Source organism: Hordeum vulgare, chromosome 6H (genome assembly GCF_904849725.1).
Source record: "Hordeum vulgare subsp. vulgare chromosome 6H, MorexV3_pseudomolecules_assembly, whole genome shotgun sequence".
NCBI lineage: Eukaryota > Viridiplantae > Streptophyta > Magnoliopsida > Poales > Poaceae > Hordeum > Hordeum vulgare.
This window is the reverse complement of record NC_058523.1, coordinates 542,857,968-542,930,056: the sequence shown is the minus strand read 5'-3', so window position 1 is coordinate 542,930,056 and position 72,089 is coordinate 542,857,968. Positions and strand designations below refer to the sequence as shown.

Here is a 72,089-nt window from a genome sequence, read left to right as displayed (position 1 = left end):
AACGCAGATGAGCCATCCATGGATGTACGGTGATCGACGCACAGCCACTTACAGAGAAGGCGTGCATTCTTTTCGAGATGCATCCGATGCGAACAAGCATGGTGGTGGCTATATGTTTTGTCCATGTGTTGAATGTCGGAATGAGAAGGATTACACTTCCTCAAGAGTCATTCAGAGCAACCTGCTTCGGTCCGGTTTTATGTCGGGTTATAATGTTTGGACCAAGCACGGAGAAAGAGGGGTTATGATGGAAGACGACGATGAAGAAGAAGAGAACGATGATGACAACTACCGATCTATGTTCCCTGAGTATGCTGATACCGCAATGGAAGACAATGAAGAAGAAGATCAGGATGAAGAACGGGAACCAGATGAGCCCGCTGATGATCTTGGACGGGTCATTTCTGATGCACGGCGAGGTTGCGACACAGAAAAGGAGAGGTTACAGTTCGAGCAGATGTTACAGGACCACAACAAATTGTTGTACCCAACTTGTGAAGATGGCCAGAAGAAGCTGGGTAGCACACTGGAATTGCTGAAGTGGAAGGCGGAGACCGGTGTGACTGACTCGTCATTCGAAAAGTTGCTGGTACTGATGAAGAAGATGCTTCCAAGAAAGAACGAATTGTCCGCCAGCACTTACGAAGCAAAGAAGCTTGTCTGCCCTCTAGGATTAGACGTGCAGAAGATACATGTATGCCCTAATGACTGCATCCTCTACCGCGGTGAGAAGTACGAGAATATGGATAAATGCCCGGTATGCACTGCATTGCGGTATAAGATCAGAAAAGATGACCATGGTGATATTGAGGGCGAGCCACCCAGGAAGAGGGTTCCTGCCAAGGTGATGTGGTATGCTCCTATAATACCACGGTTGAAACGTCTGTTCAGAAATAAAGATCATGCGAAGTTGTTACGATGGCACATGGAAGATCGTATGAAAGACGATAAGTTGAGGCACACCGCTGATGGTCGGCAGTGAAGAAAAATCAAGAGAGAGTTCCCGAGATTTGCAGCTGACGCAAGGAACTTATGGTTTGGTCTGAGTAAAGATGGCATGAATCCTTTTGGGGAGCAGAGTTGCAGTCACAGCACCTGGCCCGTTACTCTATGTATCTACAACCTTCCTCCTTGGTTGTGCATGAAGCGGAAGTTCATTATGATGCCAGTGCTTATCCATGGTCCAAAGCAACCCGGCAACGATATTGATGTGTACCTAAGGCCATTAGTTGATGAACTTTTACAGCTCTGGGCCGAACCAGGTGTACGTGTGTGGGACGAGCACAAACAAGAGGAATTTGACCTTCGAGCGTTGCTTTTCGTAACCATCAATGATTGGCCTGCTCTTAGTAACATTTCAGGACAGTCAAACAAGGGATACAATGCATGCACGCACTGTTTGGATCAGACAAAAAGTATATATCTGGACAAATCTAGGAAGAATGTGTACCCGTACAATCGTCGTTTTCTTCCGCCCAAGCATCCCTTAAAGAAAAAAGGCAAGCATTTCAATGGCAAGGTAGAACCCCGGGGGAAGCCTGTCATCCGTACTGCTGCTGAAGTATTTGAGATGGTCAAAGATTTAAAAGTAATCTTTGGAAAGGGTCCAGGCAGCCAACCTGTTTCTAACGGCCCTGATAAGCGCGTACCCATGTGGAAGAAAAAATCTATATTTTGGGAGCTAGCCTACTCGGAAGTCCATGAGGTCCGCTCGGCAATCGACGTGATGCACCTGACGAAGAATCTCTGCGTGAATATTCTAGGCTTCCTGGGCTTGTATGGGAAGTCAAAAGATACACCGGAAGCACGGGAGGACCAGGAACGTCATAAAGGAAGAGATGGCATGCATCCAGGGCAGTTTCAAGGGCGTGCCAGCTACGCTCTTACTAAGGAAGAGAAGGAAATCTTCTTTGAAGTCCTTTTCAGTATCAAGGTCTCGACTGGTTTCTCGTGGAATATAAAGGGAATCGTAAATATGAAAGACAAAAAATATCCAAAACCTAAAGTCTCATGACTGCCACGTGCTTATGACGCAATTGCTTCCGGTTGCATTGAGGGGAATTCTACCGGAAAATGTTCGCCTGGCAATTGTGAAGGTATGTGCATTCCTCAATGCAATTTCTCAGAAGGTAATCGATCGAGAAAGTCTATCAGGGTTACAGATTGATGTGGTCCAATGTCTGGTCAGCTTTGAGTTGTTGTTCCCGCCATCCTTCTTCAATATAATGACACACCTCCTAGTTCACCTAGTCGAAGAGATTAGAATTCTCGGTCCTGTGTTTCTACACAATATATTCCCCTTCGAGAGGTTCATGGGAGTCTTAAAGAAATATGTTCGTAACCGTGCTAGGCCGGAAGGAAGCATCTCCAAGGGCTATGGAACAGAGGAGGTCATTGAGTTTTGTGTGGACTTTCTTCCTGACCTTAAGCCGATTGGTGTTCTTGAATCTCGGTATGAGGGTAGGCTGACAGGAAAAGGCACACTAGGAAGGAAAGCAAAAGTATGTATGGACGGGCATTCTTTCTCTCAAGCACACTACACAGTTCTACACAATTCCACCGTAGTGGCTCCGTATATCGTGAGACACAAGAATATTCTACGCTCCGAAAACCTGGGGAAGGCTGACTCTTGGATTAAAGGGGAACACGAGAAGACTTTCGGCAGTTGGTTGCAGACACATCTCATGAATGACGACACCGTTGGAGATCAGCTGTACTGTTTGGCCAGGCCACCATCTTCGACTATATGTACTTTCCAAGGGTATGAGATAAATGGGAATACATTTTACACGGTTTCCCAAGATAAAAAGAGCACCAACCAAAATAGTGGTGTCCGCTTTGATGCAACAGACGAGAATGGGCACTGTTTGGAAACATATTACGGGTAAATAGAGGAGATATGGGAACTTGACTATGGACCTACTTTTAAGATCCCTTTGTTTTGGTGCAAATGGGTGAAGCTGACAGGAGGCGGGGTAGTTGTAGACCAAAAGTACGGCATGACAACAGTGGATCTCAACAATCTTGCGTACATGGACGAACCATTTGTCCTAGTCAATGATGTTGCTCAGGTTTTCTATGTGAAGGACATGTCTACAAAAAGTATGGAGTTCAAATAAGTTCAAAAAAAATGAAATCCCTTTGTAAGAGATGAGTTCTCGTTCGAAACACTCATACTTCGAGAGAGATTGTCCGTTTTGTACACGAAGTGCATCCAGTTTTTGTCGTAGCCCTCTCAACTTTTTAACACGTTCTATGTGGGTGAAATGATGATAGCATGCCAACTTTCAACATTTTCACAGTTCATTTCTAGTGCTTTTCAATTTTAGGGTCAACTAGCTAAAAAAATAAGTAAATGCATGAAAACTACCAAATGAAGTCAGAAATTGTTGAAATTTCGTGATGTGCCTTTGAATGCTGCATTTTGAACACACAAAAAGTATGGAGTTCAAATAAGTTCAAAAAAATGAAATCCCTTTGTAAGAGATGAGTTCTCGTTCGAAACGCTAATACTTCGAGAGAGATTGTCTGTTTTGTACACGAAGTGCATCCAGTTTTTGTCGTAACCCTCTCAACTTTTTAACACATGCTATGTGGGTGAAATGATGGTAGCATGCCAACTTTCAACATTTTCAGAGTTCATTTCTAGTGCTTTTCAATTTTAGGGTCAACTAGCTCAAAAAAAAAGTAAATGCACGAAAAATACCAAATGAAGTCAGAAATTGTTGAAATTTTGTGATGTGCCTTTGAATGGTGCATTTTGAACACACAAAAAGTATGGAGTTCAAATAAGTTCAAAAAAATGAAATCCCTTTGTAAGAGATGAGTTCTCGTTCGAAACCCTGATACATCGTTTAATTGAAAATAACAAAATAGTTAATAGTTTGGATAGTCAAAATAATTAATTTTGAAAATAGAAAATAGTTTTGAATTATTTATTCAATTTCAAACACTTTTCATTATCATAGTTTTGTCAAATTCTCAAATATGCAAAAATATTTTAATAAACGTAGTTTTTAATTGAAAATAACAAAATAGTTAATAGTTTGGATAGTCAAAATAATAATTTTGAAAATAGAAAATAGTTTTGAATTATTTATTCAATTTCAAACACTTTTCATTTTCATAGTTTTGTCAAATTCTCAAATATGCAAAAAGAATTTTAATAAACATAGTTTTAAATTGAAAATAACAAAATATTTAATATTTTGGATAGTCAAAATAATTAATTTTAAAATAGAAAATATTTTTGAATTATTTATTCAATTTCAAACACTTTTCATTATCATAGTTTTGTCAAATTCTCAAATATGCAAAAAGAATTTGAATAAACATAGTTTTTAATTGAAAATAACAAAATAGTTAATAGTTTGGATAGTAAAATGAATTAATTTTGAAAATAGAAAATAATTTTGAATTATTTATTCAATTTCAAACACTTTTCATTTTCATAGTTTTGTCAAATTCTCAAATATGCAAAAAGAATTTTAATAAACATAGTTTTTAATTGAAAATAACAAAATAGTTAATAGTTTGGATAGTCAAAATAATTAATTTTGAAAATAGAAAATAGTTTTGAATTATTTATTCAATTTCGAACACTTTTCATTTTCATAGTTTTGTCAAATTCTCAAATATGCAAAAAGAATTTTTAATAAACGTAGTTTTTAATTGAAAATAACAAAATAGTTAATAGTTTGGATAGTCAAAATAATTAATTTTGAAAATATAAAAAAATTGAAACTATATGAGAATTTATAGAGAAAATTCAACCTAAATTCAAAGTGACCTCACTTTGAATTCAGGTTGAATTTTCCCCATAATTTCTAATATAGTTTCAATTTTTAAATTTACAGTCTGTTTAGGCCGGTAAGCCTGCTTTAGAGAGGAGCTCGATGGAGATGCTGCGACGGGGCTTATAAACTAGTGTAAGTGCCCCTCGCTGGGCGAGGTGGGACTAAACTTATCGTGCAGCGAGCGGAGGGGCTTTAGTCCCGGGTGGAGCCACGACCCGGGACTAAAGCCCTCGCCTGCCGCCTGCCGAAAAGGGGTCTTTAGCCCTGGGTCGTGGCTAGACCCGGGACTAAAGGTTGTCTTTAGTCCCGGCTCGAGCCTCGACGCGGGACTAAAGGCCCGTGCTTCCCGCCTTTTGGTGTGCCAAAAAAGGGTCTTTAGTCTCGGGTCGTGGCTCCACCCGGGACTAAATGGTGTCTTTAGTCCCGGTTCGAGCACCGACCCGGGACTAAAGCTCCACCTATATAAGCGGGAGTTGGAAATTTCCAACCCAAATCAACCTATATAAGTAGAAGAAGAAAAAGGAGAAGAAAAGAAGAAAAAGGAGAAGAAAAGAAGAAAAGATTTTTTTGTCATTTAATTCCTATTGTTATTAGGTTTTTGCTAGATTATTAGGGTTAGTAATATTTAGAATTAGGTTAGGGTTACAAGAAGAAGAAAGATGAACAAAAATAAGAAAATAAGATTAGGAAAAAGGAAAATAAGAAGAAGAGGAGAAGAAAAGATGACGCCACCGCCGCCGTCGTGCCGGTGAGGAGGAGAAGTAGAAGAAGAGGAGGAGGAGAAGTAGAAGAAGAGGAGGAGGAGTAGAAGAAGAGGAGAAGAAAAGGAAGAAGAAGAGGAGGAGAAGAAGATTTTTTTTGTCATTTAATTCCTATTGTTATTAGGTTTGTGCTAGATTATTAGGGTTAGTAATATTTGGAATTAGGTTAGGGTTACAAGAAGAAGAAATATGAACAAAAAAAAGAAAATAAAATTAGGAAAAAGGAAAATAAGAAGAGGAGGAGAAGAAAAGATGACGCCACCGCCGCCGTCGTGCCGGTGAGGAGGAGAAGTAGAAGAAGAAGGGAGGAGAAGTAGAAGAAGAGGAGGAGGAGTAGAAGAGAGGAGAAGAAAAGGAAGAAGAAGAGGAGGAGAAGAAGATTAATTAATATATAGTTGAACTAGTTATTTAATAAAACTACTTTAATATATAGTTGAACTAGTTGATTTAATAAAACTACTTTAATATATAGTTGAACTAGTTGATTTAATAAAACTACTTTATTTTACTATATATACAATTAGTTTATTTTTAGCAAGAAAATTAATAGAACTAGTTTATTTTTTTAGTTCATTTTACGATGCATATCCCGCATCCTCGTCGTCGACTCGGCGGAGGACACCTGCTTGATCAGAGGGGCCATGTCCGGGACTGGGCTCCGCCCGGCTGGTATTGGGAGGTGCTACCTTCCGGGGGCGTAGGTTGGTGAGGAGCCAGCCCGTTGTTGACCCGATCCTTGTTTGGTGGCGGTCGCGTGGGCCAGTGATGGTGCCGAGGCTTCCGGACACCGCGGAGGTGGTACGTCACCGTGTCAGCGAGGAGGATGAGCACGTCCGTCGCTACATGGTTGCGTTGGAGGGCAGGTTCGAGCATACCTGGCAGGTTCTTCAGGGATCTCACTGGAGCTATGATCATGTGATGGTTCCTTCTCTTTGGGTGTCCACCGCCCGCGACGATACCCGTCGGGCGCTACGGTTCTAGTTGTATTAGTGATGCTATATGTATGATAGTATTCGAGGAGTATTAGTGATAATATTCGACGATGTACGGACACAAAAGATGATGTAGTTTTGCTTATAATTGAATGCATGCTAATTTGAGTACTACTTTATTTTACGATTTGGTTTTGCTTATTGAATTCTCAGATTGGAAAAGTACTCCTACTTTGAATACTATGCAGAAATCTAGGAGTCCCGGGTGGAGCCACGACCCAAGACTAAAGTTGTTTTGGAACGGAGTTCCTGATAGAATAATTCTTTTTTGGTACAAAGTTCAACAAAGTCCTTTGACACTAGACAATGTGACATATAGAAGGGTAGATGAGATTAGGAAAAATAGGATCATTTTCTACACATCTAGAATGTCGCCATTTTGTTAAATCCTTAAAGGTTAAGAGAATCCGTTAGACATATTTTAGAGTTTAGGTTCTAGCCAAGACCCGGGACTAAAGGTCCTCCTATATAAAACGACACTTCGAAGTTTCCAACCCCTCTTATATAGTTTGTTAGTTTATTAGTTAATCAAATGTCCGTTTTTTGCAGAATTATGGATCCACATATTAGGAACCTCGAAGAGGAAGAACTTCTCGAAGATATAATCAAAGACGGCCCCGACGTTGAACCAGCTGAATCTCCGTCGTCATATCTAAACCCCTCCGGATATGGAATGGAGGTCGACCGACACGAAGATGAAGCCGATGGGGCAGGAGATAGGTCCAATGACGGAGAAGGTGATAGCTCCACTGATGGAGAAGCGGTGGAGAAGCCGGTGGAGAAATAATAAAGTCCGGCGAGGTATACATATGAAGTTCGACAATCACTTGTAATATGTGAAAAATATTGGAGATAGCTCTATATTGTATACTTATACATTCATTTGACGAATGTTTCTCCCTCTTAGGCCTCCACATCGAGCAAAGCTACGAAACGAGGCCCGACTAAAAAGTTGGATGCACGGACGCATTTCACCTTTGAGGTGATATTGCCTACGGGCGAACCCAAGCTTCCTAAGAATGTTGCTGACACATTCAAGAAGCAATCCGGAGTTCTCGTTAGGATCACGTCCCGATCAGTGTTCGGGAGTGGAACAAGCGCAAAGGGGCAGCCGATAGTGACTATGTTGCCGAAAGGTACAAAGATAATCTTTGGAATGATCTCATGTCACATTTCAACTGGAAGGCGCCGCAAAAACACTGAGGGCCAAAGTCAAGCAGTGGACTCTAAAGAAGATGGCCGAACTGTTCCGTAGCTGGAAGAAGAAGTTATGGAAAAACTATCGGAAGACAAAGAAAGTGCCAGTATTCGAGGGGTATCTAGCCAAGCAGGCGAATCACTGGAAGGCATTTGAAGAGTACAAGGAGTCAGGAGATGCCAAGGCATTATCAGAAAAGAACAAGAAAAATGCCGACAAGAAGAAATATCACCACAAGCTGGGGCTAGGGGGCTATGAGACTGCCATCCCAAAGTGGGATAAGAAAGAGCAAGATCTGCTAGCTAAAGGCATCATACCTGAACCACTCCGTGATGAGTGGGAATTGAGAGCAAGAAATTGGTTCCTTGCGCATGGTGGTTCGTACGAAGAAGAAACAGGGGACCTCATCTGCAGTGACGGTCTTAGGATACCCAGGGAGAATTGAAAAAAGATAGTGAAAGATGTTGGGGAACGTCGCATGGGAAACAAAAAATTTCCTACGCGCACGAAGACCTATCATGGTGATGTCCATCTACGAGAGGGGATGAGTGATCTACGTACCCTTGTAGATCGTACAGCAGAAGCGATTAGAGATCGCGGTTGATGTAGTGGAACGTCCTCACGTCCCTCGATCCGCCCCGCGAACAATCCCGCGATCAGTCCCACGATCTAGTACCGAACGGACGGCACCTCCGCGTTCAGCACACGTACAGCTCGACGATGATCTCGGCCTTCTTGATCCAGCAAGAGAGACGGAGAGGTAGAAGAGTTCTCCGGCAGCGTGACGGCGCTCCGGAGGTTGGTGATGATCTTGTCTCAGCAGGGCTCCGCCCGAGCTCCGCAGAAACGCGATCTAGAGGAAAAACTATGGAGGTATGTGGTCGGGCAGCCGTGAGAAAGTCGTCTCAAATCTGCCCTAAAAGCCCCATATATATAGAAGGAGGGAGGGGGAACTTGCCTTGGGGTCCAAGGGAACCCCAAGGGGTCGGCCGAGCCAGGGGGAGGACTCTCCCCCCCCCCCCCAAACCGAGTCCTACTTGGTTTGGTGGGAGGGAGTCCTTCCCCCTTCCCACTTCTTCCTCTTTTTTTTTCCTTCCTTTGATTTTTTCTTCCTTGGCGCATAGGATTTGGTGGGCTGTCCCACCAGCCCACTAAGGGCTGGTGTGACCCCCACAAATACCTATGGGCTTCCCCGGAGTGGGTTGCCCCCCTCCGGTGAACTCCCGGAACCCATTCGTCATTCCCGGTACATTCCCGGCAACTCCGAAAACCTTCCGGTAATCAAATGAGGTTATCCTATATATCAATCTTCGTTTCCGGACCATTCCGGAAACCCTCGTGACGTCCGTGATCTCATCCGGGACTCCGAACAACATTCGGTAACCAACCATATAACTCAAATACGCATAAAACAACGTCGAACCTTAAGTGTGCAGACCCTGCGGGTTCGAGAACTATGTAGACATGACCCGAGAGACTCCTCGGTCAATATCCAATAGCGGGACCTGGATGCCCATATTGGATCCTACATATTCTACGAAGATCTTATCGTTTGAACCTCAGTGCCAAGGATTCGTATAATCCCGTATGTCATTCCCTTTGTCCTTCGGTACGTTACTTGCCCGAGATTTGATCGTCAGTATCCGCATACCTATTTCAATCTCATTTACCGGCAAGTCTCTTTACTCGTCCCGTAATACAAGATCCCGCAACTTACACTAAGTTACATTGCTTGCAAGGCTTATGTGTGATGTTGTATTACCGAGTGGGCCCCGAGATACCTCTCCGTCACACGAAGTGACAAATCCCAGTCTTGATCCATACTAACTCAACTAACACCTTCGGAGATACCTGTAGAGCATCTTTATAGTCACCCAGTTACGTTGCGACGTTTGATACACACAAAGTATTCCTCCGGTGTCAGTGAGTTATATGATCTCATGGTCATAGGAATAAATACTTGACACGCAGAAAACAGTAGCAATAAAATGACACGATCAACATGCTACGTCTATTAGTTTGGGTCTAGTCCATCACGTGATTCTCCCAATGACGTGATCCAGTTATCAAGCAACAACACCTTGTTCATAATCAGAAGACACTGACTATCATCGATCAACTGGCTAGCCAACTAGAGGCATGCTAGGGACGGTGTTTTGTCTATGTATCCACACATGTAAATGAGTCTTCATTCAATACAATTATAGCATGGATAATAAACTATTATCTTGATACAGGAATTATAATAATAACAATACATTTATTATTGCCTCTAGGGCATAATTCCAACAGTCTCCCACTTGCACTAGAGTCAATAATCTAGCCCTCACATCACCATGTGAATTACATTGTAATAAATCCAACACCCATACAGTTCTGGTGTCGATCATGTTTTGGCCGTGGAAGAGGCTTAGTCAGCGGGTCTGCTACATTCAGATCCGTGTGCACTTTGCATATATTTACGTCCTCCTCCTCGACGTAGTCGCGGATGAGGTTGAAGCGTCGTTTGATGTGTCTGGTCTTCTTGTGAAACCTTGGTTCCTTTGCTAAGGCAATGGCACCAGTGTTGTCACAGAACAAGGTTATTGGATCCAGTGCACTTGGCACCACTCCAAGATCCGTCATGAACTGCTTCATCCAGACACCCTCCTTAGCCGCCTCCGAGGCAGCCATGTATTCCGCTTCACATGTAGAATCTGATACGATGCTTTGCTTGGAACTGCACCAGCTTACTGCACCCCCATTAAGAATAAATACGTATCCGGTTTGCGACTTAGAGTCGTCCGGATCTGTGTCAAAGCTTGCATCGACGTAACCTTTTACGGCGAGCTCTTCGTCACCTCCATACACGAGAAACATCTCCTTAGTCCTTTTCAGGTACTTTAGGATATTCTTGACCGCTGTCCAGTGATCCACTCCTGGATTACTCTGGAACCTGCCTGCCATACTTATGGCCAGGCTAACATCCGGTCTAGTGCACAGCATCGCATACATGATAGAGCCTATGGCTGAAGCATAGGGGACGGAGCGCATATGCTCTCTATCTTCATCAGTTGCTGGGCACTGAGTCTTACTCAATCTCGTACCTTGTAACACTGGCAAGAACCCTTTCTTGGACTGTTCCATTTTGAACCTCTTCAAAATTTTATCAAGGTATGTGCTTTGTGAAAGTCCTATCAGGCGTTTTGATCTATCCCTATAGATCTTAATGCCTAGAATGTAAGCAGCTTCTCCTAGGTCCTTCATAGAGAAACTTTTATTCAAGTAACCTTTTATGCTCTCCAAAAGCTCTACGTTGTTTCCAATCAGTAATATGTCATCCACATATAATATTAGAAACGCCACAGAGCTCCCACTCACTTTCTTGTAAATACAAGATTCTCCAACCACTTGTATAAACCCAAATGCTTTGATCACCTCATCAAAGCATTTGTTCCAACTCCGAGATGCTTGCACCAGTCCATAAATGGATCGCTGGAGCTTGCACACCTTGTCAGCATTTTTAGGATCGACAAAACCTTCGGGTTGCATCATATACAACTCTTCCTTAAGGAAACCGTTTAAGGAACGCCGTTTTGACATCCATCTGCCAAATTTCATAATCGAAAAATGCAGCTATTGCTAACATGATTCTGACGGACTTAAGCATCGCTACGGGAGAGAAAGTCTCATCGTAGTCAATTCCTGGAACTTGTGAAAAACCCTTTGCCACAAGTCGAGCTTTATAAACGGTCACATTACCGTCAGCGTCCGTCTTCTTCTTAAAGATCCATTTGTTCTGAATAGCCTTGCGGCCCTCAGGTAGTATCTCCAAAGTCCATACTTTGTTCTCATACATGGATCCTATCTCGGATTTCATGGCTTCTAGCCATTTGTTGGAATCTGGGCCCACCATTGCTTCTTCATAATTTGCAGGTTCATTGTTGTCTAACAACATGATTGTCAAGACGGGATTACCGTACCACTCTGGAGCAGCGCGTGATCTCGTCGACCTGCGTGGTTCAACAGAAACTTGAACTGGAGTTTCATGATCATCATCATTAACTTCCTCCTCAACCGGCGTCGCAATCACAGGGGTTTCCCCTTGCCCTGCGCCACCATCCAGAGGGATGAGAGGTTCGACAACCTCGTCAAGTTCTATCTTCCTCCCACTCAATTCTCTCGAGAGAAACTCCTTCTCGAGAAAAGTTCCGTTCTTAGCAACAAACACTTTGCCCTCGGATTTGAGATAGAAGGTATACCCAACTGTCTCTTTTGGGTAGCCTATGAAGACGCACTTTTCCGCTTTGGGTTCCAGCTTTTCAGGCTGAAGCTTTTTGACATAAGCATCACATCCCCAAACTTTAAGAAACGACAACTTTGGCCTTTTGCCATACCACAGTTCGTATGGTGTCGTCTCAACGGATTTCGATGGTGCCCTATTTAAAGTGAATGCAGCTGTTTCTAATGCATAACCCCAAAACGATAACGGCAAATCAGTAAGAGACATCATAGATCGCACCATTTCTAATAAAGTACGATCACGACGTTCGGACACACCATTACGCTGTGGTGTTCCAGGCGGTGTTAACTGCGAAACAATTCCACATTGTCTTAAGTGAGTACCAAACTCGAAACTCAGATACTCACCCCCACGATCAGACCGCAGGAACTTGATCTTCTTGTTACGATGATTTTCCACTTCACTCTGAAATTGCTTGAACTTTTCAAATGTTTCAGACTTGTGCTTCATCAAGTAGACATAACCATATCTACTTAGATCGTCAGTGAAGGTGAGAAAATAACGATATCCGCCGCGTGCCTCCACGCTCATTGGACCACACACATCGGTATGTATGATTTCCAACAAGTCACTTGCACGCTCCATTGTTCCGGAGAACGGAGTCTTAGTCATCTTACCCATGAGGCATGGTTCGCACGTGTCAAGTGAATCAAAGTCAAGTGACTCCAAAAGTCCATCAGCATGGAGTTTCTTCATGCGCTTTACGCCAATATGACCCAAGCGGCAGTGCCACAAAAATATGGTGCTATCATTGTTTACTCTAACTCTTTTGGTCTCAATGTTATGTATATGCGTATCTCTATCAAGATTCAATATGAACAATCATCTCACATTCGGTGCATGACCATAAAAGATGTTACTCATAGAAATAGAACAACCATTATTCTCAGACTTAAAAGAGTAACCGTCTCGCAATAAACAAGATCCAGATATAATGTTCATGCTCAACGCAGGCACTAAATAACAATGATTTAAGTTCATCACTAATCCCGATGGTAGTTGAAGTGACACGGTGCCGACGGCGATTGCATCAACCTTGGAACCGTTTCCTACGCGCATCGTCACTTCGTCTTTCGCCAGCCTCCGTCTATTCCGCAGTTCCTGCTTCGAGTTGCAAATGTGAGCAACAGAACCGGTATCGAATACCCAGGCACTACTACGAGAGCTGGTTAAGTACACATCAATAACATGTATATCAAATATACCTGATTTTTCTTTGCCCGCCTTCTTATCTGCCAGATACTTGGGGCAATTGCGCTTCCAGTGACCCATACCCTTGCAATAGAAGCACTCTGTTTCAGGCCTAGGTCCAGCCTTGGGTTTCTTTGACGGATTGGCAACAGGCTTGTCGCTCTTATTCGAATTGCCCTTCTTGCCTTTGCCGTTTCTCTTGAAACTAGTGGTCTTGCTCACCATCAACACTTGATGCTCTTTACGGAGTTCAGACTCTGCGACTTTCAGCATCGCAAACAACTCGCCGGGAGACTTGTTCATCCCTTGCATGTTGTAGTTCAACACAAAGCCTTTATAGCTTGGCGGCAGTGATTGAAGGATTCTGTCAGTGATAGCTTCTTGCGGGAGTTCAATCCCTAGTTCAGCTAGACGGTTTGAGTACCCAGACATTTTGAGCACATGTTCACTGACAGACGAGTTTTCCTCCATCTTGCAAGCATAGAATTTATCGGAGGTCTCATACCTCTCGATCCGGGCTTTCTTCTGAAAGATGAACTTCAACTCCTGGAACATCTCAAATGCTCCATGACGCTCAAAGCGACGTTGAAGTCCCGGTTCTAAGCCATACAAGACTGCACATTGAACTATTGAGTAGTCCTCCTTACGCGCTAACCAAGCGTTCTTAACATCCTGATCAGCCGTAGCGGGTGGTTCATCTCCTAGCGCAGCATTAAGGACGTAATCCTTCTTTCCAGCTTGTAAGATTAGCTTAAGATTACGAGCCCAGTCTACAAAGTTGCTTCCATCATCTTTCAACTTAGCTTTCTCTAGGAACGTATTAAAATTGAGGATGACACTTGCGTGAGCCATGATCTACAACACAAATATATTCAAAGTGGACTTAGACTATGTTCAAGATAATTAGAGTTCAACTTAATCAAATTACATGCTAAACTCCCACTCAAAAAGTACATCTCTCTAGTCATTTGAGTGGTTCATGATCCACCTACACTATCCCAAGTCCGATCATCACGTGAGTCGGGAGTAGTTTCAGTGGTAAGCATCCCTATGCTAATCATATCATCTATATGATTCATGATCGACCTTTCGGTCTCATGTGTTCCGAGGCCATGTCTGCACATGCTAGGCTCGTCAAGCTTAACCCGAGTGTTCCGCGTGCGCAACTGTTTTGCACCCGTTGTATGTGAACGTTGAGTCTATCACACCCGATCATCACGTGGTGTCTCGAAACGACGAACTGTAGCAACGGTGCACAGTCGGGGAGAACACAATTTCGTCTTGAAATTTTAGTGAGAGATCACCTCATAATGCTACCGTCGTTCTAAGCAAAATAAGGTGCATAAAAGGATTAACATCACATGCAATTCATAAGTGACATGATATGGCCATCATCACGTGCTTCTTGATCTCCATCACCAAAGCACCGGCACGATCTTCTTGTCACCGGCGCCACACCATGATCTCCATCATCATGATCTCCATCAACGTGTCGCCATCGAGGTTGTCGTGCTACTTATGCTATCACTACTAAAGCTACATCCTAGCAAAATAGTAAACGCATCTGCAAGCACATATGTTAGTATAAAGACAACCCTATGGCTCCTGCCGGTTGCCGTACCATCGACGTGCAAGTCGATATTTCTATTACAACATGATCATCTCATACATCCAATATATCACATCACATCATTGGCCATATCACATCACAATCATACCCTGCAAAAACAAGTTAGACGTCCTCTAATTTTGTTCTTGCATGTTTTACGTGGTGACCAAGGGTATCTAGTAGGATCGCATCTTACTTACGCAAACACCACAACGGAGATATATGAGTTGCTATTTAACCTCATCCAAGGACCTCCTCGGTCAAATCCGATTCAACTAAAGTTGGAGAAACCGTCACTTGCCAGTCATCTTTGAGCAAAGGGGGTTACTCGTAACGATGAAACCAGTCTCTCGTAAGCGTACGAGTAATGTCGGTCCAAGCCGCTTCAATCCAACAATACCGCGGAATCAAGAAAAGACTAAGGAGGGCAGCAAAACGCACATCACCGCCCACAAAACCTTTTGTGTTCTACTCGAGAAGACATCTACGCATGAACCTAGCTCATGATGCCACTGTTGGGGAACGTCGCATGGGAAACAAAAATTTTCCTACGCGCACGAAGACCTATCATGGTGATGTCCATCTACGAGAGGGGATGAGTGATCTACGTACCCTTGTAGATCGTACAGCAGAAGCGATTAGAGATCGCGGTTGATGTAGTGGAACGTCCTCACGTCCCTCGATCCGCCCCGCGAACAATCCCGCGATCAGTCCCACGATCTAGTACTGAACGGACGGCACCTCCGCGTTCAGCACACGTACAGCTCGACGATGATCTCGGCCTTCTTGATCCAGCAAGAGAGACGGAGAGGTAGAAGAGTTCTCCGGCAGCGTGACGGCGCTCCGGAGGTTGGTGATGATCTTGTCTCAGCAGGGCTCCGCCCGAGCTCCGCAGAAACGCGATCTAGAGGAAAAACTATGGAGGTATGTGGTCGGGCAGCCGTGAGAAAGTCGTCTCAAATCTGCCCTAAAAGCCCCATATATATAGGAGGAGGGAGGGGGAACTTGCCTTGGGGTCCAAGGGAACCCCAAGGGGTCGGCCGAGCCAGGGGGGAGGACTCTCCCCCCCCCCCCCAAACCGAACCTACTTGGTTTGGTGGGAGGGAGTCCTTCCCCCTTCCCACTTCTTCCTCTCTTTTTTTCCTTCCTTTGATTTTTTCTTCCTTGGCGCATAGGATTTGGTGGGCTGTCCCACCAGCCCACTAAGGGCTGGTGTGACCCCCACAAATACCTATGGGCTTCCCCGGAGTGGGTTGCCCCCCTCCGGTGAACTCCCGGAACCCATTCGTCATTCCCGGTACATTCCCGGCAACTCCGAAAACCTTCCGGTAATCAAATGAGGTCATCCTATATATCAATCTTCGTTTCCGGACCATTCCGGAAACCCTCGTGACGTCCGTGATCTCATCCGGGACTCCGAACAACATTCGGTAACCAACCATATAACTCAAATACGCATAAAACAACGTCGAACCTTAAGTGTGCAGACCCTGCGGGTTCGAGAACTATGTAGACATGACCCGAGAGACTCCTCGGTCAATATCCAATAGCGGGACCTGGATGCCCATATTGGATCCTACATATTCTACGAAGATCTTATCGTTTGAACCTCAGTGCCAAGGATTCGTATAATCCCGTATGTCATTCCCTTTGTCCTTCGGTACGTTACTTGCCCGAGATTTGATCGTCAGTATCCGCATACCTATTTCAATCTCGTTTACCGGCAAGTCTCTTTACTCGTCCCGTAATACAAGATCCCGCAACTTACACTAAGTTACATTGCTTGCAAGGCTTATGTGTGATGTTGTATTACCGAGTGGGCCCCGAGATACCTCTCCGTCACACGAAGTGACAAATCCCAGTCTTGATCCATACTAACTCAACTAACACCTTCGGAGATACCTGTAGAGCATCTTTATAGTCACCCAGTTACGTTGCGACGTTTGATACACACAAAGTATTCCTCCGGTGTCAGTGAGTTATATGATCTCATGGTCATAGGAATAAATACTTGACACGCAGAAAACAGTAGCAATAAAATGACACGATCAACATGCTACGTCTATTAGTTTGGGTCTAGTCCATCACGTGATTCTCCCAATGACGTGATCCAGTTATCAAGCAACAACACCTTGTTCATAATCAGAAGACACTGACTATCATCGATCAACTGGCTAGCCAACTAGAGGCATGCTAGGGACGGTGTTTTGTCTATGTATCCACACATGTAAATGAGTCTTCATTCAATACAATTATAGCATGGATAATAAACTATTATCTTGATACAGGAATTATAATAATAACTATACATTTATTATTGCCTCTAGGGCATAACTCCAACAAAAGAAATTAAGGAGGGAAAAAGACAGTTCACTGCAGATAGAGAGAAATATTTGCTCACACTGGTCCTCGGCAATGACGAACATGGAGGACGAACGCGAGGCTTCGGTCCTTCTTACCCGTGGTGGCTTGGGTTTGCCAGAGACCAAGACACTTACAGAAGCTGAGCGAGAGCAAAGAAGCGACAGCAGGATGAGGAGAATGACAAGTTCAACTAGTTGCTTGCCAGGATTAACGAGCAACAGAAGCAGATTGATGAGCTTAGAGGAGTAGCGCGCCAGGAAGATCCTGCACTCGATATTACCGGCGCCCCATCTAAGCGGAAAAGCAGCGTGGCTGAATCTGAGGCCCCGCCCGACGATGCACAAAGAATGATAGAGGGCGGTCCCGGCTACCCCGTGGATGGAATCAAGGAGTCAACATCATGTGAACTCCATCAGAAATTCAAGAACATATCCATGAAGGTGGCCGTCGGACAAGTTTTACCTTCTGGCCCTGATACACGCTGGCATGGCCGTTAGATTCCAGCTGGCTTTGCTAAAGTCGGGGTGGATGAAATCATGGCGGGGTTTCATGATATGGAGCTCGACATAGCTGGACCCAAAGATGCGAGGACACTCGGAGAAGTACTGGGTGGAGTCATCCTATGGGACAAGAATGACATCAAGCTTCCAGGCTCGGCCCCAAGGACAACACCGCCTCCGAGTCGTCGCAGGTCACCTACACCTCCATCACCTCCAAGCCCTCCACATGACGACGACCAGCACAACACGAGTCCATCTCGATCACCGCCGCCGGACTTGGGTCGTGCGTCTCCGCCGCCGCCCGCTTCGGATACTAAGCGGAAGCGTGCCAGCAAGAACGCTCCGTCGATGATTTCTAAGCGACGGAGCTCCCCAAAGCGCAAACTGTCCCCCCCCCAAAGGTACCTCATGCTAATCTTCCTATCATACCTTATGATCGTACCGCCGAGGAAAGCGCCAGGATAGAAAAGGAACATCATGATGCGCAGATGAAAAAGAAGGAACCCGAGCCCCGCCCGAAATACACCGAGAAGCAAATAGCATTTGCAAAATACTTCACGACCCTTCCATCACAATATGACTTACACCATAAGCCTGATGACTATACACGCGCATTGCAGAAGGAAGGGAAAAAGAGCAGATCACGTGCAAGTGTAAGTGGGAGCAAATCAAGTTCAACTACAAACAAAAAAAGATCAGACGTTCCTCAGCTTGGACAACAGGCCAAACAGTCGATCCCACCCCTCAGGGTGTTACCCGAGAATGTTCCCCCTCTGGTGCAGGGGCAAGATTTGGAATTAGCAAAGAAGTGGGCGGATGAATGGGGTATCTCGGTTGAAGATGTTCTGGCTTCCCAAGACGACAGGTTACCCAAGGCTATGGTAGCCCCTAAGACACAATTTGTCATGGGAGCGCCTTTGGTCAGCAAAGATGATCTCCCAACAAATATGCGTTACTTGCATACATGGTACTTAAGTGAATCAAAGAATGGGAGAACGATGATCGTGGCGAGTGTCCCACTGGAGTACTACGGCCGCCCCAAAGAAATCCATATCGACTTTGATGAACTCTTCCATATGTACAATGCCGACGCCCTCGACAAATCGCTTATGAGTTGCTATTGTTTGTAAGTTTTTCAATTCGTTGTCTACATATAACTTGTTTAGTTATTTCAATTCATTGTCTACATATAACTTGTACTCTATTATGCAGCATGAAGATTTTGGAATGTAAAAGTAGGAACATCCTAAATATTGGGTTTATTGACCCAGATAAAATACATATAGCGACGCTAACTGATAAACCCAAGGAGACGGAGGAAAACCTTCTAAGGTTTCTAACAGATCAAAATTTCTGTGACCACATACTGTTTCCATACAACTTCAGGTGAGGGTCTTTACTCTGTTGTGTCCATTCACTTATAAGTGTAATTGATAAGTTACTGACACACACACACACACACACACACACACACACACACACACACACACACACACACACACATATATATATATATATATATATATATACACACACACAGACATACATACATGTGCAGCTTTCATTGGATTCTGTTGGACATTCAAATTGATAAGGGAAGAGTTCATGCCTTGGACCCATTATCGAGACCCTTGGAACGGTTCCAAAGCCCGCAGGACATGCTCCAAGGGTAATTTCAATCATTCTTGCGCTCTATCGGTCTCTTTCGATGATTTTCTGATATATCAATTAATGAAAAACTTAGCAAATCATTTTCCTTGTCGGGCAGGGTTTGGAAGCGGTTCAAGTGCGTGACTCCCGGTATCGAGCATGAGAAGCTGACCTTTAGAGCGGCTCAGGTAAGTAGTAGTATGATATACTTCTATTTTCAATACATTTATGATGCTAGATTATTATTTTGATTATATATATTCTATTCTTGTAAAGTGCGACCAGCAGCCACGGTGGACGCATCTATGCGGATACTATGTTTGCGAGACCATTCGCACGTTACCTCTGAGCACAAGGATCACAGATACGACGTAAGCAATGAACATTCACACCTATATTTTTACCCGTCATTCTTTATTATCATGATTGATATTCATATTCATCTCCTCTTCTTATATAGTACACGGCCATGAGGGAGAAGGTCCTACCAGAGCAACGCGCGATTGCTGTTGCAGAGGAGCTTGCGACCTTTCTGAGGACGGAAGCTATAGATGACAAAGGACGATTTAGTGTAGGTAGGGGCCATTACTGATGTTGGTCCATGTAATCGAATAGACGGGCTCTAGTCCCGATAATTCAGATCTTCATATAATTGTATATATATGCTCGCTTGTAAGATAAGTTAATCTTATATATATATATATATATATATGCATAAACATGTATATTTAGAATTATACGAAAACTAATTCCCGAACACCAAACGAGGCATCACGTTAATCTCCCGAACAACTAAACCCTAAAACCCTAAAATCCTAAAATAAACAAAATCTGCAGAAACTCTTTAGTCCCGGTCCGTGTTAAGACCCGGGACTAAAGGGCCTGCCCCTGAGGGCGCTCCGAGACGCCCACGTGGAGCACTTTTGATCCCGGTTTGGAACAGGACCGGGACTAAAGGTTAGGCCTTTAGTCCCGCCCCTTTGGTCCCGGTTGATGAACCGGGACTAAAGCCCCTTACGGACCGGGACTATAGGCCCTGTCCCCACTAGTGCGGCACAGCTGTTACGGAAACTACAGTACCGGAGAGATGGGATCTCATGTGGCATGGCCGCTAGCAATAGCTAGTACAAGTAACATGGAAGTTTCTGAGTTCAAAATAAGGTGCAGTTAGAGAAATATGAAACCACACTTTGTTTTCTTGCTTAATAAAGGGCCGTATGCATCGTGCCGATACAGAGGCCGAAGATAATCCTCCTTTTCTAAAAAAAACTTAGAGAAATATGAAGAATTAATCTCCGTGATGTGAACTTGATTAGGATAGAGCTAATCATGATTAGGGCGTGAACGCATGATCATTGTATCAGTTAATTAAGACGCGTTTACGAAGAGAACAAAGTAGCCGTGAAAACGATTACATATAGCTCCGATCAATTTACAAACACACACGTCAAACATAAAAAAAATCAATAGGTGCATGGCTTGTTTACCCACCACGGGCCACATTCTAGAACAAATTTTCTGTGACGCGTGCTGTGATTAAATCTGCGGCTGGAGTTGATGCTGGATTCTTAGGAGTTCTCGTCCCTGCACGCAGCGTTTCCGCGTAAATGCTAAGAATTATTTACATAATCATGCGCCCGGTGTGTGAATGATCGAAAACCACCCATAGATTAAGCAAGTTGGGTAATATAAAGAATGCAGAGATAGAAAATCCAGAGTAATCTCGTGCCGTCTGGAAAACTTGAAGTACTTAACCTAAATTTATTTTCTTTCCTTTTCTTTGTGCGTTGCAGTACGTTTTATTTGGTCTTCGGATGATTTAATACCCTAGATCTTTAGCACGGATTCTTCAGGCAAATAAGATTTTTCGTCTGAAATATCTGCCGACATAATTCTGTTGCAAATATATTCTCCACCCAAGGTTGAATATTTGCGCGCTTGTAATTCGATGTTGAGTAATTAAGACCGCTCCGTCTTTGGTTACCAGTGACCACGATGTGCAGGCAGAGCAGGTACACGTTGCTGCTCCTACTTGCTTAGTATGAGTGCACGAACTGTACCGACAGTTGCTGAGAAGAGCTAGCGTAAGTACGTGGAACGGCTAGTGACCGCGTGAACGGTGACCGATCGAATGCCTATCTTGTCATGGAATAAACAATTTCAAATCTAGCTTCTTGTTGTTGTTCTAGTGGAGCCCTTGACGAGAAAAATCAAAATAAAAAACATCTCGATCTTGTGAAGAATGCCATCTCTTCTCTCTATATACTACTAGTATTCCCTTCGTCCTAAATTTTTTTGTCTTAAATTTATCTAGATATGAATGTATTTAGTGACATTTTAATATTTTGATACATTCACTTTTAGAAAAATCTAAGACAAAATTTTTGAGACGGAGGGAGTACTTAATAAGATGTCATCTCATTATTTTGTGTATACTATTTATGTTAAACATATATAAAGCTACAATTTTAAGTAGTTTGGAACAGAGTAAGTAGCATGTATGTATCATCAGGTTGAGTCACCGTGACTGAAACATCCATGATGCATCCCTAGAGCATACAATGGTATACACAAAAGATAGAAGGCACCAAAACTTGGTTGTACAGTCGATATAGCAATATCATGCAAAATGCATGTTTATGGTCAACATAAAGGCGGTTCACATACATATGCCTGACGCTAGACAAGCGTTGATGTGACGTGCAGGTGTGCATCCCGATGGCAGCATTGTGTCAGAGTCAGAGTCGTCGGATAATGAGCGAAATCGGCAACGAAGATAACGCAACTAGTGGCATTGTATGAGTTGTTTTTTGTTTAATTCGGCTCCGATGGTGTGTCTGTGCCTTACCCTAGTTTAATTACTCCCTTTATAAAGGAATATAAGAGCATTTAGTGATCTAAACATTTTTATATTTATTTACAGAGCGAGTATATTACTATTATTTTCTCATTGTCTTCGGTTGATTTTGCTCTAACTAGTCGACCTTTGTTGGTCTCTTGTACATTTTTCATCTAATAAAATTAAGTCACAATAATTGTGTTGTTGTTCATTGAGAAAGTAAACTGGCTAACTGTTTGGTGGATGTTTCTTAGGCTTGCACTATGCCCATTCGAGTTCCGCTTGGAAACAAGAAGCTCTTCTTTATTTGCGTTTTTAGTCGTCTTAGCTTTTGTTGCTCTTTCTGCTGGGTTTGGCTTGATAGATTGAATCCAAGCTTAGTTTGACGGAGAATATGGGCGATAACCCTGAACCGGAGTATAGTGAAAAGTTATCTGTGTGTTTATATGCAAGTTATCAGGTTTGCAATGTGTAAAATAAGTAACCCGAGGCACATTTTAATATTTTTTGCCTCGGAAAAAAGTTATCAGTTTGTTTGTATGTACGTTATTAGGTCTACAATGCAGAAATTACCATGATATATACTAACACATAAAGTTACTGTGGGATGTTTCAACAATTGGTTTCTTCCTCGGGTGAAAGTTAACATGGTGTTGTCTGTGGTGTAAATTATCATGTTATTTTCACAAAAGTTCTGAGGCTATATTTCTATAATTTTTCTCGCGTGTGGTAAAAATTTATCAATGTCTTTGTATGTGAGTTGTGAGGTCAGGGATACTTTAGTTATCATCTCATATATAAAAGTTACCCGGGGATATTTCAACAACTTTTCTCTTTCGGATGGTCAAATAGTGATACATATTTTATTTGAACTTGATACAAGACAAGTAATAGGTGAGCTGGCTAGTGTGTTAAGATCTCAATAGTGTACTCTTGAGTTTAATTCCTAGCTTTAGCTCATGTCTATGTGTAAATTAGGATTGTCATTAAATTCATAAATTAGGATCCAAAAGATATGAGTTACACGAGAATATAGGAAAGAAAATCCAAAAAATCGGAAAAGGGGAGGCGAGCGCGCCCCACCCGATTGGAATCGAACAACAGTCACGTCGTTCGGATCTGTTACTAAAATCGAAACGTTCGGAAATTATAAATACGATTATCTTTATCTTTCTAAACAAAAAACCAGTATGTTAGTATAACAAACTAGAAATACCATCATGTCTCCTTGTGTTCTCCATCATGGGTGGAAAATACTCGCTTTCTCCATCACTCAGAGCATTTCCAACAGTGGCCCTATATAAGCGCTACGCTGAAAAAAGACACTTTTTTGCACGCGCGCAGCCGCTTCAGATGCTCTAGCGAAGGCGCAAATAATATACGCGCGGTATAAATGGTTCAGCGCGCGGGGCGAAACAGCAGGGCGCGCCGCTTCTTTCGAGCACCCGCTCCCGCGCTCTGGACGACGACGACTCGCTTGCGGCTTCCACCCAGCACTAGACCCAGGCGGTGATGCCATCGCCCGCACCACGCCATTTGCTCCGGCAACTCGACGGCGCTTCCCCAGCCTATCCCACGTCGCGGCTGCTTCCTCCGTGTTCATCTACCCGCCGCCACCCCTTGCGCGCGCCATTCCTCCAAAGAACAGCGTTCGGCCGCCCACTCCCGCTCGGTGCCCACATGGTGTTCGACAAAACGCTTGAAAGGTATGTATTGCTTCAACTTCACCTTTTTTACATGAATTTGGTGCATGTTTTTTGTAGTTTTTTAGACTAGTTTAAATTCAATATTATAGATGAGTTCGTCATAGGATTCTTCCGAACAAGAATTGATATTGAAGAGGAGGAGGACCTTGCAATGATCCTAGCTATGCACATCAATAAAAAGCCTAAGCACGATGATTTGGTTATGGGTCGGTAAAAAATTTAGAGGAGTAAAATTGATGCCCACAACAGATTTATGAGGCACTATTTTGTGGAGAATCCCACATACCCCGAGTGGTACTTCAAGCGTCGGTTTAAGATGAGCATCGAGTTGTTCAGGCGCATTGCAGAGAAACTGGCGAGCCATGATCGGTTTTTTCAGCAAAGGAGGAACGCCGTCGGAGAACTCGGGCATATCACCTTTCAAAAGGTGACATACGCTTTGTGTATGTTGGCATACGGTATTCCGGCTGATCTAGTTGATGACCATTTGGCCATGGGTGAGAGTCAGGCCATCATGTGTGCCAAGCGCTTCACAATCATAATAATACAAGTGTTTGGCCGAGAGTATTTGAGATCTTCCAATGTTGAAGACGTCGCAAGGCTATTGGATATGTACAAAGCTTGCCGGTTCCTAAGTATGTTTGGCTCAACAGATTGCATGCATTGAAGTTGGAAGAACTGTCCTAAGGCATGGCATGGGCAATTCCATGGCTAGAAAAAAAGGTTCCACTATAATCCTTGAAGCGGTGACCGATCAAGAGACTTGGATTTGGCATGCATTTTTGGAATGCCTGGATCTTTGAATGACATCAACGTTGTTAATCGGTCACCACTCATAAATAAGATTGTAAATGATGAACTGCCACCAGTGAAGTTTGTAGCAAATGGTCATACATACAACTATGACTACTATCTAGCGGATGTCATCTACCCATAGTGGCAAACATTTATGAAGCCGTTGAAAAACTGGAAGGTAAGAAAATTCTAGGGTTTCACAATGCGCAAGCGGCGGAACGGAAAGATGTGGAGAGAGCTTTTGGGATTTTGCAAGCTCAATTTACTATTGTGAAAGGACCAGCTAGATTTTGGGATCAAAAGATCCTTTGGTAGATCATGCACGCTTGTGTGATCATGCATAATATGATCATCGAGAATGAGCGTGATCAAGATTTAGACAACTCTTAGTATGAGCTCTTGGGACATGCTGTGCGAGTGCGTCGAAGTGCTACGAGGGTGACCCGATTTGTTGCCTCCTATCATGTCATTTGACGTCTCCAAACACAAAATGATCTTCAGAAGGATCTAATCGAGGAGTGATAAACATGAAATGACCAACAAAATAAATGATCTTCAGAAGAATCTAGTGGGTCGCGCGGCTGTTGGAGATGGTCTCACTAAGGTGTTTTTCCTCTAAAAAGCGTGCTGGCGCTCCTTGTTTTATACTGTACTATCTGCTCCCCGGCATATCTAAATTGGCACCTACGCAGCGTGATCGATCGATCAGCTGCGTGCGTGCATGAATCGGCCGTGACTCGGAGTGGTGGCCTTACGCGTCAGCTCTCGTACTGGTCTGGTGCCTTAATCTAGTGTAGATCTTGCTAAACTATTGGGTTACTACTGCTTGCGTGGAATCTCTTAACGAAAAACATACTCATATCATCTCATATATTTTATTTTATTTTTGAGCAGAGTACAATCGAAGTCGCTCACATATATACGAACGTACACACGCACACCCTATCCCTATGAGCACGAAGACGCATTCGTTGTCGACGAGAACGTCTCCTCCCACTGAAAGCACTCCGTCGGAATACCTGAAATAAATCCAGGAAAATGTAAGCACCAACGTCAAGTCTAGGACTTGAACTCTGGTAAACAGGGAATACCACAGTCTTCCTAACCATCCAACCACGGGTTGCTCGTATATTCATATGTATGTATATGAGTATGTACAGTCAGAACGGAGAAGGCAGCACGCGTCCATGCAATCATGCATGCATGTCTCACGTGTCATCATGTGGGCAGTGCAGTGCCAATAAAAGATCCAAGGCTTGCAGAAAGCACGGTCGATCTACCGAAATGTACGTCTTGCTACGATCGTGTTGCGGCAACATGTGATTAGGTAGGTACCTTAGTTAGAGCATCTCCAACAGCCGTCTTAAAAGACGCGCGCGGTAAATCAAGTTTTTTTGCGGACGCGGGGCGTTTCGGCGCGCTCCAGCGATGGCGGGAAACTCACGTGTGCGGGAACTGTTTGCGCGAGCGGAAAAAGGCGGAAGCTCGCGCGTTATTTTTGGCGCACCGCTTCCGACGCGCCTTTAAATTGCGGCGCTGGTCACGCGCCTATTGCACACATTTCTCTTCCTCTTCCTCTGCCACGCGCGCCTCCACCGCTTCCTCGTTGCTTCCGCTCCCACGCGCGCCCCCGCCGCTCCAGCGCCCCGCCACCGACGCGCCACCATGCCTTCGCGCCGTCGAGGAGCGCCGGGCTACCGCGGCGTCCGTCAGCGCCCCAACGACGGTTTCTACTCCGAGATACGGTCCGGCGAACTTCGGCTCGGCCTCGGCACCTTCGGGACGGCGCGCGAGGCCGCCCGCGCGTACGACGCGGCGGTGTGGCACCTAGGCAGGCCGCGCGCGCAGATGAACTTTCAGGACGTCTACTCGCTCCAGCAGGCGCTGGACCGTGCCCTGCCGCCTCGTCTTAACACGGTAGAAGACCGTGCGGAGCACGTCGAGCGGCAGCGCCGCCTCCTCGTCGCCAAGGAGGACGAGCGGGTCTTGGCGGAGTGGCGCCGATGCCACCCGTAGGACGTCACCTATACGAGCAAACCTACTGGGCAAGGCGCCGCGAGGAGGAGGCGCAAAGGCGCCACGACCGGCGGTTGGACAGGCGTCGGCGGAAGGCCCTCGCGATATCGCAGTGCGAAATCATTGAAAATGGTGGGCACTCGATCTTTACGTCTGACGATGATTGTTGGACGAACATATGGCTCGATACCTCAGACGAGATCAGCGAAGATGGCGACGATGATGATGGTGCCGACGACTGGGAGTAGGTTGTAGTTGCACTATCTAGTTGTTTTATCTATCTATGTATCGCTATGAAACTATGTAAAATATCTATGTATCTTTTTTTTAGCTATGAATTTTATTTTAGTTATTAAAAAAAAATGTACGCAATCTATAGCGCGCGCTGCCTTTTTGCGCCGCCGCTGGAGCTACGTGCGCTCAATTTTCACGTCGCTGCTGGAGCCAGTGCCCACGCGGCAAACAAGTTTTTAGCGCGCGGCGCGTTGCGCGGCTGTTGGAGATGCTCTTAGACTAGCCTACTGCTACGTCTTTTTTTTTCTTTTTTTTTTTGCGATGACCTAGTGCTATGTCTTACTCAACCAATTATTTGTTTTGTGTAATCACTAACAGGTACTCCATCCGTAAACTAATATAAGAACGTGTAGATTACTAAAATAGTGATCTAAACACTCTTATACTTCCTCCGTCCTAAAATTCTTATTTTAAATTTTATCTACATATGAATGTATCTAGTCACGTTTTAATATTTAAATACATTCATTTCTAAACAAACTTAAGATAAAAAATTTGGGATGGATGGAATATTAGTTTAAAAAGGGAGTAGTTAACCAAAACCTCGGAGTCTTAACGTGAGACGCATGCACTTATACTACCACGGCACATGTGCTTTAGTTTACAGGGGTACGTAATTACAATCTACACAATTACTCTGTTGTTTAATAAGGTAGCGCAGACGCTTAATTCTGCTGTACATGCAGAATTTCTCTGGAGATAAGTATACGATCGCTCTCATGATTATATGCTTCCCTGGCCTGAATTACCTTGTTGTAATGCAAGAAATAATACGTAATTCACTGTCGATGTACAAGTTAGATAGGGTGGTGTTCTAGAAGCAAAGGTAAAGTGGCATTTTGTTGTGCGTATTCATATGGATGAATGTATGCACGTTTATATAAACGTTTGCATCTGTATTATGTTTTAAAAAAACAACATTTTAATATGACACGTATATAGACGTACATTTTTCTCAGAAAAAGCACATCCTCTAACAACTTATACTCCTAGGCCATGAGAGTCCTAATATGGGTGACAGTATAATTTTCGGATCGGTTTTCCAGCCGTTTTGACATAGGCATAGTATCGATTTATAGGATTACACTGTCGCCGAAATGTATTTTTGTAACTTTCTTTTATCAAATTATTGATGCTTGATTGTGTGCATCCTAGTTATCTAAAGATCGAAAGATACTCTTAATGCTTTGTATCGGTCTGAGGCTATATTTTAAATTAATAAAAGTGTTCATTATTGAAAAAATGAGAGAGATCAGCTGGTGAGTAAACTATACATATGATCTAACCAACATACTTAACACTAACAAGGTTTAACTCGATGTGTATATTCCCAAAAAAAGAAAAAGAAAACTCGTGCATACCATGCCATGGGCCATGGCCCATGTGTAGGTTTGGTGAGGTCGCCATCTGCATCTTCAAATTGCAATCCCCGACCAATACTATTTGCAGGACCAGTATCTTTCCTCGAGCTACCCAGCAATTTAATTGCAGATAACCGATCATCAATCACGTCCATTTTTCAAATGTTTATCCAAGCAGAATAAAAAAAATCCCCTGGATATTTATGTATCTAAAATAGAATCGTACCAGTGGGAAGTTGCGCGGGCCAGGGGCATATGGCCGGCCATGTCTGCCGATCGAGCTGACATGTTTTTTTTTTTTGAAAGATCCAACAGCTGGCTGGCATATATTAAGCATAGCAGAGAGCAAGGACATGTGAAGCCAAAATAAAGTTGATGGTGATCTTAGCCTGGAAGAGACAGGCAAACATCTTTGAACTTGGACAACTACATCTCACCCGCCAACTTTTCTCTTGCACAGCTGGGGTGAAAACTACTGCTACGCCTGTGGGTAGCTGGGATCCCCTGTGGCAGCTTGCATTGCCTATAGCCAACTACTAGTAACATGGAAGCATCATATTTTGTACTTCCGTTGTTGCACGCAATGTTACCAAGTTTCTGTTCACCGAAATGAGACAAACGAAAGATTATTCTGTTTTTGTTGCTCTGTGTGTGGGTGGGGGGGGGGGGGGGGGGGTTCAAGAGATTAATCTGTTTGTTGCTGTGGAAATCATCTTCATGCATGCATTTGTAATATCATATTTGTAGGAATTTATGTGTCTTTCAAACATTACACTAGAGTTTATTACTTCCTCATTGTGGAAATTGTGTTTGATAGGAATTGATCAAAGATTTGCATATATTCTTTGTACTTGAGGATTTAAAATCAAGGTGCTGGTCACGGTTATACTGAAACACACCATGTTGTTGTACATGTTGGAAATATTTCCGGGTATAGTATAAACTGAGGAAGTTGGGCTATAAGTAGGATCAGCACTACGTATTGAAAAGCCTACATGTTTATACATGTATTAATACAGTTTAAAGATGGCATACGACTCACACATACGTGCAAATGCATAAGAAGGGATTTGACTTAGATACTAGGCGGTTATGATCATGGTTGGTTAATTCGATTAGAAGTCTAACTAAATTCTATCTGGATACATATTTAAACTATCAGAAAAATGTGTATAAATATGTCCTCACCCTCTAGCCTCATATAAGCATTGTGAGCCGCACCCCGGACTTGATAAAGAAATTAGAGGTAGACAAACATACACGTGCTATGTTATTTTCAACAATATTGACCACCTGGTTACCTGTACGAACTCTGGAACTCTAGTATTGTGATGTCTACATAATTAAATGAAATTGGGGGAAAGAACCGACCATTCGTCCACATCGTATATGTTGGGTTTGTTGCCATGGGGAACGCCCATGGGTGCAATCCTCGTAAGGAAAGCTTGTTATTGACAGTATGTAGATACATGCATCATGATCAGGGCACAAAGGATATTGTGTTAATCAAGACGAGATCCATTTATTTGTTTGTTTGTTTGTTTACAGAGAGAGCAAAGTGACAATGAAAATGACTACGTAGCTCGGATTTTTTTGTTGTACAAACACACATATCAGAATTTAAAAATACAAGATGAAAAATATGGCTTCTTTACCCTCGAGGGGCCATTTTCTAAAACATTTGAATTTCTAGATCATCTAAAACAAATGTTCTATGACGCGTGCTGTGATCAAATCTGCGGCCAGACTGGAGTTGATGCTGGGTCTTTGGGGTTGTCGTCCCTGTAATCCGTGTTAGCACGTAAAATGCGCAAATAATATTATATTCATACACATATATCTGGTGCCCCATCAATCCAAAATCCGCCCACAGATTAAGCAAGAAAATAATAGTGTACACAAACAGCTGGCGTCTAAACGATTCAAAACCATCTACATATTAAGCTGGATGATTGATCCAATGAATGGAGAGATGAACACATCTGCAATGCAGAGCAATTTTATGCTGGCCGGAGAGCTTGGCTGTAGAGGTTTTTCTTTTGATTTCTTTGCACATCGATCGCCCAATACATCGCAGTCCATTTTAATTGGTCACTAGATGGATTAATTACCCTAGATCTTTAGCACGGAAAGATCAGACCAGATTTTTTGTGAAAAGTCTACCGACACAATTCCCTTTTGAATATCATCTGCTACGAAGGCTGAAAATTTCTGTGGTTGTAACTAGATTATAATTAAGTAATTAAGATGCATATGTCTTTGATGTAGTAGTGACAATGATGTGCAGGCACTGACCATCTCCGGCCAGCCTGAAAATCTAGGGCATAGGCCCGACGGGCTTGCCCGTGGGTCGGGCCTGAGCCTGAGTTTTGAGCCCATCAATAGGGTCGGGCTGGGCTTGGGCTTGGCACGTTGAGATTTTAAGGAAGAGCCCGGCCCGTGGCCCTACGCCCAACGAGCTTTTTAATAGATGGGTCGGGCTTGGCCTTGAAAAGTAGGCCCGATGATAGGGCCAAGGTCGGGCCTTAGTTTTCTGCTATGGGCTTTTTTGGGGGCCGGCCCGGCCCGGCCCATGGTCAGATATAGCAGGCAGAGCATTAACGTTGCTACTCCTACTTCCTTTGTATGTGGGTACGAACTGTATCAAAAGTTGATGTGAAGAGCTAGCATACGTAGGTGTAGAATCCCGCTGGAGACTGCGTGAACAGTGTCAATCGAGTGCATGTTTGTTGTGGAACAAGAAATTTCAAATTTAACTTCTTTATTTTCTGAGTGATCCCTTGAAAGAGGGCTGAAAGGCCAAGCGAATTAAGCACGCGGTTAATTAATTACGATGCATTGCATGCAATTATCCAGAAAAATTAAGATCAAAATACATCTCAATCATATGATGAATGACATGAGAGTTAAAGATAGTTTCAGAAACCATTCTGTGGAATTGCATGTACTATTCGAACAAGGGGCGTCGATTTTCATGGATTAAAGATGGGTTTGTTGCAAGGTTTGATTTTATTTTTCACTTTTTGAAGAGTCAATGTTGCAAGGTTTTCAATTTGTCACATCAAGTGCACCGCACATTGACTCTAAAGAAATGAAAAATCTCGGATAATCGATTTTCATGGATTAAAGATGGGTTTGTTGCAAGGTTTGATTAACATCAATGCGATGGCGTGGCAATTTCATTGTCATTAGATCATAAGTGTGATCAACGATGAAGATGACTCAGGTAGCGATGTCATATGGGTTATGCCCTATTTCCTCGGCTCTAATGGCATACCAATGACTTGGACCAAGTTTAGCCAGATTGCTTGTTTCTCCTTAATTAACCGAGCTTTGTTCGTCTCTTGTAATTTTTTTCCTATTAAATGGAATCACAATAATTTTATTGTCGTCATACAGAAAGTAAGTCGACTCATTGTTGGCTAGATCTTCCTTGTCTTGCACCGTACAAAAATGTAACAAAAAGTCACCTTAGTTTTTCCGCTGTTGTTGAGTTCGGGCAGCTTGACTGAATTCAAGCTTTGTTCGGTCAAAAATATGAACGGTGAACCATGCATGTACCTGTTCTTGCATGGTAAATTTGCACACACACACCCAAGAGTGAGAAACTTTGAGAGAACTTCATACAAGATGGACCGTGACTCCATGCGCTTTGAGTGATACCTGGTTGGGGCATGACGCTCCACCTATGAAAATATCAAATATGATGATGTGCCCGAGTGGTAGGAGAAAGAAGGGAAGGGATGAGGCCATAGGACTATGAGAAATTATGTCGGGGCACTAAGCGACAATACAAAGAGGTGGGGGTGTGGAAGGAGGTGGGCATATTGAGGATGAGTAAGGGAAGACATTCATGCATTGTTCTAATCAAGGTAGGAACATAGAGATCTTCTCCGCGGGTCACCATATCAATCATAGTCATTTTTGATTACTTTCATGGTCATACAATCTCATTAATAGTTAATTTCATTAGCACAATTTGTTCAAGAAGTTGCCACGGAAATCTATCGGTACTAATTCCCACGTGGATATCCATTTTATGGAAAAATCACAAGGTCGGGATGGTTTCGGTGAGAAGAGAGAAAAATATAAGCCATCTTTAATTTTTCTTCAACCATCTTTATTTTCAACCTTGTTTCTCTAGCACTGAATGGTATATACATTAAATTATAAATCATAATGTTAACACATACAGTGGAAGAAGAGGGGGGAGTGGGAAATAATGAGGCGGTGACATGGAAGGGGAGTGGTAGCAAGGAGACGATGTGGGATGGGCGGCGGTGGTAGAAAACTCAATAGTTTCAATAATTGCTTTTCTTAGCATATATATGGTTGAAAGGTCCTTATTTGGAAACATCATGTGCTACAAATTGTTTCTCCAAATTTTAAAAAACAGATGGTCACGATATTTTGGTGAGAACAAACACTATCTTGTCTCCAATTTATATTGAACCATTTCAAATAACTTGGTTTCTGTAGAATTGACTATGATGTATACTAGGAGGACTAGGCGCGCTTTGCTGCGCCATTAGATTAAAAACCTAATCACTCTATTTCAGAATACAATGTGTATCACTTTTTAAACTTGTTGTAATTTTTATTTAATATTGTGAATGTTGATATTTTTGCTCTCAACTTGGTCAAAGTTGAAGAATTTGACTTTCCAAAAAACTAATGACCCTCATATTTTGAAACTAATAGAATGTTTTGTTTAATTTGTGGGAGACATGACATAATGTGTTTTTTTATTTATCATTTAATTTGATGGGCCTTTCGTGTGTGATTCTATATTATATGTTAATCAACCTTATATATGTGAGAAAATTTCTACGTCGAGGACTGCATGAGCGTGATTGATATGTTTTTATAGGCCAGTTGTTGTTGAATTATTCAAGAACATGTTGTTTCACTCAAAATCGTAAACCAGACTCAATAGGCAGCATGGTGTATTTGTCTAAAGAATTGAACGAGAGAATTTTGAGAAATTGTTGACCGGTCAAAATCGGGTGACCCAATTTTTCTTTTCTTTTTTGAAATGGAGGAAAAGATTTGCCTTATATATTAATTAAGAGAGGAGAATTGTTTGTTACACGGGGTGCACTCATACATAGCATGCGGGATTACTCACGCGTAAAAATGATGCCTGGTCTCTTTGCCCCAGCGCTGATATAGAGGTGTAAATAAAATGATTAAATGTTGACCTTTAAGAAAATGTTGACCAGATCAAAATCGGGTGTCGCAATGTCAATTGAAGACCTCAATTAAATCTGGGCTCTTCAATTCTAGGAAGATTAGTGTTATAGTATATATACGCAACTGACAAGGCATGTGCTTATAAGTATATATATTGTACTAAAGAACTTTGAACTGACACTTATTTTCTCTTCCAGTGAGGCCCTGAAAATGAAAGGGGGCTGAGAGAATATATCGACACCAACTCAAAGTTTATTAGGGTCGTGATTGAATGGCGCAACAATCGGACTGTTCTTCCATGTAGTTTGTAGTATATGTAATCCTCCTAAGAAAAACTGGGTTATTTATTTATTTATTTATTGCAGGGGGAAAAGCTATAAGCATGCTATTGGCAGTATATAGCTACATGCATTATGATCAGGGCATGTAGGAATTTTCGTTAGTTAAGACTAACACATTTGTTTACGGAGAGAGCAAAGTAACCGTGGCAACGAATATGCGTAGTATGGATTGTTTTACATGTAAAAACACACATACGCATAAAAAAAAATCACATACACATAAATCGGAATGTGACGCACGCTGTGATTACACCGGTAGCCAGACTGCAGTTGATGCTGGATACTTTGGAGTTCTCGTCCATGGACTCAACACTCAACGCTACCGTGTAATGTGCGCAAATAATATCATACATATACGGCTACTGTCCGAGCAATCCAAAACTCATCTTTGATTAAACAAGATAATTACATCCACATACGGCTGGTGCCTAATCGATCTAAAACGCCAACAGCTAGACAGGAATGCAGAGTAATTTCATACCGGCTGGAGAGCTTAGATGTAGAGATATTACTTTTCTTTAATTTGTGCACCGGTCGTTGTATATGTCACAGTTCATCTTATTTGGTCGCCAGGTGGATTAATTGCCCAAAATCTTTAGATTGGATTATTCGGTCAAGATTTTGTGTGGAAATTCTGCCGACATTAGTTAACTAATTAATTCTCAGATGAATATCCGCTGTCCCACTAAAGATAAAAAATAAAAAAAAATCATCCAGTTCTAATCAGATTAAAAGTAATGAAGTTCGGTCCTTCTTTTCTGTAGGTGTAAATAGCATAAAACTACTAGTTTACAGTCTAGGGTTCCAAAAAACTATATGTTTTTATTTTTTCTCAGATTTGGGTTTACAGGCTAGGGTTGCAAAAAACTATCAGGCTAGGGCCTAATAGTCATAATGACAAATAATTGTAAAGCAATCGATTATTTGGGTATTTTGAAACAGTCGACTCCGCGTTTGGTAGATATATGTAAAAAAATAAAAACCGATAGTCTTTTGGAACCATAGCCTGTAAATTAATAGTTTTATACTATTTACTCTTTCTATAGCAGCGAACGTTGATATTGCTAGTTACTCCTTTCGTCCCTAAATTCAAGTCTTCTTAGAGATTTTACTACGAACTACATACGGATGTATATATAGTTATACAGATAATTAGAGTGTAGATTCATTCATTTTATATCGAATGTACTCTGTAGTGAAATCTCTAAAAATAATTATATTTAGGAACGAAGGAAAGTACTTCCTATGCATGTGTGTTGAAACGCCATCAAAAGTTGATAGAGATGCTAGCGTACGTACGTAGAAAGTAGTAATCCGGCTGGCGGACCAGGTGAAACGGTGATCAACCGATTGTGTGCCTATCTTGTCCTGGAACTGACAATTTCAAATCTAGTTGTAGTTTTTCCGGTGGAGCCGTTGAAAGTGAGCTGAAAGACCTAGAAAACTCAGCATGCGGTTGTTAATTAATATGCACTGCAACTATTCCAGAAAACATCTCGATCGTATGAGGAATAATCTAAGAGCTAGAAAATGGTGATTTCGGAAACAGGCCAGCAGGTACAAGGTGTGGACGATTCAAGCACTGAAATGTCACGTGATTTTGTTTTGCTTTTCGTCTTTGAACGGCCAATCGACTGCCATGTTGGTATTTTCAGATATATCACGAGGATAGTTAGTTAGATCATCTTCATTTCCTCTTGAACTGTTCTCATTTTGAACCTGATTTTTCTAGCACCGATCGCGATATACATGAACTCCGTTCTCATTTCCTTAGCACGTGTTGTTTCGAAGGTTCGCACTTTGAACAATATGGACTAATAAATTCTTAGTCAATAAGAGTTATAATAAAATTCGCACAATCATGATTTCCATATGAAAACAAAAATATATCATGGTTTGTCTTCAATTTCCCTCGAACCGTCTCAAATAACCTGGTTTTTTTAGCACCGACTACAATATATCCGTAGTTATCGACTCTGTGTGTACAAACCATATACCAAGCTTTGATCAGGCCGGCTAGCTACCGCATGACTAAGACAAACTAATTAGCGCGGGTAACAATCTTTGAATTGACAAATTGAAGTCTGGTACTTCTTCCAGTGGAGCCCAGAAAGGGAGGTGAAAAACATAGACTGAAAAAACTTAGGACCCTCTGTCTATCGTTCAATTGGATGAGGTGATATTTGCGAATGTTTCGGTGACGATTTTAGTTGGTTGGGGTGACAGTTTCTTCTAGCAACATGACATTTTCTTGGATAAACATTCAAAACTGTCATCCTTCTAGAAATTATAATTTCATTCTAAAAAAACTGCCATCTCGAACACACAAAAAAATGCAAGTAAAAACGTCCAAAATGCCACCCTTCTCGGTGAACGGTCGCTAGTTAGCATTTCCAAAAACGTAAGCATCTTGATATCCTGTTAAAAGAAGATTTTGTCAGAGCACCGACCAGTGTAGAAGTTGGGGACAATTCAAATCGGACAACACCATGAGGCTCATCAGGAGCCACCAACACAAGGATTGACGAATCTCAGATGGAAATATCATAGGATTTTTTTTTTAAGAACCAACTTGACATACACAAGGAAATATCGTGGGGTTTAATTTGACCGTTTGATTTTAGCACTTGTATAGATGCATTGACATTGTGTATTTACGAGTTAAACTTGTAATCCCGAGAGAAATCAACAAGTATGAATGTCACATAATTGTTGTAGTACTAATTAATATATATGCAAAGTTAACATGGAGTGCCCAGGTACCTTGGGTAAGCAGGAGATGTGCATTGCAGTCTAGTTTGTGCCTCAACTCCGGCTTTAGATGTTGAGTATTGGTGTGAAGTCGGGGCACGCGGCTCAAACAATCTGCAGCCCTTCATTAAGTTAATAGGAGTAGCGAGAGAATTTGACAAGATAATGATTTTGCTTTGTAAAGTCTTGATGAATAATTAAAAAAACTTATTACATGCATGGTTTTGATGCAGAGGTGGTGGGTCATCCTCCCTTTCGAGAGAAAAAGTCTAACAAGATATTTGTTCTTCGATACCCCTTCTGAAGAGGTAACCAGTTCTTCTGAACCTGAATTGCCTGCCTCATATATGTGTGTGCTATCTGTTTCTGAATCTTCGTAAGTTTCTTTGTTTTTTAGCTGAATCTTCGTCAGTTCTAGCTCCGCCATATATTGATTACTAGTAAACCAATCGTAGAGACGGGATGATGCGTCCCCCTGCCCGCTGAATAGCCCATAGAAGGCACGAAAACTCGACTAAAAACAGAGTGGTTCCGTTATCTCAAACATCGATTGCTTGGCATCTTGAATCTCAATTAGCATCATTCATGCATGCATGCTGGAAAAATGCATTATGTACAGTATAGTTACGGACGGGCTCATTGAATTGGTTCTAAAAACTCCAATTCTTCAGGGAATTTCCTTCCTATGAACTACAGTAGTACTATCTTGCTATGGCATGTCGACGCTGTTCGTTTTACTGGCTGTCGCCGGCCGTGGACACGGCGGAGAGCCGGCTGGGCCGGGGGAGGAACCCGCCCGCGCTCTTCCTCCGGTGCTGCATCGACTGCTGCTTAGCGAGGGGCGGCGCGAGCGCCCTGTGTGCCCAGTGCCCGCTCCCCATGGGGACGAGCCGAGCCAGCGCGCCGCCCCTGCTCTTCGATGTTGACGGCGGGGAGGCGGGCTTGCTGCTGCCCTGCTTGCGCTCCTTGTGGAGGCTGCAGCGGAACGAGCCCGGGTGGTTCGTCGGGGAGCACATGCAGGAGGACCGCCGGCTCCTGGAGGAGACGGTGGGAAGTTGTTTCGGGGAGGAGACGCTGACGGACTTGCCCGGCGAGCGGGCGGGGAGGTTGACTCGGGTGGGCGAGGCCGAGCGGTAGCTGGTGATCAACAGCACCGGGCCGCTGGGCCGACTCGCCGTCGCCGTCGCCGTCGCCATGAGAGAGAGATATTAGAGTGGTGGAGCAGTTGGACGGAATCCGGTGCGCGGAGAGGATGGCTGGTTTTTGAGACTTGCGAGTGGACTGAGAAGGGAGCTGGAATTTATAGAGCCTGGAGGGGTATTCCGGTAAATTCATGGGTCGGGAGCTTGGTTCGGTCGACTTAACTAACTGGGGTTAACACTGGGGGCGTAAAGCAGGTGAGCGTCTGTGCCGTGGGCCCGGACGGCTAGCACACCGGAATCGGTTCACAAATTTTTAGGACCCGTGCCAACTTGCTTTGAATATTTTGAAATGCTGCATGCTTACTGTGGTACGGGTGCCATTCCAACGTCGTCGCCGTCAGAAAACCGGTTACGGCACACCGGAATGACGGGACCCAGAACACAAAAAGGAAGTTATCATTTTTTAAACGCTCCGAGCGAGGCAGGTGACGGTCAGGTTGGCACGACCAGGACCTGCACGACGTGACGCGCCAGCAGCCGGATCGGACGGCCGTGGGATCGCCTCCGCCGCTTTGCTTGAAACGCGGCCGACCTCTGAACGCTCCACACGGTGGCATCGGCCGCAACATCTCAGTCGCTGTAATTGGTTCGTGGAGTCTGCGCCAAGGAAGGGATCATGGAGCCCGCCGGCGATGTGCGTGCATGTGACCCGGCGACAAGATGATCCTCTGTTCAACACACCGTGCCCAGTGCCCTCTTGGGGTCTGTGGGCATAATCAGTAACCCGCTCACTGACAACGCAGTAGAGGACAGCTCTGGTGCTCCATTCTTTTACTGAGATGCAGTGCTGAAAAGGCAGCCTTGTTCATGTCAGGTCATGGCCACGCACATGCGCGCGTGCACTACATCCCGACGCCGCGCGCAACAGCTATGCACATGCATGGTAGCTCGACCTCGCGGCGTGGCACGGACACATACTGGGAGAGAGCGTGGCGACGGCCGGCCGTGAGCACAGCAAATAGCCGGCCGCCGCAGCTGGCGCACGGAGCGAGCGCTCTGGGGCGGGCGCTACTAGGGTTCATTTTGTTTACGTTTTATGACTGGCCACACCTTGTCGTTTGGATTCGGAACAGCTTGCACCACTCACGGCGGTTGACATGCCATGCCACACACACATACCCTGGTCACATGGCCTGCTGTTCTGACAGACAGTCTCGAAATCTGGATCCTGTACAACGTTGATCGATCTCCAATCATACAGAGCTTGGTGGTGGATCTCCAAATCGTGGTGGTTATTGTTGTATGTCATTATTCAGTTGATTGCGTGCAAAATGTATGGACATGTAGTGTGTATGATTGTGTCCGGTTTGGGAGAGTTATGATAGAATAGAGTAGCATCATGTGCTCTGTTTGCAAGTTTATCGTGGAACAAAAGTTGATCGTGGCATTGGCAAATCCTAAAAGGCCCGGGCTAGATTAGTGCACCGGTCCGGGATTTGACCTGACATGCAATCCGAACACGATGCTGCATTTTGAAGAATCTTGCTAACACGTTTCACTGGTGCTGCCGTCGCCGCGATGCATCTGACATGACTGCTGCCTGCTGCACGCCACTCATAAGCAGGAGCGTAGCCAGGATTATTAACCATTGGGTTCAGCTCTACTAAAAAGTGGAATCAGTTCCTTGCTTAGTCTTAAGTTAGAGCCTGTTTGGGACTGCTCTGCTCCTTAAAATTCAGCTCTGCTCCAGAAAAGATAATCCAAACGTGGTAGCTCCACGATATGCTGTTCCGCAAAAAAACTAGAATCTGAGGTACAACTTTAGAGTTTTTATGAAGCTCGTAAGAGGGTGCTCCAAAAAACTCTAGAAGCTGGAGTTGGGGGGAAATTACGTTGAAACTAATCAAATAAGTGATGATCCTTTCCACCAGTAAGTGGATACCCCCTTCATTTCTTTTCCCTCAACCAATCAAATAGATCCTTTCCATCAAATTTTCTATTTTTTGAAGCTGGAGCTAAATGAAAGCCAAACATTCTCTTGATACTGCTATAGATTCTGTATGAAACTGCTCGGAAATGAATTTGATGAAGTGAAGCAGTCCCAAACAGGCCCTTAGTGTAAATCTATAAGGAACGTGTCAAATTTCATTGGGTTTACTTGAACCCAATGCTAATGGGCTGGCTCCGCCCCAGCTGGTACGTGAGACCGCACGCCGGTGATGTCGCTGCTGCGTCGCGGCTACCGTGGATTACTTTCGATGGCTGCAGCGCAACCCTCGCCATTTGATTCGGAGCTACCGGTGTTGCGGCTCGATGGTCGTGGGTGCCACCAGTCCTGCGATGCAACACTCCTCGTCGGTGCCGGTGTTGGGACAAGGCACTCGTAGACGTTGTCGGCAGCTGCTATGCAGCAATTCCAGATCATCACTCATCATGTCTTAGCCAAATAAATTGTCCGGTCCCCAAGTCCAACACCCTGCGCCCGAGGGAAACTGAATTTATGTTGCAAACTCTGAACTTAGAACTAGTGTTTAGTGCAGAGAAGCAGTATTGCAGGTCAAAAGAACACGACAGGGACATGCCAGTCAGCCAGTGCACACCACTGCCAAGTCAATTTCCAGCAAAATTTTATCAGCGCATCTGGAAAAAAAATCTACACCTGTCACTGATTGCCCGCGCAGTTGTGGCGGCACTGAACTAGTGAACTTCTCCAGGTTGCGTGGCAGGCAGATCTCGGAATAACTGCAGCCCGGGTGACTGTGTAGTGACTCGATTGTGCCCTGGTCAGCGGGCAAGAAAGGCCGACCTTCCTTCCAAAATGTCAGAGTCCATCCGTGCGTCCGCGCGCTCGACTGAGTCCGGCGTCCGACGATGCTCGGCACGGCCATGTTGCAATCGAGTCATGTGTATTTGGTAGTCTAGAATTGGTAATCGGTCTTTTATTTTATCTCTAAGAGAGGATTCTTGTCCTTCAAGTCTATACTCCTATATACATACTCAATACAAAATTCATCACATTCCGCATCAATATCCCTCTCCCCCTTCTAACAATTCTGACAAGTTCGCTGTTCAACGCTTATACTGTATGTTCATACAAAAACAGTTGATTTTTTAGCAGAGAAATACCATTGATTAATTTGAGTTTTTCTCAAAGTTTTGTCAGCATTCCGTTCCTTCATGTAAAAAGGGCATTGATATTTTTTGTTCGTTGAGAAAAAGGAGCGTCTCAGGGCGCAGACACTGTATTTGATTGAGCGATCAGAGCCAACTGACAGTTACAGACATGGCGCCCATCCAGACAACAAGAAGCGGGCAAGTTGTGCGCGCCCAGCGTTCTCCCAAACATAATCTTGTTGCGCAAGTTCAGGGGTTGGCGAGGAATGCAACCGCTAGGCCGTCCATTGCGCCAACGGTAAATTTCACGGATACAAAAACAACAGCAGAAGTATCACGAGCATGTAGAAGGAAAAAGGTTCAGTCGGCCTCATTTCATCACTGTGATCATGAAATGCTGCAGAATTCTTGTCGGAATCGGGGTTTCTCCCCTGCTAAAAGTTGCTGGCCTGATCCGGCTGGGTGCCGCCCGCGTGACGGGAGCAAGCGACGGCGAGAAGCCACTGGTCTCTCGCCGAGCTTATCCAGAACCAAATCAGGGGCGAGACGCATCCACACTCCAGATACAGAAACAGGTGCAGGAAGTTGTTGCAGAACAGATAAGGCTCCTGCCACTGGATAGATCAGATGCAGGAAGTTGTTGCAGAACAGATAAGGCTCCTGCCACTGGATAGATCAGATGCAGGAAGCTGTTGCAGAACAGATAAGGCTCCTGCCACTGGATAGATCAGATACAGGAAGCTGTTGCAGAACAGATAAGGCTCCTGCCACTGGATAGATCAGATGCAGGAAGCTGTTGCAGAACAGATAAGGCTCCTGCCACTGGATAGATCAGATGCAGGAAGCTGTTGCAGAACAGATAAGGCTCCTGCCACTGGATAGATCAGATGCATGTACGTGTCTCCAATTTATCACTCATGATCATCCATATCCAAAACCAAAGGGAGTTGTACAACGGAGCAGAGATACGAGCTAGCTACCAAATTGGCCGGGCCGGAACCGAGAATTGGGCACGGGAATTTTCTTTCCTATCTATTTTATCTTGCTATTGCTATGGCATGTCGACGTTGGTTTGTTTGTCTACTGGTGGTTGTCGCCGGCGCGGTCACCGGCCATGGACATGGCGGAGAGCCGGCTCGGCCGCGAGCGGGACCTGCCCACACGCCTCCGCTGCTGCGCCGCGGGGGACGGCGCCAGCGCCCTGCGTGCCCAGTGCCCGCTCTCCATGGGGACAAGCCGCACCAGCGCGCCGCCATGATGCTTCGTGCAGCCGCTGCCGATGGAAGGCGGCGAGCCGGGCTTGCTGTTGCCGGTCGGATCTGCCTGCTTGCGTTCCTTGTGGAGGCTGCAGCGGAATGAACCCGGGTGGTTCGTGGGGGAGCACATGCAGGACCGACGGCTCTTGCCGGCAGGGGACGAGGAGGAAGAAGACGAGACGCTGACGGACTTGGCCGGGGAGCGGGTGGCGCCACCGGCGGTGAGGTTGACGCGGGCGGGCGAGGTGGAGCGGTAGCCGGGAATCAATAGGACCGGCCCGCTGGGCCTACTCGCAGTCGCCGTCGCCGTCGCCATGAGAGAATGGATCGAGGTGTGCAAGCTTTGGAATGGAGGTTTTGCTGCTGGTTTGGGGGAGTTCGAGTGGAGTAAACTAAAGGTTGGGCGCACTTTATAGAGTTGGAGGGGTATTCTGTGGTTCGGGCATAAAGCAGTGGGCGACTGAGCAGTGGGCCTAGACGGCAGCACACTGAACTTGGTCCTGGGTTCAAGGCAGGTAGGTCCAGCCCCCAATATCATAGGACTCATGCTAACTCTTTTGAAATATCTTTTACTTTGAATCTTACAGAAGCATAAGCATCGATGGAACTGTGCGTAACCCAGGTGCCGCCCATCGATTGTGGCACCCATCCTATGTTGCTATCGGTAAACCGTTTCCGGCACATTGAAAGCACGGTGCCAAGAAAAAATAAATACTTCCTTCGTTCCTAAATAAAAGTCTTTCTATATATTCTACTAAAAAACTACATACGGATGTATATAGATGTATTTTAGAGTGCAGATTCATTCATTTTGCTTCGTATGTAGTCATCTAGTGAAATTTTTTAAAATCCTTATATTTAGGAACGGAGTATCTTCGAACGTTCAGATCCGCGATGGTCAGGATGGCACGACTAGGACCTCATCGACGTGACCCGGCAGCAGCCGGCAGCCGCCGGCCGTGGGATCGCCTCCTCCGCTTTGCTTGAAACGCGGCCGACCTCTGAACGTTCGACACAGTGGCATCGGCGGCACCTTAATCACCGTAATGGCAGTGTCCATCAGCACCGAGCCTGTTTACTCGCGCCGCATGTTTGTTCGTGGAGTCCGCGCAAAGGAAGGGATCGTGGAGCCCTCCGGCGATGTGCACGTGAATGATCGCATGCACGAGCGCGTCGTGATCCGGCCGGTTCCGCCGTGATAAGATGCTCCCATCACTGTTATCTTGCAGTACTACTCTGCCTCTGGCTTCCGTCGATTCCGGCCGACCCGACGAGACGGTCGAACATGGCCGTCTCTTTCGCCGCAGCTCCGGGAGCGGCTTTCGTCCCCTCTTGTTCTTCGTTTGTTGTACTGTTAACGGCCCGGCGCCGAAAAATCATGATAAAAAAGCCGTCGTCGGTATTTGCATCAAAGGTAGATCTTGTCACTGTCCAGCTAACTGCCGCAACACACAGCAAAGCCCAGCAAGGACGGGCGAACGGGGACAGGACCCAAGCTAGCGAAAACACCACACGAGCAACGGCTATGGTGGTACTAGTCAGGGGTGACGACGGCGGCCGGCGGGGCAGCTGGCAGCGCACCGGAGGCTACTAGGGTTCAATTTTGTTTTCGTTTCTGGCAACACCTTGCCAATCGTGTGGATTTGGGACAGCTAATCGTTGTTGAGCTCTGTTCGTACTGTCGCTGATCTACATACAAATTGCTGCATTTGTCTCCTATACTCGCATGATAGCACCAACAACTTTTTTCTTATAGAAAGCATGTAATTGTGGAGCTCGTGCTTATATTTGCAGATCCTTCGATGGGTTGATTCCGCGCATATATATATACGATTGTGTCCGATTTTGGAGAAGGAATAATAGATACGGCGTGCTAGTGCAGTATCGTGTGCCAAATATATTCTTTGTCTCCTTGATTGATAGGAGCGGAATAGATTTAAAAAAACTAAAAGGGACGAGCTAGATTATGGCAATGGGTCTGGCCGTCAGGGATCGATTCGACATGAAATAAAATGCAATCCGAACAATATGGGTGGAATGCATTTCGGTGATGCCAATCTTATTGATACGTTTCGGAAGACAAATATCTTGCTAGTCTTTTAGGTCCAAAGCATGCACCGCACGTGTCAAATTGGGCTAACCTGGCCCAACCAAATCTTGATGTAGCGTGATCTCGTGAGACGCGCGCATACAATCACAGGTGATGCTAGCAAGACCATACGTCTGTATATAACTGTTGGACCGTAATCAGTACTTCATTCGTCATAGTTTAGAAGACATGCTTGAAAATCTCTGAAACCTAGATGGTTATTGATTGACTGTGAGATAAATTAAAAAATAACATTCACACCATACATGCATACAAAAATAGTACGACGAAGTACTAATTAGCTGCTAGGAGTAAATGTAATGCGCCTTAAACCTTGTCTGTTGTGGAAAATCACGTAAATTTAACGGTGTCTTTTAACCGTGACGAAGGTAGTATTAGGTTTGGCAACGACGTGGGCAGTGCAGCGACGCCACCGGCCAGAGGGGGACTCTATGTACGTATACGTGTGGCACGGGACTGAAATGTTCCACAGCTGCGAGGTCACTCGTTGATCGTGTACGAGTGTTGGTCGGTTGGCCGTTGCATTACCCCGGATCCGGGCAATAGCCACACGGAGCAATACGTGTCGGAACGAACACGTGTCGGAACGACATGGTACATAATAAAAGAAGAGAGAGAATGAAACCGTATGAACTTGTAGCAACGGTTCATGCACAAGCTCCGAGGCAAACATGGTTATTTCTTCAACATTTAATGGACACATTTAGTTATTTTATATACGGTTAACATACACTCTATTGAAGAGCTTGTATGCTGTGATGTTGGTGTATGATGTGGACACTTATACCAATGATTGAACATACGGACTGTTGAAGATGCTCTCAATCTGCTAGCTCTGCCTACACATGACGAGAAAGATGAGTCGTCTGTTAAAACTCTTGAATCAATCTGAAATGATGGACATTAGATCTCACCGTCGCACCATTCAAATATGCATTCCACGCATGTTTCCACGCCGACGACAAGATGTGGCTATAGATGGCACAGGACTGACCACTGATCGGCATGGAGCCATGGACTGACCCAAATACTAGACACGTTCACCCACATGTACCGAGCTGTAATATACAGTACTACTTATTTCGTTCCTAAATATAAATCTTATTACTGATTGGATAGTAAATAAAATAAATTAATTTAAAACTCTAAAATATATCTACATACATTTATATGTAACCCATAGTGATATCTTTAAAGAGTTATACTTATGAATGAAGGTAGTATAATATAGTGTTTGAAAGCTTGTACCGGGACGAGCTAAGTAAATGTTGTTCTATTTTTTTTCATGTTCAACAATGAAAGCGACGTTGATATCCAATCGGTTCCCATCTAGCTCTCCCTTTCGTGTCGACGTATGTTGGGACATCAATTAGATTTATTTTAGCAAAATATCTACTCCCTCCGTTCCTAAATATAAGTCTTTGTAGAGATTTCACTAGTGAACTACATACAAATGTAAATATATATACTTTAGAGTATAGATTCAATCATTTTGCTCCGTATGTAGACCTTTAGTGAAATCGCTTAAAAGACTTATATTTAGAAACGGAGGGAGTAGATTTTTAATTCAGAGCGACGACAACATGGATGCCCGATGCAACAAAGAGCGGTGAGGTGCGATGAAATTAGGCATGTAGATCCGCTGAGCAAGTAGGTTGGAGACAGAAAAAAAAATAATATCGACCGGTCGACATGTAAACTAGGATAAAAAAATGGGCACGTTAAAGGCACATCTAGATATGACATAGTTATTACACATGTAAATGATTAAATTAAAAAATATCTACATAAATTTTCACGTAACATCAATGATATAAAACTTAGATGTACAATATTTATGTCACATCTAAATATATTTTAACGAAAAACATAAAAAAAATCACATGCGTCCATTAACTATGATCAGCCACACTAAATCATTTGAGTACTGAATTTCTGACGGAAAACAATTTGATTGGAAACAATTTGATCGGAAACAAATTTCCCTGGATCCAGAAGCACAAAGCCTGAAGTTGGGACCACGACTCAATCTGTTTGCATTGCCAAGCCTACAGGTTAGTCATGACTTACAGGTCATTATCCCTAGGCTCTGTCTAATTGTTCACTCCTCAAGTCCGAGACCTGCGTCCGAGGGAAACGGACTTTGTGTCATATATACTCTGAACTAGAAAGAGTGCAGAGCCGGTAGTAGAGTATTTTTACAGGTCAAGCTGAAAACGATGGGGACATGCCAGGGCACACCACAAAGAAGTCAATTTCCAACCCCCAGTCTCCCAACAAGATCTTATCAGCCCCGGCAAAAAAAAAGAAGATCTTATCAGAGCATCTGCAAGAACCATCAATAATTCACCACGAACCGGATTTTTCTGCCAGCCTTGTGCGTTGTGATTTTTTGGAGGACGGGATCCTTGGAGCCCTTTTTTCAAAATCTTCAAAAAAGACATTTTTGGATTTCAAAATAGAAACTCCCGTGAAAATTTATACATATTCTTGACGCATTTGGAAATTTTCGTTCAAAAATATTATGATTTTCAAGCTTTGCAAAAAAAAGAAAAACCAGGCCCTAACAAAAAAAATGCTGGCCCATTTTTATTTGTGTATTTTTTATCTATGCCATTTATGAAAGTTCTCCCTCCGTCTCAAAATAAGTGTCTCAACTTTATACTAGCTCTAATACAAAATTCTACTAAGTTTGAAACACTTATTTTGAAACGATGGGAGTATTTGATAATGAAACCTTTTTTGGACGTGTTAAACATATATTTATGTGTGTATAATTTTTTCAAATTTTTTACGTTATGGAGATACGTTATCTAAACAATAAGCTTACTCGAGCCCGGCCTTCATCGGTCATTTGCGTGCAGCGTACGTTTATATATGGCGCCTCTCCATCCATAAAACATACTCCTTCCGTTCCATAATATAAATCTTTTAAAGATTTTATTAGAAGACTACATACGGATGTATATAGACATGTTTTAGAGTGTAGATTCACTCATTTTGCTCTGTATGTAGTCTCCTAGTGAAATCGCTTAAAAGACTTATATTTAGGCACGGAGGGAGTATATAGGATAAATGTTTTCTACCATCCTGTAATAGTTACCCTCATGTCAGTTCTTGTATGTTATACTCTCTCCGTCCCAAAATTCTTGTCTTAAGTTTATGTAGATATAAATGTATTTTGTCACGTTCTAGTATCTAAATACATTCATTTCTAAACAAACATAAAACAAGATTTTAAGACGGAGGAAGTATATAGTATCTGTTAAAATACATTCTTGCCGTTCGGAATTACTTATCATAAAGATAAATATAAATAAATGTATTTAAGACTAAAATATATTTATATACATTCATTTCTATGACAAGTATTTTGGATGAAGAAAATATTAGAATGTAAGAATAATTTCCGCACGGAGCTGCCCGCTTTCGGTCGGCACATTGCCATCCGGCTTGCCTGGACCTTACTAGTAACTCGGCGCACTTTTTCCCACCGGCTTCTTATCATCGGTCGCGCTCCCGTCCTACATTCCGAGACGCCGGAAAAAACGCACTCTTGTAAGCAGCCATGGATTGCCTGCAGTTGAGGCGGCACTGAACTTGTCCATGTTAATATGTTATAACCCGAGTGACTGTGCACTGCTGACTCGATCATGCCCTGGTGCACCGGTTAGTCGTGTCGTGCGGAGGCAGGTGAGGCCGACCTTCCTTCCTTGGGGAGCGCCAAGTCCATTTGTGCGTCCGCGCGCGCGACCGGGTCCAGTCTCCGACGGTGCTCGGCGCCGGCATATACGTCGCGATCGACTTATTTCGACGGTCATGCGTTCTACGGACCTGCTCGGGACGACGCTGACGTTCCAGAGCTTCTTCTTCTTCTTCTGGTTAGCTGGTGCCGGTTTGACATTGGACGAGTTTGCCGTGGAAGCAGTACGTACCAACTTGATTGTCAAATATTCAACGAGTTCGTTATTTAAACTACGCAATGTACTAGTAGTACTATATTCAACTCTGAGCAACTCCACTTGGTTTTCGCCTGTCCGCCGTTCGACGCATCTAGAGTGTACGTGCGTGTACATACTTACTCCTACATAAATTGCTGAATGCCACTCATACCAACTCTCGTATCGTGTAAGCATCTCCAATAAATGGACCATATATAAAAATAACAAACTTTTACAGCTTGAGAGCAAAAAACGCTGCTTCAATACAGATACATCTGATGTAAAAACCGCGGTCTTTCGCGAAACCACCAACCCCCTTCATTTTATTTCCCCACCCGCCCGTCTTCCGCCGCCATGCCCAAGGCCGACGACCCCGTCACCTTCTCCGCCACCGCCACAACCGAAGGGCTGACCCACGTCGTCGCCGCCGCCGACGCAGCAGTGAACTCGCCCTCCGCGACCACATCCATACTCGCGCCCCCCGCCCGTCGAGCCGGATTCACGCCGCCCGACCAGTCACCACCGCCCCGACGGCAAAGGCACGAGGCAAAGGCAAATGGCCGGTGAATCTCACCAGCCGAAAATGTGGCTCGGACGGCCAAAATCACGAGCCGAAAATGCAGCCGCGACAGCTCGGGCATGGGAGCTTGAACAGCAGCCGGGCAACCGACGTATGGTTTTGAATAGTCTGTTGGAGTTGTTGTTTTACATCTCCGTTTTGAACCATCTGTTTGAGTTAAACCTTTTTTTAAGTTGTAAAAAGTTTTATTGATGCTTCAAATTTTTACATCAGAGATTTGGAACATCAAAATATACATCATATATTAGTGATGCTATGAGTGTATTATTATATTTAGAAAAACAGAGAGGAGCTCCCCGACTCTGTATGCATGTTCATTATTCCCTTGGCTGGTCTGAAACATTGCATTGCATTGCATTGCATTGGTATTTTTCGTTCGATAAGAAAAGTGCACTGTAGTTGATGGAGAGACGAGAGCCAACTGACGTACATGGCGCCAACCCAACGCAACTGATTTCTGGCGAAGAAACGGAACTGATAGCAAAGAGCCAGCTGTGTGTGTCTGTGTGCGCCCACCGTTCTCCCATCATCATCTTCTTCCTGCGCAAGCTCAAAGAGTTGGCGGGGGAATCCCAACCGCTTTGCCGTCGCTTGCGCAAGTGGCTGGGCCGATCCAGCCGGCTGGGGGCACGCTCGGGTGCCGACCGTGTGACGGGAGGAAGCGACGGAGAGACGCCATTCATCTCTTGCGGAGCTTATCCGAAGCCGAAACAGAGGCGAGAGATCGATGCATCCACACTCCAGAAACAGAAACAGAGGCAGAAAGTTGTTGGGCAAACGGACCATCGTCTCAAGGATGGATAAGGCTCCCGTCACGGGGCAGAGCAGATGCATGTACCATGTGTCTCCAATTTGTCACTCATGTATATCCATATTATCCAAAACGATACTCCCGGCGTATACAGAGTAGAGAGGAGATGATGAGCTCACTCTATGTGATCGAATTGGGTACTCTAAGACTCCAATTTTCTGCCGCAAACGGAAGACCCCGGTGAATTATTTGGGGAGCTTCTTTCCTACCATGCTATGGCACACTACTTTTCTTATGGCATGTCGACGCTGTTTTTTCTACTGGTTGTCACCGGCGCGGTCGCCGGCCATGGACACGGAGGAGAGCCGGCTCGGCCGGGGACGGAAGCCGAGAGCGCGTCTCCGCTGAAGGGACTGCCGCGCGGCGGGGGACGCCGCGAGCGCTCGGCGTGCCCAGTGCCCGCCCTCCATGGGGACAAGCTGCGCCAGCGCGCCGCCCGGGCGCTTCGAGCAGCCGCTGCCGAAGGACGGCGGCGAACCAAGGGGCTTGCGGTTGACGGCTGTGGTGGCCTGCTTGCGCTCCTTGTGGAGGCCGCACCGGAACGACCCCCGGTGGTTGGTCGGGGAACACATGCAGGACCGACGGGTCTTGCCGCCGGCAGGGGACGAGGAGGAAGGAGACGCGACGCTGACGGACTTGGCCGGCGAGCGGGTGGCGCCACCGGAGGCGAGCTTGACGCGGGTGGGCGACGCGGTGCTGTAGCTTGGGGTCGACAGGACCGGCCCGCCGGGCCGACTGGCAGCCGCCGTCGCCATGAGAGATCAGATCAGAGACCGCGAGCAGGTGGTTGGCTGGTGGTTTGGGAGGCTTGAGAGATGAGAGCAAACTGAGAAGCCAACGGGTTGGCCGGAATTTATAGAGCCTGTCGGAGAGGAAGGAAATGAATCGGTGGGCGTCTGTTGCGTGGGCCCTGAAGAAAGCCCACCGGAATCGGTCTTGGGTTCAGGACACGTAGGTCCCATCTACCAATATTGTAGGCTCATGCATAGTACTCTACCAGCTTGCTTTGAATATCGATTTCAGCGTCAGGGTTCTGGTCAATTTCTTGCATGGCAAACCATACATACTGACTGCTACTTGCATCTCGCGATTGTTCATACGTAGTAGTACTATACAAATATTAGTATAAGAATAATTAAATTAGCCGTATTTCCGTGTGAACTGCCCTGATTCGCAAGCTTCTGTTCAGAAAAAGTTTCTCTTACTTTTAGGAGCTGCCCTCAAAAGAAAAGAAAAAAGATATACTATTAGGAGCACATCGCGCATGTGCCGAACTGCCGATGCATCCAGAGTTTCTCGTCCTCACGCCGCTCCCGTCCCCGCCCCCACCCCGACGCGCCGCTCCCGTCCCCGCCCCCGCCCCGGCGAGCCGCTGTCCTCCCCCGCCCCGGCGAGCCGCTCTCCTCCCCCGCCCCGGCGACCCACTCTCCTTCCCGACATGTTGGTTCTCCTCCTCCCTCAATCCCTCTCGGATCTGATAAGGCTGCCGCCAGAAACGCTGCCGCCAGTACGCTGCCGCCAGAAACGCGAGGGAGGGGAGGTCCTGGCCATGGTCGTCGTGGCCATGGGAGCTGCTTCTGAGGCTGCTCCCTGGTTACCCTGTTTAAATTTTTTGCACATATTCTATTTTGTTTTGATGTAAATATTATCAGTGTTAATTTAACAGTATTAAATCTGTGCTACATTTATATAGATGGATGACAACAGCAAGACTCGAGATACGCTGATAGTGCAAGCTGCTGGTTTGGTTGCTGTTTTGTGTGCATATATGGCCACTATAACTACAAGGGCTAGAATTAGAAATTATCGTGCTCCAGTCCGTTATGTTATGCTTGAGAGAGACATAGCTAGGTTGTCCAATCTACGTTTTATCTATGATACCAATGATATAAATTGCCATGACCTACTAAGGATGAATAGGGCCCCATTTTATAACTTGTGTGCCTTGTTCCGTGACCGAAAGTTGCTGGAAGACAGCATTCATACCTGGTATTTTAAGGTAATATGTTACCATTTAGAATTTTATGGACATGCTGGATAACCAAATTTTACAAAATATACCTCACCTCTTTTCCTAGGATTGTGTTGGTGCAATTGATGGCACCCATGTGCTTGCCAAGGTACCCGCTGCTATTGCTTCGGCATTTAGGGGTAGGAAAGGTGGCACCACCAAAAATGTCACTATTTTAATTCCATTTTAATTCTTTTATGTTTCAGCTCCATTTTAATTCTTTTATGTCACTATTTCAGCTCCATTTTAATTCTTTTATGTCACTATTTCAGCTCCATTTTAAATCTTTTATGTCACTATTTCAGCTCCATTTTAATCAGATTCCTTTGTTTGCTTTGTACATAGGAGTGATGGCTGAGATGGGGGCTGATGGTGGGCATGGTGATGGGAATCACCCATTGCGTTGGACATCTCCAATGTCTGGTTTCATGTTACGTCGATTTGTAGAGCTCATTGCTAGTGGAGTGAAGACTGACAAAGGCTTTAAGGAGGTGCACTTAAACCAGGTGGCTAAGAATTGTAGTGACCACTTTGGTCTTGCAATAACCGGGACCCAAGTCTACAACCACCTCCGCAAGTGGCGTGCTAGGTGGGTGAAGATTAGTAAGCTCCGAGACATTAGTGGGTCACTTTGGGATGATACTAACTGTGTCATATCACTGGAGGAAGAGCACTATCTGGGCCATATCAAGGTTTGTACTTTGAACTGACCTATAATTATTTCCTTTCACATGCTTCCTATTTGTCAGTATATAACATTTCCATAACCACACTACATATAGGACCATCCCAAAGATGTTGAGTACCTCAATGTGCCTTTAGAGAACTATGTTCAAATGCTTGCTATCTTTGGGACTGGTATTGCTACAGGGAGGTATGCAATGGCATCTAATGAGGCTCTTGGGGTTGCTTCAATGGTGGGAACCTCCCCATCGGTTGTCAACATTGAAGGTTCTGGTTTTGAATTTGTTGTTGATGGGAATGAACCTGACTCGAGTGCTACTGCTGCTGCTCATGGGGAAGCTGCTGTTGCTCATTCCACTGGTAAAAGGAAGAGGGTTAGCCTCATGAGCGAAGAAGAAGTTTTGGTCATGACCAACATGTCTGAAGCAGTCCGTGAAGTTGCTAATGCTATCAAGTCCACTACAGAGGCACATCCTGAACTTTATGATGCTGTGATGGAGCTCCCTGGTTTTAGTGAGGATGATCTATTGATTATCTTGGATTATCTCAATGAGAGTGCCAACAGGGCTAGGAGCCACTCATTCGTGCAGATGACGGAGACTCGCCGCACTCGTTGGGTCATTCACCACCTTTCCAAGCTCAAGGATGATGTGCCCAAGGGTGGAGTGTGAGCAAATCTTTGCTGATTAACTAGTTGACCATATTTTATTCCATTTGGTCAAAAAAACAATGCCCCTATATATATGTGATGTATGGAATGTAACTTGAATCTTATGTGATGCTTATGCGATGTACTGGATTAATATGGATGTGTGGCCCTATAATATGTGAACTTTTAAGATGTATTGGATATTGATTTATGTGTATTGGATATTGATTTATGTGTATTGGATATTGATTGTATCATAAGCTGCTTCTATACCGTACAAACAAACAAGATGCTGCCAATTTTTTAAATTACTTCAATCATATTCTTTCATTATTTCAATCATCAAAGATATTACCAAAACTATCTTGTAATTATTTTATATCTGTTCGACATCATACAACCCACCAAACAATATCTGTTGTATGTTGCATCTCTCATACAACCCAAGATGCAATATACCAAACAAAATCTGAGTTGAACCCAGCTCGTATCATGCACCCAACCAAACACACATCTCATTTTTATTTTGCATCAGGTCAACCAGGCTAGGACCACCCAAGCTCCTTCATGCAATGCATCCTGGATGCACCCAGGCAACCAAACACGCCCTAAACGTCCGACACATGCATGCATGGCTGTGTGCATCGGGGCCGAGAATCCATTTATTCGCGCCCATATCATGCATGTAGGCGACGAATGTCTTTGTGGAGTCGGCGCCAAGGAAGGGATCGTGGAACCAAGCCGGCGATGGTGGCCTCGCTTTCTTTCGGTCGGTTCCGCCGTGATAACATGCTCTCATCTCATCTGCATCTGGGTTTCCTTCGATTGTGGTCGACCGGGCGATCGATCGGACGTGGGTGTCTCTTTCGTTTGGTACTGTTGGATGCGTATGTTTTCCGTCTATATCTATATCTATACCTTTATATACCTACTAAAGAAGCTATTACTTTTATCCTTAAGTAAAAGAATGCGTACTTCCGAAGTTGATACAAATTATGCACTATGCCATCCTTAAGTAAAAGAATGTTTCAAAAAAAAAATCCAAAATCACCGCGTGCTTTGTTATTGTATAAAGGAACAATACTAATCTAGAACAGAAACGCACGACTAACGCACGACTAACGTAGGCACAATTTTTCCTTTTCAATTTCTCATGCAGCGTCCTCTTTCATGAGCCGGGCCGGCCAAGTTGAGGGGCTGGACTCCTCTATTGTTTTTCATTTTTTGTTTTATTTTTTTCTCATTCTGTTATCTTCCTTTTTAAAATTAATTCGGAATTTCCAAATTTCAAAAGTGGTGAGTTCTAAAAAAATATTTGAGAAATTATAAAAAATGTATGTGAATTCATTTTTTAGGAAATCATAAAAGATTCATGGATTCAAACAATATTGGTTTATTTGTACCCAAAAAAAATAGAAAGTGTACCCAAAAAGTAAAAAAAAACATTTTTTTTAAATTTGTTCCCCAATTTTTGAAAAAGTTGAGTGATCCATAAAATGTTTGTTGAGTCAAAAAATGCTCATGAATTTGAAAACTTTTCATGCATTTCAGAAAATCGTCGTAAATAAAACTAAAGTTCATGATTTTTTTGAGAAAATCCAAAATTTGAAAAAAAATGTCGATTTAAAAACTGCTCGTCGATTCAAAGTCTTCTAAGTCTAGGATTTGATTAAATTTTTGAAAGTCTTTATATGTATAGACGTGGCAGTAGATCGTGGTCAATGAGATTTGTTTTTGTAGTTTTAAATATTCTCTTATTCAAATCCTGTTCCGTCACTGGTCACCCTGCGCCCGAGGGAGGCAGACTTTGTGTTGCAGACTCTGAGTAGTAGTAGAACTAGTGCAGAGTCAGGGTATTTTACAGGTCAACGTGGACTCTGCTGCTACGTGCATTGCCTCCGGCCGGCGCAGGCCGTTTAGCTGCACTTAATTTACCAATTCGATCTACTTTTCCCCCGGCTTATTACTGCCGGTCGCGCTCGCTGGACCAACCATGCTCGTATCCGTCCGGAGCAATGGGTTGCGTGCCTGCCCGGTCAGGTGTCACCGAACTTCTCCAGGTTCCGTGACTTGGGGATAATTCCAGATAGAGGGCTTGTTTGGTTGGAGACTAATTTTATCAAGCCAAAGTGTAGCAAGCCATAAAGTGTGGCTGAAAAAACGAACGTCAAACTTTGACAAAAGTTGACAAAAAAATTAATTTTATAACAAATGGACCATAGCAAGAATAAAGTATGACAAGTTAAAGTGTGACAAAAACCAAACATATGCCAACTAAACTGTGACTGCTAAATTTTGACTTGACAAAGTGTGGCTGGGAGCCAAACAGGCCCGGAGTGACTGTGCAGTGACTCGATGATCCTGGTGGCCTGGTGCTCGGGAAAGAGAGCCCTGAAGCGAGTGTCGTGTCAGCGGCAAGAGAGGCCGACCTTGACCTTCCATCGGAAGCGCCAAGTCCGACCGAGTCCGGAATCAGACGGTGCTCGGCGTGATCAATCATCCGTTCCGTTGACTTGCTCGACCGCCGGTGACCTTGACGCTCCAGAGCTTCTTTTGGTTAGCGAATGCGTGTCCAATATTATCGAAAAAGGCCGTGCCCCAATATAAATTAAATACAAAGCAAACATCATACAAATCAAGACATATCACATGACACCACCACACACGTACACAAGGCTGGATACAAGGGTGTTAAAGAACAACGACACAACCCCAAAACTCCAAGCACACTATACGAGGAAGCAGCTTGGAGTCATCGGAGCTCTCAACAGTGATCAAGTCACCGCGAAGCCTTGCCGGTGCTTGTCGACGACGACGACCGTGGGCGTCACTTTTCTCCTTGGAGGCGTCGTCGTCTTCATGTGCATCATCCACTTTTGGATCAAGCTCTTCACGCGAAAGCCTAGATTGGCCTGGGCTGGGCAACGATGTCGTCCCTGCAATGTGCGTGTACATTGCCTCCGGCTCATGGCGTTTACCGGCGGTTTACTGATTCTGAACTTTTTCTCCCGGGCCGGCATATCGGTCGCCCTCGCGTCCTACCTGGACACTGAAAAATCGCAATACTACCCACCGATTCCCTACTCGATCAGGTGGCACTGAACTTCTCCAGGTTCCGTGGCAGGCAGATCTTCCAGCCCGGGTGACTCTGCACTGACTCGATCATGCCCTGCTGCGCCGGCAACAGAGTTTCTTCTGCTCGCGTCCGTGGCACCTGTGCGTCCGCGCGCGCGACCGAGTCCGGCGAACTAAAGTGCTCGCCGCGGGCATGTTGGCGACGCCGACGTTTCAGATTTTTTGGCTCGCAAATGGATATTTGACGAGCTTGACAGGACGTACTACCAACTCGTCAGATATCCAGCTAAAAAAAAAGTTGTCAGATATTCAAACAGTACTGTAGTCCACCATGAGCGAGACAGCGACCCCACTTGCTTATTTTTCGCTTTGCAGCAACTACATGCCCAACGCGGCCAGTGTACGTACACAGACAGCGGTTCTCAACGGAAGATGATAGTGGAGTAGTAATGATCTTTTTCATCTGCGCCCGTACAATGTATGATCGGTATTCAGATCGTTAAGCAAAAGAAACACCGTATTTGATAGGGAGATGAGAGCTGACTGATAAGTGTTGGTGTGGCGAGCAACCCATTTCCGGCGAAGGAACATAACTCATTAAACAAGAAGCTGGCCTGTTGTGCGAGCCCACTATCATCTTGTTGCCCAAGTTCAGGAGTTTTTTTTTTAAAGAAGGAACGAAGCCTCGGTCACTACATTAATTGTTGCATGCAACAATATTATTAAAACAAGTATAGACATAACGTCTTCCGTCCACGAAGTACTCACAATCTGAGCTTAACAAAAGCAAGTACGTGAAATAAAATTGCTACATCTGTCGAGACCAAAATTAAGCTACGATACCTATATACCTAGCCTACTATTAGCTAGGCATCCAAATCGGTTGAAGATAGCTTATACGACCGTCCCCCGTCGGTTGCACCCAATAACCATAACATTTCTGTAATTCACATGAATGAGTAACGATCACGTGCAGATTCTAACCGTGACTCCATAGTTAACGTGTAAAAAATTGTTGAAGATCTTGTCACTAAAAAATATATCATTTCTAGTGTTCCATATGGCTCAAAATAATGTACATATTCCAATCCGGATATGATTCGCTATAGTGTCGTCTACTCTATTAAGCCACGGTCCAGATAACATATTAATGCTTGTTGGTGTATTTATGTTGAAGGCAATATGGATAGTGCGACATAATAATTTCGTTAGTGAACAATCAAGGAAAAGGTGTCTTATTGTTGCATTTTGTTCACAATAGCAACGTATAAAAATGCCTATCCATCTCCGCTTTATCAAATTATCATTGGTTAATACAAACCCTTGTCTATAAACCACACGAATAATTTAATTCAAAGGGCTTTTAAAGCTTTCAAATATGCAATGATCTCGAAAGAGGCCCAAAATTAATTATATTCATGTATACTGATTACATTGAAAAAGTAGTTAATTTTCAAATAGTATCTGGCTGGTCAGAGAGGTGAAACACAACCTCCACTCCGTTGGTCGCGTCAAATATCACGAGTGGGAAGAAGAAATATCTCAGTTCATTCATCGATTCGATCATGAGACTGATACGTCTTCAACGTATCTATAATTTTTGATGGTTTCATGCTATTATCTTATCAAACTTTGGATGTTTTGCATGTCTTTTATTTATTTTTGGGATTAACTTATTAATCCAGTGCCAAGTGTCAGATCCTGTTTTCCTCATGTTTTTGACCCCTTTCAGAAGAGATTTTGAAACGGAGTCCAAACGGAAGAAAATCCCCGAAAAGATTTTTTCTGGAACGGAAGAAGATCGGAGAGCTTGGGGGCCAAGCCAGAAGAGCCCCAGGGGCCCCACAAGCCCCCACCCCGCGGCTAGGGGGGAGCGCCATGCAGGCTTGTGGGCCCCCTGGAGGTCCCTTGACCTAGATCTTGCGACTATAAATTCTCAAATATTCCCCAACAAATCATCGGAGCATCGTAATCACTTTTCCGCCGCCGCAAGCTTCTGCCTCCGCAAGATTCCATCTAGGGCACATCCTGGTGCCCTGCCAGAGAGGGGATTCGGAGACGGAGGGCTTCTTCATCAACACCATGACCTCTCCGATGATGCGTAATTAGTTCACCATAGACCTACGGTCCATAGCTAGTAACTAGATGGCTTCTTCTCTCTCTTGGATCTTCAATACAAAGTTCTCCATGATCTTCATGGAGATATATCCGATATAATCTTCTTTTGCGTGTGTTTGTCGAGATCCGATGAATTGTGGATTTATGATCAGATTATCTATGAATCTTATTTGAGTTTCTTTTGATCTCTCTTATGCATGATTTCATATCCTTGTAATTCTCTTCGAGTTGTGGGTTTTGTTTGGCCAACTAGATCTATGATTCTTGCCATGGGAGAAGTGCTTGGTTTTGGATTCATACCGTGCGGTGACCTCACCCAGTGACAGAAGGGTAGCGAGGCATGTATCGTGTTGTTGCCATGAAGGGTAAAAGATGGGGTTTTCATCATTGGTTTGAGATTATCCCTCTACATCATGTCATCTTGCTTAAATCGTTACTCTGTTTGTCATGAACTCAATACACTAGATGCATGCTGGATAGCGATCGATGTGTGGAGTAATTATAGTAGATGCAGAAAGTATCGGTCTACTTGTCTCGGACATGATGCCTATATGTATGATCATTGCCTTAGATATTGTCATGACTTTGCGCGGTTCTATCAATTGCTCGATAGTAATTTGTTCACCCACCATAATACTTGCTATTTTGAGAGAAGCCTCTAGTGAACATTATGGAACCAAGGGTCTACTCCACACCATATTTTCAGCCTTACAGTTTTTACTTTGTTGCACTTTCCGCCTTCAGATCTCACTTTGCAAACAATCTTGAAGGGATTGACAACCCCTTTGAAGCGTTGGGTGCAACCTTGTTTGTGTTTGCGCAGGTACTCTGGACTTGACGAGACCCTCCTTCTGGACCGATACCTTGGTTCTCAAACTGAGGGAAATACTTACTGCTCCTGTGCTGCATCACCCTTTCCTCTTCAAGGAAAAACCAACACAAGCCCAATCTCCGTCAACGTGTCAATTTCTGGCGCTGTTGTTTGAGAAGTAGCAGAGGCCAACTCCACACCGCGACCACATCCTGTCCGACCCCGTTTGTTTGGGGTAAAAGGGACAAACCGGTCGGCCCAGCGCGAGACGGCCCCGACCCGTCTTGTTCGTTTTGTGTCCGGGGCGACCCATTTCAAACGCAAACTTGCGCGGGATTTGGGTCGCGGCGGACAGCAAGCGGACGCGCGCTTGTCCGCGTCAGGGATGCGTGGCAGGCTGCCACCTACCTCCCACCCACCCACATCAATGCGCACGAGCGGCCGGGCCCGCGTGTCATCCGCCTAGGAAACGGTCATGGTCCTTCTTAAATGGAATAGTCGTGGACCGGTTATCGTCCACACTTCCCATCGCCACCCCGCGGCCTCCTCGAAACCCGACACCCAAACCCTAGCCTCCTTGAACTCGCCGGCCGACCACCTCGCAACCATGGGGCTCTGGAACTACGGCCGCATGGGGAAGCACGACCGCGAGGCTGGCTCCTCGTCGGGACGCCGCCGCGGCTCCGTGAAGGAAGAGGCCGCATCGCCACCGCCCGGGGCCTCCGCGCCTGCTCCCTTCACCATCGGCCCTAGGCCTGCCGGCCAGCGCGACCGGCGGTACCTCAGCTCTGAGGTATGCTGGCGCTACTGGGAGACGAGGACGCCGGTCCCGTGCAGCAACATCCACATCCCTAACGCCTGGCACCTCTCCGCCGACCGGGTCCCGATCCCGCCAGTGCCGACGAGCGGTTGTGCGCTCCGCGACGAGATCGAGCGCCGCCGCCGCCTATGTTGGAAATATGCCCTAGAGGCAATAATAAAATGGTTATTATCATATTTCCTTGTTCATGATAATCGTCTATTGTTCATGCTATAATTGTATTAACAGGAAACAGTGATACATGTGTGAATAAATAGATCACAATGTGTCCCTAGCAAGCCTCTAGTTGGCTAGCTCGTTAGTCAATAGATGATCATGGTTTCCTGATCATGGGCATTAGATGTCATTGATAACGGGATCACATCATTAGGAGAATGATGTGATGGACAAGACCCAATCCTAAGCATAGCACTAGATCGTATTGTTCGTATGCTAAAGCTTTTCTAATGTCAAGTATCTTTTCCTTCGACCGTGAGATTGTGCAACTCCCGGATACCGTAGGAGTGCTTTGGGTGTATCAAACGTCATAACGTAACTGGGTGACTATAAAGGTGCACTACGGGTACCTCCAAAAGTGTCTGTTGGGTTGGTACGAATCGAGATCGGGATTTGTCACTCCGTGTGACGAAGAGGTATCTCTGGGCCCACTCGGTAGAACATCATCTTGAGCTCAATGTGACTAAGGAGTTAGTCACACGATGACATGCTACGGAACAAGTAAAGAGACTTACCGATAACGAGATTGAACAAGGTATAAGTATACCGACGATCGAATGTCGGGCAAGTTCTATACCGACAGACAAAGGGAATCGTATACGGGATTGTTTGAATCCTTGACATCGTGGTTCATCCGACGAGATCATCGTGGAGCAAGTGGGAGCCACCATGGGTATCCAGACCCCGCTGATGGTTATTGGCCAGAGAGGTGTCTCGGTCATGTCTGCCTGTCTCCCGAACCCGTAGGGTCTACACACTTAAGGTTCGATGACACTAGGGTTATAGGGATTTATTATACGAGGTTACCGAAAGTTGTTCGGAGTCCCGGATGAGATCCCGGACGTCACGAGGAGCTTCGGAATGGTCCGGAGGTAAAGATTGATATATAGGACGGATGGTTTTGGACACCGGAAGTGTTTCGGGCGTCACCGGTAATGTACCGGGACCACCGGGACCACCGGAGGTGGCCCCGGGGGACCACCGAAGGGGGGCAACGACCCCGGGAGATAAGGTGGGCCAAGTGAGGGTGGGAACCAGCCCCTAGATGGGCTGGTGCGCCTCCCCACTCAGCCCAATGCGCAGGGGAGAGAAAAGGGGGGGCAAACCCTAAGCCAGGTGGGCCTAAGGCCCACCAGTTGGTGCGCCACCCCCTCCTCCCCCTCTGGCCGCCGCACCTCCCATCTGGGGGGGGGGGCTGCCGCACCCCCTAGGGTGGGAAACCTAGGGGTGGCACCCCCTCTCCCCTCCCCCTATATATATCGGGCACTTTTGGCCATTGAGACACACAATTTTCCCTCTCTCTCGGCGCAGCCCCGCCCTTCTTCCTCCTCCTCTCTGCCGGTGCTTGGTGAAGCCCTGCCGGGAGACCTCGTCTCTCCACCGACACCACGCCGTCGTGCTGCTGGAGTTCTTCCCCAACCTCTCCCTCCTCCTTGCTGGATCAAGGTGCGGGACACGTCACCGGGTTGCACGTGTGTTGAACGCGGAGGTGCCGTAGTTCGGCACTAGATCGGAATCGCTGCGAGTACGACTCCATCAACCGCGTTCTAGCAACGTTTCCGCTTAGCGATCTTCAAAGGTATGAATATGCTCTTACCCCTCTCTCGTTGCTGGTCTCTCCATAGGAAGATCTGAATATGCGTAAGAAAATTTTGAATTTATGCTACGTTACCCAACAGTGGCATCCGAGCCAGATTTTCTATGCGTAGATTCAATGCACGAGTAGAACACAAAAGTTGTGGGCGATGATTTGTCAATTTGCTTGCCGCTACTAGTCTTATTCTTTTCCGGCGGTATTGTGGGATGAAGCGGCCCGGACCGACTTTACACGTACGCTTACGTGAGACTTGTTCCACCGACAGACATGCACACCGTGCATAAATGTGGCTAGCGGGTGTCTGTCTCTCCTACTCTAGTCAGATTGGATTTGATGAAAAGGGTCCTTATGAAGGGTAACTAGCTTTGGCATATCATCGTTGTGGATGTCACGTAGGTAAGAAGGCGTTCTTGCTAGAAACCCAAATCAACCACGTAAAACTTGCAACAACAATTAGAGGACGTCTAACTTGTTTTTGCAGGGTTTGACATGTGATGTGATATGGCCAAAGTTGTGATGTTGCATGTATGATGTATGAGATGATCATGTTATTTTAATAGGTTTCACGACTTGCATGTCGATGAGTATGATAACCGGCAGGAGCCATAGGAGTTGTCTTAATTTATTGTATGAGATGCAACGCCATGTGCTTACTACTTTTACTTCATTGCTAACGGTTAGCTATAGTAGTAGTGATAGTAGTAGTTGGCGTGACGACTTCACAGAGACACGATGATGGAGATCATGATGATGGAGATCATGGTGTCACGCCGGTGACGATGATGATCATGCGATGCCTGAAGATGGAGATCGAAAGAGCAAAGATGATAATGGCTATATCATGTGACTATATGATTGCATTGTGATGTTTATCATTTTTTTCATCTTATTGCTTAGAACGACGATTGCATAATAAGATGATCCATCTCAAAATTTCGAGAACGTATTCCCCTAAGTGTGCACCGTTGCGAAGGTTCGTTGTCTCGAAGCACCAGTGATGATCGGGTATGATAGATTCTAACGTTCGCATACAACGGGTGTAAGCCAGATTTACACACGTGAAACACCTAGGTTGACTCGACGAGCTTAGCATGTACAGACATGACCTCGAATACAAGAGACCGAAAGGTCGAACATGAGTCGTATGGTTGAATACGATCAGCATGAAGTTGCTCACCATGGTGACTAGTCCGTCTCACGTGATGATCGGACACGGGTTAGTCAACATGGATCATGTATCACTTAGATGACTAAAGGGATGTCGATTTAAGTGGGAGTTCATACTCAAGTTGATTAAATGAACTTAATTGTCATGAACTTAGTCTAAAAGTTGTCTTTATAAATATTGTAGATGTCCAACGTCAACCTCAATTTCAACGCATTCCTAGAGAAAAACAAGTTGAAAGATGATGGTAGCAACTATGCGGACTGGGTTCGCAACTTGAAGCTCATCCTTGAAGCAACTAAAAAGGCTTATGTCCTTGATGCGCCACTAGGTGACCCTCCCGCTCCCGCAGCAGCCCAGGACATTCTGAACGTCTGGCAAACGCGGAGTGATGACTACTCTCTGGTTAGGTGTGGCATGTTATACAGTTTAGAAACGGGGCTCCAAAGGCGTTTTGAGCAACACGGGGCATCTGAGATGTTCCAGGAGCTGAAGCTAGTTTTTCAAGCTCATGCCCGTGTCGAGAGATATGAAGTCTCCGACAAGTTCTTTAGCTGTAAGATGGAGGAGAACAGTTCTGTTAGTGAGCACATACTCAAAATGTCTGGGTTACACGGTCGTTTGACTTCGCTTGGAGTCGAACTTCCGGATGATGCTATAATTGACAGAATCCTCCAATCTCTCCCACCAAGCTACAAAGGCTTTGTGCTTAACTACAACATTCAAGGGATGGAGAAGACCATTCCCGAGTTGTACTCGATGCTCAAGTCTACAGAAGTAGAAATCAAGAAAGAGCATCATGTGTTGATGGTCAACAAGACCACTAGTTTCAAGAAAGGCAAGGGTAAGAAGAACTTCAAGAAAGACAGCAAAGCTGTTGCCGCGCCCGGTAAGCCAGATGCCGGGAAGAAGAAAAAGAACGGACCCAAGCCTGAGACTGAGTGCTTCTATTGCAAGGGAAAGGGTCACTGGAAGCGAAACTGCCCCAAATACTTAGCGGACAAGAAGGCCGGCAACGTTAAAGGTATATGTGACATACATGTTATTGATGTGTACCTTACCAGCGCTCGTAGTAGCTCCTGGGTATTTGATACCGGTGTTGTTGCTCACATTTGCAACTCAAAGCAGGAACTGCGGAATAAGCGGAGACTGGCCAAGGACGAGGTGACGATGCGCGTCGGGAATGGTTCAAAGGTCGATGTGATCGCCGTCGGCACGCTACCTCTACGTCTACCATCGGGATTAGTTTTAAACCTTAATAATTGTTATTTAGTACCAGCTTTAAGCATGAACATTGTATGAGGGTCTTGCTTAATGCGAGACGGCTACTCATTTAAGTCAGAGAATAATGGTTGTTCTATTTATATGAGTGATATGTTTTATGGTCATGCTCCGCTGGTGAATGGTTTATTCTTGATGAATCTCGATCGTGATGTTACACATATTCATAGTGTGAGTACCAAAAGATGTAAAGTTGATAATGATAGTCCCACATACTTGTGGCACTGCCGCCTTGGTCATATCGGCGTTAAGCGCATGAAGAAGCTCCATACTGATGGACTATTAGAGTCTCTTGACTTTGAATCATTTGACACATGCGAACCGTGCCTCATGGGTAAGATGACTAAGACTCCATTCTCTGGAATAACGGAGAGAGCAACCGACTTATTGGAAATAGTACATACTGATGTGTGTGGTCCAATGAACGTTGAAGCTCGCGGTGGTTATCATTATGTTCTCACCCTCACCGATGATTTGAGTAGGTATGGGTATATCTACTTGATGAAGCACAAATCTGAGACGTTTGAAAAGTTCAAGGAATTTCAGAGTGAGGTTGAGAATCAACGTGACAGAAAAATTAAATGTCTACGATATGATCGTGGAGGAGAATATTTGAGTCACGAGTTTGGCACACACCTAAGGAAGTGTGGAATCGTTTCACAACTAACGCCGCCTGGCACACCGCAACGCAACGGAGTGTCTGAACGTCGTAATCGCACTTTATTAGATATGGTACGATCTATGATGTCTCTTACCGACTTACTGCTATCATTTTGGGGATACGCATTAGAAACTGCAGCATTCACTTTAAATAGGGCACCGTCTAAATCCGTTGAGACGACACCGTATGAACTATGGTTTGGCAAGAAACCTACGTTGTCGTTTCTTAAAGTTTGGGGCTGCGATGCTTATGTGAAGAAACTTCAACCAGAAAAGCTCGAACCCAAAGCGAAGAAATGCGTATTCATAGGATACCCTAAGGAAACTATTGGGTATACCTTCTATCTTAGATTCGAAGGTAAAACCTTTGTTGCCAAGAACGGATCCTTTCTAGAGAAAGAGTTTCTCTCGAAAGAAGTAAGTGGGAGGAAGGTAGAACTTGATGAGGTAATTACACCCCCTCTCGAACAGGATAGTAGCACAGCGCGGGAAGTTGTTCCTGTGCCGCCTACACCAACTGTAGAGGAAGTTAATGATGATGATCATGAAGCTTCGGATCAAGTTACTACTGAACCACGAAGGTCCACAAGGGTACGCTCCGCACCAGAGTGGTACGGCAACCCTGTGATGGAAATCATGTTGTTAGACAACGGTGAACCTTCGAACTATGAAGAAGCGATGGCGGGCCCGGATTCCAACAAATGGCTTGAGGCTATGAAATCCGAGATAGGATCCATGTATGAGAACAAAGTATGGACTTTGGTGGACTTGCCCGATGACCGGCGAGCCATAGAAAATAAATGGATCTTCAAGAAGAAGACTGATGCAAACGGTAATGTAACCGTTTACAAAGCTCGACTTGTCGCAAAGGGTTTTCGACAAATTCAAGGAGTTGACTACGAAGAGACTTTCTCTCCCGTAGCGAAGCTGAAATCAGTCCGAATCATGTTAGCAATTGCCGCCTTTTATGATTATGAAATTTGACAAATGGACGTCAAAACAGCGTTCCTTCACGGGAACCTTAAGGAAGAGTTGTATATGATGCAACCAGAAGGTTTTGTCGACCCTAAGGGTGCTAACAAAGTGTGCAAGCTCCAGCGCTCCATCTATGGGCTGGTGCAAGCATCTCGGAGTTGGAACATTCGCTTTAATGAGGTGATTAAAGCGTTTGGGTTCATACAGGTTTACGGAGAAGCCTGTCTGTACAAGAAAGTGAGTGGGAGCTCTGTAGCTTTCCTCATACTGTATGTGGATGACATATTATTGATGGGGAATGATATAGAGATGTTGGAGAGCATAAAGGCCTATTTGAACAAGAGTTTTTCAATGAAGGACCTTGGAGAAGCTGCATACATATTAGGCATCAAGATCTATAGAGATAGATCAAGACGCCTCATAGGTCTTTCGCAAAGTACGTACCTTGACAAGATATTGAATAAGTTCAATATGGAAAACTCAAAGAAAGGGTTCTTGCCAGTTTTGCAAGGTATGAGATTGAGTAAGACTCAGTCGCCGACCACGGCAGCAGATAGAGAGAAGATGAGTTCTGTCCCCTACGCTTCAGCCGTGGGCTCTCTAATGTATGACATGCTGTGTACCAGACCTGATATAAACCTTGCCATAAGTCTGGTAGGAAGGTACCAAAGTGATCCAGGTATGGAACACTGGAAAGCGGTCAAGAATATCCTTAAGTACCTGAAAAGGACTAAGGAAATGTTTCTCGTTTATGGAGGTGACGAAGAGCTCGTCGTAAAGGGTTACGTCGACGCTAGCTTCGACAGAAATCCGGATGACTCCAAGTCACAGACCGGATACGTATATGTGTTGAATGGTGGGGCAGTGAGCTGGTGCAGCAGCAAGCAAGAAGTCGTGGCAGCATCTACATGTGAAGCGGAGTACATAGCTGCTTCAGAAGCGGCTCATGAAGGAATTTGGATGAAGGAGCTCATCACCGACCTTGGAGTGGTTCCAAGCGCGTCGGGTCCTATGACACTCTTCTGTGACAACACTGTAGCCATTGCCATAGCCAAGGAGCCCAGGTTTCACCGGAAGACGAAGAACATCAAACGCCGCTACAACTCCATCCAGGACCATGTCCAGAGTGGAGTGATAGATATTTGTAAAGTACACACGGATCTGAATATTGCAGACCTGTTGACTAAACCTCTTCCACGGGCAAAACATGATCAACACCATAATGCTATGGCTGTTCGATACATCACAATGTAACTAGATTATTGACTCTAGTGCAAGTGGGAGACTGTTGGAAATATGCCCTAGAGGCAATAATAAAATGGTTATTATCATATTTCCTTGTTCATGATAATCGTCTATTTTTCATGCTATAATTGTATTAACTGGAAACAGTGATACATGTGTGAATAAATAGATCACAATGTGTCCCTAGCAAGCCTCTAGTTGGCTAGCTCGTTAGTCAATAGATGATCATGGTTTCCTGATCATGGGCATTAGATTTCATTGATAACAGGATCACATCATTAGGAGAATGATGTGATGGACAAGACCCAATCCTAAGCATAGCACTAGATCGTATTGTTCGTATGTTAAAGCTTTTCTAATGTCAAGTATCTTTTCCTTCGACCGTGAGATTGTGCAACTCCCGGATACCGTAGGAGAGCTTTGGGTGTATCAAACGTCACAACGTAACTGAGTGACTATAAAGGTGCACTACGGGTACCTCCGAAAGTGTCTGTTGGGTTGGTACAAATCGAGATCGGGATTTGTCACTCCGTGTGACGGAGAGGTATCTCTGGGCCCACTCGGTAGAACATCATCTTGAGCTCAATGTGACTAAGGAGTTAGTCACACGATGACATGCTACGGAACGAGTAAAGAGACTTACCGATAATGAGACTGAACAAGGTATAGGTATACGGACGATCGAATCTCGGGCAAGTTCTATACCGACAGACAAAGGGAATCGTATACGGGATTGTTTGAATCCTTGACATCGTGGTTCATCCGATGAGATCATCGTGGAGCAAGTGGGACCACCATGGGTATCCAGACCCCGCTGGTGGTTATTGGCCAGAGAGGTGTCTCGGTCATGTCTGCCTGTCTCCCGAACCCGTAGGGTCTACACACTTAAGGTTCGATGACGCTAGGGTTATAGGGAATTATTATACGAGGTTACCGAAAGTTGTTCGGAGTCCCGGATGAGATCCCGGACATCACGAGGAGCTCCGGAATGGTCCGGAGGTAAAGATTGATATATAGGACGGATGGTTTTGGACACCGGAAGTGTTTCGGGCGTCACCGGTAATGTACCGGGACCACCGGGACCACCGAAGGGGGGCAACGACCCCGGGAGATAAGGTTGGCCAAGTGGGGGTGGGAACCAGCCCCTGGTGCGCCTCCCCACTCAGCCCAATGCGCAGGGGAGAGAAAAGGGGGGGGCAAACCCTAAGCCAGGTGGGCCTAAGGCCCACCAGTTGGTGCGCCACCCCCTCCTCTCCCTCTGGCCGCCGCACCTCCCATCTGGGGGGGGGGCTGCCGCACCCCCTAGGGTGGGAACCCTTGGGGTGGCACCCCCTCTCCCCTCCCCCTATATATATCGGGCACTTTTGGCCATTGAGACACACGGTTTTCCCTCTCTCTCGGCACAGCCCCGCCCTTCTTCCTCCTCCTCTCTGCCGGTGCTTGGCGAAGCCCTGCCGGGAGACCTCGTCTCTCCACCGACACCACGCCGTCGTGCTGCTGGAGTTCTTCCCCAACCTCTCCCTCCTCCTTACTGGATCAAGGTGCGGGATACGTCACCGGGTTGCACGTGTGTTGAACGCGGAGGTGCCGTAATTCGGCACTAGATCGGAATCGCTGCGAGTACGACTCCATCAACCACGTTCTAGCAACGCTTCCGTTTAGCGATCTTCAAAGGTATGAAGATGCTCTTACCCCTCTCTCGTTGCTGGTCTCTCCATAGGAAGATCTGAATATGCGTAGGAAAATTTTGAATTTATGCTACGTTACCCAACAGCCTACTCCCCGACGACCTGTACTACGACGACAGGTACGCCACCGACTCCACCCTCTGGGACACGTGGGTCAGGGACGACCACGACGTGCGGCGCGCCTCCTACTTCGCCGACACAGTGTCCGGGCCGCGGCGGGCACGGGAGGTGCGCGGGCATACACGGGTGCGCGGCCTCACGCCCATGCCGTCGCCTTCCTCGTCTCCGGCATCACCTCCACCTTCTCGCATGACATCGTAGGAGGAGGCCCGACTCATGCAACGTGTCATGGAGGACTCCATGATGACGCATGATGAACGCCAATGGCCGCGCCTAGAGGAGGCGATGGCCCTCTCTGCGGCCGGCGACGTCGCCATCCCCGAGCTGATGGAGGGGGAGGAGGTGATGGAGGACGCCCCGGTGGCCGCGTTCCCTCCGAATCTGGTGGGCCAGCAGTGGAGCTGGTCGTGCACGGCGTCGGAGATGGCGCGGGCAGTGGGGCTGTGAACTGGTGCCCCACGCCGCCGCGGTCACCGGAGCGGGACGCCTCGCCACGGGAGGAGGTGCTGCAGGCACCTGCCAGCTTCCAGCCCGCCCCGCGCACCACGGACCGCGGGCCCACCTCTGGACGCCGCCGACCTACGTCGACCTCGTCTGCGATGGCGACGATGACGACACCGGCGGTCAGTCAAGACGGCGACGGCCACGGCATCTACAGGCTTTTTTTTATATGTTAATTATGTCAAACTGGACCCTCCTTTTTTATGTTAATGTTATGTTTTAAGTTTTTTTAACTGCGTTTATTTACTTTTTAGTTAAATTTTTCTATTTTTTAATCATTTTCAACACAAGCATGATTTGAGATGCGCACGACCCAACAGACAGAAGCGGACATGAACGCGGCCGAAACCGGGCGTCCGTTTGGGGTCGTGCTGTAGAGTTGGCGTGAAAGCTCTACACAAATCTCGCTGGAACCGGCCGTGCGTGTTTCGCGTCGCCTCATCCGTTCGGCTGGGGGCCTGTAGGAACGCCGCGTGACGGGAGCAAGCGACGGCGACACGCCACTGATCTCTTGCGGAGGTCATCTGAAACCGTAACAGGGGCGAGAAACAGGAACAGAAAACAGAAGCGGAAAGTTGTTGCTTCAAATCATCCTCATCCATGGACGGATAAGCCTCCCGTCACGGGTCAAAGATGAGATGCATGTACCTTGCGTCTCCAATTTGTCAGTCATGTACTGCACATCCATATCCAGAAACAATGGCGTTTGTTTTACACCGCGTGGAGCAGAGGACGAGCTCACTCTGTGTACACGGCAGAGGAGGAAGAAGCTCACTCCATGTTACAGCTAAACTGGGTCAAAAGTTCCTAACTATATCTTGCTATGGCATGTCGGCGTTGATTTGTTTACTGGCAGTTGTCGCCGGGACGCTCGCCGGCCACGGACACGGCGGAGAGCCGGCTAGGCCTGGGGCGGAACCCGCCCGCGCGCCTCGGGTGCTGCGCGGCGGGGGACGGCGCGAGGGCTCTGCGGGCGCACTGCCCGCTGTCCATGCGCTTCGAGCCCAGGCTGCAGGCGCTGCGGACGGACGGCAGGGAGGCGGGCTTGCCGCTGCCGGCTGGGGCCGCTGCCGCCGCCTGCTTGTGGAGGCTGCACCGGAACGAGCCCGGGTGGTTCGTTGAGGAGCACATGCAGGACCGCCGGCTCCTGGCGCTGGAGGACGGGGAGGAGACGCTGACGGACTTGCCCGGCGAGCGGGCGGGGAGGTTGACGCGGGTGGGCGAGGCTGAGCGGTAGCTGGGGATCGACAGCACCGGGCCGCTGGGCCGACTCGCAGTCGCCGTCGCCATGAGAGGTCCAGGAGCGCGAGCAGTTGGAAGCTTGGAATCGGGTGCGTTGAGGGGATGGTGTCAGTTGGGAGAGTCGGGAGTAAACCTGAGGGTTTGCCGGTTGGCCGGAATTTATAGAGACGACGGCAGCAGTGGGTAGGAACCAGTGGGCGCAGTGGGTGGCTGTCCCGTGGGCCCGGGCGGCAGCACACCGGAATCGGTCCGGGATTCAAGGCAGGTAGGCCCGCTCCTCAATATTCTATTCCTACTAGTAGTACTCATGCCAACTTGCTTTGAATATTTTGTGTCAAAATGCTACTACTCTGATTACTAGCATCTGGATCTAGGCCTGTTTGTTTCAGAAGTTTCGTGACTTTTTTTAGTCCTAACTTAAAAGTCTCTAATCCCTGTCCGTTTGTTTACAGGAACTAAATAGGGACTAGAGTTCATTAAATGACATGTAAAAAGATCATCTTACCCTTAGTAGTGTAGTAGTAGTTATAAAATCTATATCTATACCTAATAATAAAGAGGCTATTGCTTCCGTCGGAAAACCCGTCACGACATTTTTATAAAAAAAACCCTTGTAATTTTTGCTATTCAGCTCGCGCTTCATCATTTATGTGCAACGCAAAAGGAAAAAACGATTCACTGTAAAAATTATACCCGTACGCATCGCCTCCTTCCGTCGACCCTGGACCACCCCCGCCTGTGCCGAGGCTGCGGCCGACCTCAACCGTCACCGCTGCCGATCTCAACCCACCCGCCTCCGCGGTTGTACCTCTCCCCGCTCACTGCCCCCGTTGCGGCGCTTGAGCGCATCGCGTCGACCCTGGTCTACCCTGGCCTGTGACCAGACCGCTACCACACCACTCGCCGCCGCGGCCGACCTCAACCACCACTGTTGTCGATCTCAACCCGTCCCACCCGTCTCTGCGGTCGTACCTCTGCTCGTTTGCTGCCCCCGTTTCGATGCTCGAGCACAGCTTCTGGATCAAATCAACGCGACAGCTACAGCGACTTGGGATGATGCGTCTGCTCGATGCAGAACGGCAGCGGCGCGCGGATAAGGCGCGGCGGAGCGAAGTACTTGCAGGTGGAGGCGGGCCTCCATGGCTCACACGGGGAACTCCGAGGTTATGGCGCGGCAACGACGACTCCTTATGGTCAGAAAGAGGCGCCTAACCCTTGCTCCCTCATCGTATCCCCTCCTCCGGTAGGAACTCATCATCTGGTGAGATCCCCTTCCCATGCCTCCAACCGTGTGCCAAGCACCGGTAAGAAATTTTGTTTTTAGGAATTTGTTTGCTGATGAATGAATGTATTGAATGTAAGATTGCATTGTTGTAGAGAGAGAGAATGGAACACCACCTTCAGTTTGTCATCTGATCCCACATTCTCTACCCCATGAGTGAAATAAGATAACAGTTCATTGATCAATTCACGTAGCCTCTTTGTTTTGTTTTGCTTGTCCCGCTCAATTTCTCATCATGGTGGAATTAACAATGGACGGGTTGATTTCTGAACAAAATAGAATAGGACTGACTACATTAGTTAGTTAGTTTATTATTTTAATAAGTCAAAATGATTATAAAAAGATTAAAAGCGTGT

At 45.4% G+C, this 72,089-nt stretch overlaps 5 protein-coding genes across 5 annotated transcripts; 1 reads left to right on the top strand and 4 right to left on the bottom strand.

The window, feature by feature from the left end:
- Window positions 1-37,189: 37,189 nt before the first annotated feature.
- Window positions 37,190-37,899, bottom strand: LOC123405943. The gene has a single exon (XM_045099455.1). The coding sequence runs from the start codon at window positions 37,833-37,835 to the stop codon at window positions 37,374-37,376; it is 462 nt and encodes a 153-aa protein (XP_044955390.1). The 5' UTR covers window positions 37,836-37,899; the 3' UTR covers window positions 37,190-37,373.
- A 4,031-nt stretch (window positions 37,900-41,930) lies between these two features.
- On the bottom strand, window positions 41,931-42,524 carry LOC123405942. Its single transcript, XM_045099453.1, has one exon. It carries the CDS (start codon window positions 42,465-42,467, stop codon window positions 41,976-41,978), a length of 492 nt encoding a protein of 163 aa, XP_044955388.1. The 5' UTR covers window positions 42,468-42,524; the 3' UTR covers window positions 41,931-41,975.
- A 7,100-nt stretch (window positions 42,525-49,624) lies between these two features.
- On the bottom strand, window positions 49,625-50,408 carry LOC123405941. The gene has a single exon (XM_045099452.1). The coding sequence runs from the start codon at window positions 50,346-50,348 to the stop codon at window positions 49,851-49,853; it is 498 nt and encodes a 165-aa protein (XP_044955387.1). The 5' UTR covers window positions 50,349-50,408; the 3' UTR covers window positions 49,625-49,850.
- A 1,587-nt stretch (window positions 50,409-51,995) lies between these two features.
- Window positions 51,996-53,140, top strand: LOC123403927. Its single transcript, XM_045097835.1, has 2 exons — window positions 51,996-52,296; window positions 52,387-53,140. Exons 1-2 carry the CDS (start codon window positions 52,021-52,023, stop codon window positions 52,957-52,959), a joined length of 849 nt encoding a protein of 282 aa, XP_044953770.1. The 5' UTR covers window positions 51,996-52,020; the 3' UTR covers window positions 52,960-53,140.
- A 16,721-nt stretch (window positions 53,141-69,861) lies between these two features.
- Window positions 69,862-70,711, bottom strand: LOC123404251. Its single transcript, XM_045098167.1, has one exon. The coding sequence runs from the start codon at window positions 70,497-70,499 to the stop codon at window positions 70,056-70,058; it is 444 nt and encodes a 147-aa protein (XP_044954102.1). The 5' UTR covers window positions 70,500-70,711; the 3' UTR covers window positions 69,862-70,055.
- Window positions 70,712-72,089: the final 1,378 nt, after the last annotated feature.

What these genes read in the sequence shown, in the direction of transcription:
- LOC123405943 (XM_045099455.1), bottom strand. Translation starts at nt 37,835, where the DNA reads ATGGCGACGGCGACGGCGACGGCGAGTCGGCCCAGCGGCCCGGTGCTG.
- LOC123405941 (XM_045099452.1), bottom strand. Translation starts at nt 50,348, where the DNA reads ATGGCGACGGCGGCTGCCAGTCGGCCCGGCGGGCCGGTCCTGTCGACC.
- LOC123403927 (XM_045097835.1), top strand. Translation starts at nt 52,021, where the DNA reads ATGTCTGGTTTCATGTTACGTCGATTTGTAGAGCTCATTGCTAGTGGA. An exon ending in ACTATCTGGGCCATATCAAG is followed by an intron (nt 52,297 to 52,386) that starts GTTTGTACTTTG and finishes CACTACATATAG; the next exon opens with GACCATCCCAAAGATGTTGA.
- LOC123404251 (XM_045098167.1), bottom strand. Translation starts at nt 70,499, where the DNA reads ATGGCGACGGCGACTGCGAGTCGGCCCAGCGGCCCGGTGCTGTCGATC.
- LOC123405942 (XM_045099453.1), bottom strand. Translation starts at nt 42,467, where the DNA reads ATGGCGACGGCGACGGCGACTGCGAGTAGGCCCAGCGGGCCGGTCCTA.